The 72089-nt window shown below is 37.2% G+C and overlaps 2 protein-coding genes and 2 long non-coding RNA genes across 6 annotated transcripts; 3 read left to right on the plus strand and 1 right to left on the minus strand.

Moving 5' to 3' along the window:
- Positions 1–14704: 14704 nt before the first annotated feature.
- On the plus strand, positions 14705–21323 carry LOC135154546 (uncharacterized). The gene is made up of 2 exons (XR_010293928.1): positions 14705–15165; positions 16477–21323. It is a non-coding gene; the product is annotated as an uncharacterized LOC135154546 (long non-coding RNA).
- A 1632-nt stretch (positions 21324–22955) lies between these two features.
- Positions 22956–31002, plus strand: LOC129263713 (zinc finger protein 260-like). Of its 2 annotated transcripts, none has more exons than XM_054901618.2 (3): positions 22956–23043; positions 25241–25360; positions 26306–31002. In XM_054901618.2, the coding sequence occupies exons 2-3, from the start codon at positions 25294–25296 to the stop codon at positions 27808–27810; spliced, it is 1572 nt and encodes a 523-aa protein (XP_054757593.2). In that variant the 5' UTR covers positions 22956–23043; positions 25241–25293; the 3' UTR covers positions 27811–31002. The 2 variants fall into 2 exon arrangements, with proteins under 2 accessions (XP_054757593.2, XP_063957182.1); XM_064101112.1 differs by having other exon boundaries at positions 22958–23043; positions 26303–31002.
- Positions 31003–40135: 9133 nt separating this feature from the next.
- On the minus strand, positions 40136–50266 carry LOC129263711 (zinc finger protein ZFP2-like). Of its 2 annotated transcripts, XM_064101113.1 has the most exons (5): positions 50096–50266; positions 49522–49623; positions 49026–49130; positions 44350–44655; positions 40136–42880 (listed from the first exon to the last, which is right to left on the minus strand). In XM_064101113.1, exons 1-5 carry the CDS (start codon positions 50229–50231, stop codon positions 41502–41504), a joined length of 2028 nt encoding a protein of 675 aa, XP_063957183.1. In that variant the 5' UTR covers positions 50232–50266; the 3' UTR covers positions 40136–41501. The 2 variants fall into 2 exon arrangements, with proteins under 2 accessions (XP_063957183.1, XP_063957184.1); XM_064101114.1 differs by lacking the exon at positions 49026–49130.
- A 13159-nt stretch (positions 50267–63425) lies between these two features.
- LOC135154547 (uncharacterized) lies at positions 63426–68408 on the plus strand. Its single transcript, XR_010293929.1, has 5 exons — positions 63426–64058; positions 64643–64829; positions 65486–65603; positions 66024–66138; positions 67831–68408. It is a non-coding gene; the product is annotated as an uncharacterized LOC135154547 (long non-coding RNA).
- The last annotated feature ends 3681 nt before the right edge of the window (positions 68409–72089 follow it).

The following is a 72089-nucleotide window of genomic DNA, read 5'->3' on the forward strand; positions in this document are numbered from 1 at the left end:
TCGAACAAGGGGGCGCTAAATTGATGTACGAACTAGGGGGCGCCAAATTGATGTTCGATCTATAGGGCGCCAAATTGATGTTCGACCAGGAGGGAACAAATTATTGTTCGACTTAGGGGGTGCCAAATTGTTTTCAACCTAGGGGGCGCCAAATTTATGTTCGAACTGGGGAGGGGGATTGATGTTCGAACAAGGGGGCGCCAAATTGATGTTCGAACTGGGGGATTGATGTTCGAACAAGGGGGTGCTAAATTGATGTTCGAACTAGTGGGCGCCAAATTGATGTTCGACCAGGAGGGAACAAATTATTGTTCGACTTAGGGGGTGCCAAATTGTTTTCGAACTAGGGGGCGCCAAATTGATGGTCGAACGGGGGGAGGGGGAATTGATGTTCGAACAAGGGGGCGCTAAATTGATGTACGAACTAGGGGGCGCCAAATTGATGTTCGATCTATAGGGCGCCAAATTGATGTTCGACCAGGAGGGAACAAATTATTGTTCGACTTAGGGGGTGCCAAATTGTTTTCAACCTAGGGGGCGCCGAATTGATGTTCGTGCTAGAATCGCCACTTTGAAGTTAGACCTAGGTGGGCGCCGAATCGATGTTCGAACTAGGGGGCACCGAATGGATGTTTGAACTAGGGGGCACCGAATGGATGTTTGAACTAGGGGGCACCGAATGGATGTTTGAACGAGGGGGCGCGGAATGAATAAGGGGGGTAGAAGTGATATTTGAACTACATAGGGGAAGGGGGTGCTGAATTGATGTTCGAATTAAGGGGCCCTAGGGGGAGCAAAACTTGTTTGAACTAGAGAGTCGCTGAATTAACATTTGAATGAGGCGCCGAATTGTTGTTCGAACAAGGGGGGGGGGCGTCAAATTTATGTTCGAACTAGGGGGGTGCCTAGGTAATGTTCGAACTAGGGGGCGCCAAATTGATGTTCAAACTGGGGGGGGCGCCAAATTGATGTTCGAACAAGGGGACGCTAAATTGTTGTTCGAACAAGGGGACGCTAAATTGTTGTTCGAACTAGGGGGCGCCAAAGTGATGTTCGACCTGGAGGGAACGAATTGATGTTCGACTTAGGGGGTGCCATATTGTGGTCGACCTAGGGGGCGCCGATTTGATGTTCTAACTAATGAGGAGCAAAATTAATGTTTGACCTAGGGGCCGCCACATTGACCTGAAATGAGGGGGCACTAAATTTACATTTATAACTGGGGGGGTGCCGAATCGGAGTTCGACCTTTCGAGCGCCAATTTGATGATTGACTTGGGGCGACTATGTTTTTTTCAACTTGGAAAATGGAGGGGAATAGAAAATAGAGCATGGTCATGACGTCTTCATGCCCTCTGTCGAAATATTTCGATGCCTCCCTGCCTGTGTTATCTGCCAGAAATTTAATCAGTTATATTCTTAATTTGGAATAATTACCACATCGAATTTTCGTCGTTACAGGCATTACATTTTGGGGACATATTCGCTAGCCATTGCGTTTGTTTGTAAAAAAAATTAAAATAAATAGCCTAGGGCTCACACGAAGCACAACCTTTTTTATTGAATGAAATCTTTACATGAATACATTAGTAAGCATATATAAAGGGAGATGATCAAGAAAGAACAAAAATGTGGTATTAAAATGTTGATGAGCGGATTAAGAAGGTTAAGTGTGGGGGGAATGAGGTTGAAAGGAGTAAATGGAGTTTCAATGCTATAATCCCTGTTGCAATGGAGAGAAGGATAAGGCCTATAGTAATACTGAGGCAACACCGAGGGTCCACAAGGTTGATTTTTCATTGCCCCCTTATGATTAGTTGTTATGTAACTGCATCTAAGTCAAATGTCTAGTGTGAGTGTCGATCAAGGAGATGTTATATCCCCACACCCCCCCCCCCCCCCCCGGTGAGTGGAGGCGCCGAATTGATATTTGAATTATGGGGCGCCGATATGATGTTCTTACTAAGGGGCGCCGAATTGATGTTCTAATTCAGGGACGTCGAATCGCGATTCGAACTAGGGGGCCCTAGGGGGCGCCAAATTGATGTTCGAACTAGTGGACGCCCCCTAAACAATGTCCGTACTGGGGGGGGCATAGGGGGGCGTCGAAGTGATATTCGAACCAGCGGGTCCAAATTGATGTTCAAACTAGGGGGGCATCACATTGATGTTCGAACTAGGGGAGGCCTAAATTGATGTTCGAACTAGTGGACGCCGAATCAAAGTTTGAACTAGGAGGGGCGCCAAATTGATGTTTGAACTAGAGGGGCACCGATTGCTGTTTCAAGAAAGGAGAGCCGAATGAGGGCGCCAAATTGATGTTCGAACTAAGGGGGGGGGGGGTGGTCAGATTGATGTTCGAACTAGGGGACCCTAGGGGGGGCCGAATCGCGATGTTTGAATTAGGGTGCGCCACACTGATGCTCAAACTAGAGAAGCTCCGAATCTTAGTTCGTATGAGGAGGCGCCGAATTGATCTTCAAGTTTCAAGTTTCATTTATTTCTCCTCAAGAGATCAAGATAAAAATACATTTAAAAAAGTAGACAATGTAAATACAATGAACATCAAATTTAAAGAAAGTGAGGAAGGTAATGACCAAAAAGGAAGAAACCTTGTGTGAGGCCAACCCATAACAAAAATTGTACTTAAAGAAATATTGAAAACATCATATAATCACAAATTCAATGAGAAAAAAAAACATAACAAACAAACAGACACCTTACTAAACCTTAACCGAATGAGAATGGGGGGGGGGGGAGAACCAAGAATAAATCTAAGACTTAGACAATAAAAATGTTTTGTATTTCCTTTTAAAAAACAGATACCGAATGGCTTGATTGAATATCAGAAGGGATTGAGTTCCAAATAACTGGTCCTTGATAAAATATACTGTTTTTGAAGATGGAAGTACTGCACTGAGGAATATGGATATTTTGGGCATTTCTTGTTGAATAAGTATGTACAGATGTGTTTAATAAAAAATAATTCTTAAGGGAATTAGGCAAGAGATCCTTTTCTTCGACCTAAGGGGATGCCAAATTGTTCTCGAATCTATTATTATTATTTTATTCGGCATTTCAACAAAAACAGTTTACAATCAATTAACAAGAGAATATACAATTACAAGTGAAAAGGGATGTTTACAGAACAAGTCCAGGTTGCCTGGAAAAGGAAAAAGTTAAACAAATTACTGTAGCCCGCAGGCTTTCCTCCCCGACCTGGACTTGTATGTTAACACCCCAAGAATAAAAACATATATATCTATGTTGGTACTAGGATCATCACAATGTAGTTAGACCTAGGTGGGCGCCGAATCAAGTTCGAACTAGGGGGCACCGAATTGATGTTTGAACTAGGGGGCGCCGAATAGATGTGTGATCTAGAGGGGCGTCAAATCGATGTTCCAAGTAGGGGGGCGCGCCATACTGATGTTCGAACTAGAGAGGCGCTAAATTGACGTTCGAATGAGGGGGCGCCGAATTGATGTTCGAACTAGGGGGGGGGACGCCAAAATGATGTCCGACCTAGGGGACGCCAAATTGATGTTCGACCTGGTGGAGCATCATTGATGTTCGACCTAGGGGGTGCTAAATTGTTTTTACCTAGGCGCCGAATTTATGTTTGTGTTAGGATCGCAATATTGAAGTTCGATCTATAGGGGGCGTTGAATTGATATTCCAAGTAGGGGAGCCGAATTGACGTTTGAACTATATAGGGGGATGCTCAGTGTTCGAATTAGGGGGCCTAGGGGGCGCCAAATTGATGTTCGAACTAAAGAGGCGCTAAATTGACGTTTGATTAAGGGGGCGCCGTATTGTTGTTCGAACAGGGGGCGTCAAATTTATCTTCGAACTAGGTGGAGGCACCAAGGTGGTGTTCAAAATAGGGGACGCCGAATTGATGTTCAACTAGGGGGGCATCAAATTGATGTTCGAACTAGGGGGGCACCGTATCGATATTCGAATAAGGGGGCCCTAGGGGACCCAAAACTGATGTTCGAACTAGAGAGGCGATGAGTTGACGTTTGAATGAGGGGGCGCCAATTTGTTAAATTGATGTTCCAACAAGGGGGCGGGCAAATTGGTGTTCAACCTGGAGGGAGCCAAACTGATTTTTTGACTTAGGGGGTGCCAAATTGTGTTCGACCTAGGGGACGCCGATTTGATGCTCGAACTAATGGGGCGCAAAATTACTGTTTGACCGTGGGGCCGCCGAATTGACCTGAAATGAGGGGGCACCAAATTTACACATATTACTCAAGGGGGGTGCCGAATCGGCGTTTGATCTTTCGAGCGCCAATTTAATGTTTGACTGTGGGCGACTACTCGATCCTATATGTTTTTTTTCAACTTAGGAAATGGTGGGGAAGAGATAACAGAGAATGGTCATGACGTCATCTATCCCAAAGCCCCCCTGCCTGTGTTATCTGCCTGAATTTTAATCAGTTATATTCTTAATTCGGAATAATTACCACATCTAATATTTGTCGTTACGGGCATTACATTTTGGGGACATGGACATTCGCTAGCCATTGCGTTTGTAAAAAAAAAATAGCCTAGGGCTCACACGAAGCACAACGTTTATGGATGAAATCTATACATGAATACATCAATAAGCATAAATAAAGGATGACGATCAAGAAAGTACAAAATATAGAATTAAAAGGTTGATAAGCGGATTAAGAAGGTTAAGTGGGGGGGGGGTGACAGTAAAGAAAGAGGTGTGAAAGGAGTAGATGTAGTTCCAATGCTATAATCCCTGTTGCAATGGAGAGAAGGATAAGGCCTATAGTAATACTGAGGCCGCACCGAGGGTCCACAAGGTTAATTTTTCTTCCTCCCCTTATAATGATGTGTTGTTATGTAACTGCATCTAAGTCAAATGTCTAGTTTGGGTGTCGATCAAGAGGATGTCATATCCCCCAACCCCATCCCATATTCCCGGTGGGTGTGGGCGCCGAATTGATATTTGAATTAGGGGGCGCCGATATGATGTTCTAATTAGGGGGCACCGAATTGATGCTCAAATTAGGGGACGACGAATGAGGTTCGAACTACGGGGCCTAGGGGGCGACAAATTAATGTTCAAATCAACAGGCGCCAAATTGATGTTCGAACTAGTTGACGCCGAAACGAAGTTCGAACTGGGGGCCGTAGGGGGGCGTCGAATACATGTTTGAACCAGGCGGCGCCAAATTGATTTTCGAACTGGGGGGCGCCAAATCGATGTTCTAACTAGGGGAGGCCCCAAACTGATGTTCGAACTAGGGGTGGGGCGCCAAATTGATGTCAGAACTAGGGGAGGCCCCAAACTGATGTTCAAACTAGTTGGGGGCGCCAATTGATTTTCGAACTGGGGAAAGCCGAATCAATGTTCGAACTAGGAGAGGGGTGCCAAAGTGATGTTCGAACTACGGGAGCGCCAAATCGATGTTTGAATGAGGGGGCGCCAAACAGATTTTCGAACTAAAGAGGCGCTGAATGATGTTCGAACTAGAGGGGCGCCAAAGTGATATTCTACCTGGGGGGCATCAAATTGATGTTCGAACTAGGGGGCCTGAATTGGTGTTTGAACTAGGGGGCGCCGAATAGATGTTCGATCTAGAGGGGCGCAGAATGGATTTTCCAAGTGGGGGCGATTAGATGTTCGAATTTGGGGTCCCTAGGGGGGCGCCGAATCGATGTTTGAATGATGGGGCGCCGAACTGATGTTTGTATTAGAGGGTGCCACACTGATTTTCGAACGAGAGAAGCTCTGAATTTAATATCCTCTTCATGAGTCACTGTAAACTGTTATAACCAGGTCTCTTTTCATATCAGTGTATTGATTTTTTTTTAGCTCGCGCTTCGCGCTCGCATTTAATTATTCAGTTACATACGCATCTTTTTTATGATTATAAACTGCTGAGAATGTTAAATTTTATATCAATATACATGAAATATACCAGAATATTAGGTCGCATTATTTACTTATGCCTTAGCCTATCTTGCTATCTTGTGTGTAAGAACAAACCTTGGATGCATTTAAATCCCAGCTAATTCACTGATGAGGAGATTGGGTAGATTATCTTCGAGATTGCATCATTTCCAACACGTTATCAATGATATTCCTGAAGGATATTCTAAAACGACTTGTAAAGAAGTTACAGCTTCAATTCTGCTGAGAGGTCAAACGAAATTGAAACCCCCAAATGCATAAAACAGAAAACAAAAAAATCGCTCGCACTAATCACGGTCGCATTTATTATTTTTTAACTGGTATTACATATATTCATGGATTTTCTTTCACGAACACATCATTTGAAAAAGTGATCTTCAAATAGCCTTAAGTTTTTTCATGTGACTATGATAGAATTCAACAATTTTATGTTTGCCTTGCGAGGAGGGAGGGGCGCTATTTTTCGAAAAGTGCATAGGGGGGCCAAAATCAGGTCGACCCTCCGGCGTTCAAAATCCTGGATACGCGCCTACCCCACCCCCACACAGATGTCGGGCTAGAGGGTCGTGGACCCCAAAAACGTTTCAAGACCAAGAATGGGGGGAAATGAGAAGGAAAAGAAAAAGGGTGAAATACGATATGTATATATTTGTTTAATAATGTCAAAATATATCACAATATTAGACTAAATTGTATCAAACAGGGGGGAAAATCTACTTAAAAAATCACAGTGAACAATATGGGAATAGAGGTTTCATTAATGGATAGAATTATTAATGCATATTATTATTAGAATGAGCAAAAATAGAGGTTTTGCTGGTATATCTATACTTTTTTACCAAGGGGAGTTGCAAATCGGAGGATCTACATAGTATACGTGATTTCGACATCATAACATGTTGTCCAGTTGTCCTAAAACTTTAATTGATCTTAAAGGGATCTTTAGTTGTATATTGACTGCTATCAGTGTTCTTTAATATGAAAAAAGTATGTGATACCCCAAGTAATTATTGTGCTTTTGGAATTGAATTCCCATTTTTTTTTTTTTTTTTTTTTTTTTTGGGGGGGGGGGTATTATTGATATGTGTTGTAGGTAGGCATGCTTGTTTCTGTTAAAGTACCTTATTGGAATATAAAATATTGGTCTGGCCTGTACCAACGCGATATTACGTACATTTCGTAACTGCGAATCCGAGCGTCGCAAATCGGGTCTCAAAAGTTTTGCGAGAATTGAAAGCCAAATCTCAGCGAGCAGCCCGGCCCAAAAAAATATTGCGGTGGGGTTATCCCGAAAAATTTCGGGGGAGGGGGTGCATAATAGGAGCACTAATAGCTCTCGTCTTTGTTCGTATAATTATTATAACCACCACCACCATCACATCTCCTTGATCATAATTTATATTTTCCTAAAGCTCTTACTTCCCTTGCGCACTTTTCGACAGTTGAGTAGTTTATAGGGGGGGGGACGTTCTCAGGTCACAAAATAGAGCCATACACACCCACACAAATAATATTTGTTGATGCAAAAACAATTAAAAAAGATTATTCCAAAAGTAAACTAAGAATGAATCTGTACATATTCCTAATCTATAATCAAAAGGGAATAGTAATACAAAACAAAATTTTCTAGAAATCTCTCTGAATATAATTATAAGACACAAACATACTTATAATCTATAGATTTCTTTTATTTACAATATCAAATCAAAATACTTTGAGGGAGTTATAATAATAATAATGATAATAAAAACACACACACACAAAAGAAATAAGTTTCAACCATCAACCCCCACCCCACCCCCGATAAACAATTAAAGCATAAGAAGAAAAGGAGATAGAGAGAAAAAGCAGACCTCACCTAAGGAGGTGATAATGAAGACGATACTGATAATAGGAACAACATTAATAATTTAACAGCACTAATAATTCATTCTGGAAATCAAAAGCCTTTAAAACTAAAAAAAATCAACCAATTAGTTTTCGAAAAGGGGGTAATTTATGTTGTTAGTCATGATTGAAAGGGTAAAATTCCACCCCTTAAATGCTCCCGCTAGAAGAAGTGCAAATTTCGCTGGGGCAGGGGGAAGATGCCCCTCCTCTCAGAAATTTTGAAAATTTACATTGTTTACTGAAAACACACAATTCACCTAAAGTATCTGCACGGCCTTTCAAATTTACTTTAGAAAATGCAAAATCGCCACATAAGACGCTTCGCTCACTCGCTTTCGATCGAGTTTCTTTTAACATTTTATTTGTCGTGCCCCCCCCCCCCCCTTCCCCCGGCCGGTGAAAATTCTGCTATGGTCATGTTTCTACATCATGAGCTGGAGATTGTGCGTGGCACTCATTTTTCCCAGGATGTTTTATCTGCATAGCATTTAGATTATAAATTGGTTGGCTATCCATATTGAAATGTGAATACATTATACCGTATGACTTTTTGAATAAAAAAAACTTCACATCTTCATGAACACATATGATTATTATAGTTCTTCCAAATTATTTGACACCATAACGCTTGGATGATCAGCGGATATGCAGTGATATGTAAATGTTAATCTGATGCACCAAAGTAAGGCATGACTGCAATGAATGAATGCAGGTGTAAATGATGCCATATAATCCTACAATAGTTGTATTAACATCCTTTTCAAATCACATTTTCAGGAATCTACATTATAATTGTAAATAAACACTTTTTTAGTTTCAATTATCAAGTTAATGTCATTGAAAAGGGATTTGCAAATTATTATGTTTACTAACTCATGTAGGATTATGACATCATTGGCAGCTGGGGTTCATTCATTGCAATCATGCCATACTTTGGCGCAAATAAAAATTTACATCACTGTAAATAATACCTACTGATTATCCAAGCGTGAAGACATACCAAGTAAATATGGTATTAAATTATTTGGGAGAAGATACTCTTTCCAACCACATATAGTGGTTGTGCTTTCATGACATATTTTTTTATTAAAGTGGGGATTTGTGTGGTGTCCCCCGGTTTTTTTTTTTTCGTTTTTATTTTACTCACACATTAGATTGCGAGCAACTGTAATAATGCTAACGTGCAGGTTTCGTTATTCTAATTACATTTATCTATTTGGGAGTTCACAAATATGTTATCACTTACTGTTTGTGTCGCCAGCGTACACTCGAATCTGGTCCCTTGCTGCGTGTGTCCTCCGAGTTCACCTGAAATCAAACCATGATTCAGCCATCTTCACGAGGTCGCACAAATTCAATATCCACCAAACATACATGCCAAACCTTCAACGACGCGTGTTCGCAGAATTACGTAACCCGGTCCGACACTTAACACTGTACGTGAAGAATGTGAACCGACAATTATTACAATAGACCACGTGGTCATATTAGAAGAACCAATCACGTACATCGTTCTCCTCGGTTTATTTTGGGCATGCGCTACCCGCCAGTGGACGTAATCAATGACGTAATCTCCAGGGGTCCGTTGCAGAAAGAGTTGCCAAGTCAAAAAATCAATCGCAAGTCCAAAATGCACGCTGCTCATGATTGGCTGAAAATCAAGTTGCGCATGGTTTTTAGAGTTGCGTTTGATTGCAACTCTTTCTGCAACGGGCCCTGCAATCAAACGCAACTCTAAAAATCAGGAGGCGAGGAAAATTTGGAATTCCAACATTCCAATTGTGAGAACGAGGGAGTTCGCATAACAGTTTCTTCTTACTTTGTTGGCGTCAAATAACGTAGTAGTCCAGGATAGAAGGGGTCGAACCTTGTTTTTTTAGATATACAATGTTTTTTAATGGTTTCTTGTCAATTCGAGGGTGCTGATTCCGAATCTGAATGATGCCACTCGTGTAACCTTGAGCGTTTTCTGCAAATTGGCAAAATCCAATATGGCCGCCGAAATATTCATATTACCCATGACAATCATAAAATTGTCCACACATTGGCTATAAAGTACATGCAATTGTGCTGCCGGAGTGAAATAATATCTGAAAAAATGATTTTTGACAAAATATTTATTTTCTTCATATTCAAAATGGCCGCCATAGACCCCTGTACAATATGAATGGGGAAAATTAATTTTCACAAAAGTGAGCACTGGAATGCAAGTAATAATGATCTATGAGTGAAGAAATGTCTGAAAATAGGATTGCTAACGATATATAACATTTGTTATGTCATGTTTGTGATAAATCCTGTATTTTGATATTCAAAATGGCCTCCAAAAGCCCTAACACTATTATGTACAATGTGAATGGTGACAAAAAAAATCACGAGAGTGAGCACTAAAATGCATTTTGTTAAGATAAACGAGCGGAATACTGACTAAAAACATTATTGTTAACGAAATTTATTATTCAACATGCCATTTATGTGATAAATCATGTATTTTGATATTTAAAATGGCCGCCAAAGGCCCTAAAACTATGATGTACGATGTGAGAGAGGATATAAACAATCACAAGGTGAGCGCTAAAACGCATGCTTTGTGGTAAATTAGTGGAATACTGTCTTAAAATATTAATTTTCAACGAAATATATTATTCGGGTTTCATGTTTGTGTTGAATATTGTATTTTGACTTTCAAAATTGCCGCCAAAGACATTGACTGTATTATGTACAATTGATATGGGAAACCAATTTTCACAGGAGTCAGCACCATAAAATGCATATAATTGTGATTTAAGAGTAAAATATTGTCTGAAGACATAATTTCTTACAGGATATATCATTTATTCTGCCAGGTAGGGGATAAATAATGTATTTTGAAAGTCAAAATGGCCGCTACAGGCCCTAACGGTAGGTCTAGTATGTATGTGAATGGGAACATATAATTTTAACAGAATTTGGCTTTGCTTGACTAAATGGTGTTACATGTATGAGTGAAATATCGTCTGAAAATATGATTTCTAACGAAATAGATAATTTCTTATGTTATTTAGGAGATAAATGCTATATTTCAATATTCAAATGGCTGCAATATGCTTTTTTTGTAGAAATTATCTTTCCTCATTCAAATTTTACATATTAAGATAAGGGGCTATGGCGGCAATTTCTCAATTTCAAAATGCAGCATTCATCACCTTTATGACACAAGCTATGATATATTTCGTTAGAAATCATTGGGTTTAGACAATACTGAACACTTACATCAAAATTAAGCAATTTTCATAGTAAAAATTATGTCAAAATTATCACTCCCCAGTTAAAATGTACATACTACTTTGGGCTATGGCAGCCATTTTGAATTTCAAAGTAAGGCATTTATTACCTTCTCGACCAATATGTGATGTATTTAGTTAGAAATCATGTTCAAGACCAAATTTTACCTATACATCACATAGTTACGTGCGTTTTTGGTTCTCATTCTGGTGAAAATTAGTTTCCCTATACGCATGATACATAATTTTATAGTAAGGGCTTGTAGCAGCAATTTTTAAAGTAAAAATACAGTATTTATCAACTACATGCTATATTTAATTTAGAAAAAAATCACGCTTTCAAAAAATATTTTCCTCGTACAACAGAATAATTTGGATTTCATAGTCAGGCAAATTCTAATTCTTTCAAAAGTATTTGTCCCCATTTACATTGTAGATAATACTGTTAGGGCCCATAGGGGCCATTTTGAATTTTATAATACAGCATTTATCTCATGCATGAAAAAGGAAATGATATGTTTCGCTAGAAAACATGTTCTTAGACAATATTTCACTCGTAGATTACAATTACATTCATTTTTTTGTTCTTACTCTTGTGAAAATTTGTTTCTTCATTCGCTTTGTTCATAATACTGATAGGACCTATGGCAGCCATTTTGAATGTCAAAATGCAGCATAATTACCGAAATTGCAAGGGTAATTATATGTTTCGTTAGAAACCATTGTTGACAGACATTTTTACACCAATATTTCGCAGTTATTGGCATTTTATAGTCAAGCAAATTCAAATGTTGTGAAAATTATTTGTCCCCTCTTATATATTATACACAGTATATATAGGGGGTCTATGACAGCCATTTTGAATATCATAATACGGCATTTATCACATTAGATAGTATACAATGACATAGTTATGTTAATAATCATGTTTTCAGACATAAGTCCACTCGTAGGTCACAATCACATGCAATAATAGTGCTCTTGTTTGAAAATTATTTCCCCCAATTCATATTCTACATAATAAAGTATACAGAGGTTATGGCGGCCATTTTGAATATCAAAGAAATAAATATTTTGTAAAATATCGCTTTTCCAACGAGTATTTCACTTCTGCACAACAACTGCATGCATTTTATAGTTAATGTGTGGGCAATTTTATGATTTTCATGGGTAATTTGCATATTTTGGCTGCCATATTGGATTTTGCCAATTTGCGGAAAATGCTCAAGGTTACAAGAGTGGCATCATTCAGATTCGGAATCAGCACCCTCGAATTGACAAGAAACCATAAAAAAACATTGTATATCTGAAAAAAACAAGGTTCGACCCCTTCTCTATGGGGCCTATCCTGGACTATAGGGGGTTAGGCCGGGGGATCGGAGCACTGATAAAAAAAGGAAGAAAAAATGGGGAAATCAGTGAAAGAGATGGAAGAAGATGAATGAAGAAAAATGAAGATGAGTATTGAAAGCAATGTTGCATCTGCCATTTAGATATATCCATAGAGAAATGGTGCAATATGAATATGTTTCTATTATTATCATCATCATTATCATATTGTATACTGCAAACAATGTAAACATTTTTTATAATGTATTGTGAACGTAGAAATAAAAATCAAACAAATAAAAAATGAAATTAAAGTATTCATTATTATTATTATCATTATTGTTATTATCATTTTATTATTATTATCATTATTATTATTATTATAATAATTATTGTTATTATTATTTTATTATCATTATTATTATTATCATCATTATTATTATTATTATACTTATTGTTATTATTATTTTATTCAGCAAAGAAATGTAAAAAAAATGCAATAACAGATGAGGAGTATGTAGCTATTCTTTGTAGGCTCTATACAATAAGCCTATCCATTTTTTTTTTTTCAGTTCAGAAAAAAAATATATTTTTTCATCTTGCACTAACTGGCCCTGTTCATCCCTGACTGTCTCGACAATGTTCATCTTTGCAACTCCTTGGTTTATTTTTTTTGGCGTAAATCCAATCCTGTCAGTAGGTGATATAATGAGCTGCAAATTCAAATTTTCGGGGGTACCCTGGGGTCCTGGGAACGATTTTTTTTTTTATAGGGGGTTGATGTAAATTTGAAGGAAAAAAGGGTTTTCACTACCAAGTGAGATCAAATTGGTCTCGATAAATTTGGAAGAAAAAAGGGGAGGGGGTTCACTACAAAATTAAGTTCATTTTGGTGACATTTTTCAGTTTTTCTTCCAGAATACCTGGGGGTGCTTCCTATGGAGAATAACTACACGCAGCACCCCCCGCTTCCCAGGGCCATGGGGCGCGTACCCCGGCCCACTTCAAGGCCGCGGGGTCACGTAAGACTATATTATCTATCACTTTTGGTCATGATGAGAAGTAATGAAAAATATGCATCTTTAATTGGTGAATATATATGTTTCATGGTTTATTGTGACAGAAACGAGAGAGGGTGTTTAATTAAGTAGACTTTATTAAAGGGGAACTTCACCCTGAAGAACAGTGTGATGTAAAAATACCAGAAAAGAAATAGAAAGATTTTGTTGAATTTAGGTCTATCAATAAGATATATATATTTTTTTCATTTGTGACGTCAATCAAATGCCGTAACGAGTAGATGCCCCAAATCAAATAAAAAATACGAGCAAATAGGCCTTATATGAAACGTACAGTATATACCATTCCATAGAGAGCAGGATCGACCTCTGAAAGACCGCTGTAAGACTATGTGTAAAATTATTTGTCTGTTGATATACTGAAGGCAAATAACAACCATTTTATATTTTATTACTTTTATTTATTTTTAAATGATGTTTCATTTATTATGGGGGAAGCCGGCAGCTCACAAATGACGTCACAAAAAAAAAAAAAAAAAATCTATCTTTGTAGATCAAACTTTACCATATTTTTTTCTATTAACATACACTTTTGTCAGGGGTATCAGTCCTCTTTTCCTGGCATATGATTCCAGCTAAAACTATAAGCTCGCATGATTTCAATAATTGCCCCCCCCCCAAAAAAAAAAAAAAAAAAAAATGAAATAACAAATAAATAAACAAAAATATTTAACCATATGCATGCTCCATGAGGGTAATTATGTGTCCAACCAACGTTGGGCATTTTTATTTATCCAGTGTGATGAAAGTTTTGCCCATTCTAAAGTAATTGCTGCTTATCCCCCCCCCCCCCCCCTCCCCCATAATTAGTAGGACCCTCGAGCTGGTTAAAATTTTACCCAATACAGTGTATTTTGTCCATATAGAGATATATCCAGGGACTTCCCTGATATATCTCTATGATTTTGTCCGACGTGGCACGCGAGTAGTGTGAATGATAGCAACCCCCCCCCCCCCTTCGTAGGTTAAACTAGTCTTATTCTGCAAGTTGAACATGATTCGCTAATGAATTTGTTGAGGAATTAGGTGAGGATATCACATTTCTCTAGAACAAAATAATCTAAAATCAATGATTTGATGATCACGCTTTTAATTCATATCAATAAAAAACATCTTAATATTAAGAAATAATGAAATAAAACAAATTTCAAGGCAGCAAATTGCTTACTTTAAATAAGAGTCTTCTGAAAATAGACTATCGTAATTTGAGGTAAAGAATACGAGTGTTTTGATACACATACACGCAATAAGGTACAAAGTTCTTCAGCTCAGCTTGTTTATTTCGTCACTGAAATCGCCTTTTTATACCAACTGCTAATGTGTAACAGCTGTTTCTATAATTCTCACATTTGCATCTAAGACTCGACATATTTTCTCGACCTTCTTCGAACTTTTCGGGCCAAAAAACAAGCAATAATGTCGGAAGACCATTTTGATGAACTGGAACATTACAACTACGATCCTCCCATTCACAGCGGAGCCAGCGGCAAGGGGCTGACAAAAAAGGAGAAAGCTACCAAAGAACACGGGAACCCTCATACGACCAAGGAGGCCCGTCTTGTTGAAGATCAAATAACGAACTCGGAGCAGAAAAAGAAAGATAAAGTCAAGAAACAGGGCAGCAAAGAATAGAGCTGAAAACGGTAACAACGGGTATAAGATGATAGGTGAGAAAAAAAAATGAAATTTGACTTGAGTCAAGTACCGTAAATCGTAATATTTGCCCGGGGGGGGGGGGGGGCCCTGTCAAATATATTGATGTACACACGCGTGACCAAAAGAACGCGTTTAAAGGGGGGGGTTTTCAGTCTTGGACGTGGTCCGTGCGTGGACTCGTTAAGGGTATCAAAAACACTGATATTCAAGAAAAAGGGTGGTATTTGGGGTATGTTTTTTTCCCCAAAGCTTTTTTTTTTTTAAGACTAGCCAAACGTGTTTAGCTTTAGGGTATGTTTTTTTACCAAGCTTTTTCCCCCGAGGTCATTATTTTGGCGACATCTTGTTTAGGGGCGAAAATGTATTTTTTTTTAAGCCCGCGAAAAACTTGTTAAGGGTTTATTTTGCACACAGAGAAAAACTTGTTTAGGGGGTGTTTGGAAATTTCTTGGTCACGCGTGTGTACAGCAATATATTTGACTGGCCCCCCCGGGAATATTTGTAGGGTCTACCTCACTCAAGAGTCAAGTTAAGGGTTCATTACATGCCACCACGCACAGAAAAATCAAGCCATAGAAGTTGTGTGTTGTGGACACCAGAAGTGGGATCGCAGCACGCGCGACCCTCTAGTTAGAAATCCATTGCCAAACGCGGTTCATGGTGTTGCAAGGTTAGTGGGTCTACCTAACCCAACAATGCCCAAAGTACGCGTCAGTCGCAAGTTGCCCCTGGTTAGTTGAGGAAGGCTGGGTCTTTGATTGAAGTGAATAATAAGATAATGGTAATCCCGGGTTTTAGAGGCATGATTTGATTATAAACACAGGTCAAGTACGGTACTGACTGTTGTGTCATTTATCAATTATGCATGCCCCCCTCCCAGGCCCCATCCAAATATCTATATATGATAGGCCCATTAAAGACGCATATGCATGAACTGTCCATGAGAAAACCAACAAGAAAGAGTCCTATAATGGGAAGATTTTAATGGCCAATAATTCTCTTTATTTCCATGGATTCCACAACATGATAGTTCCCCACTCACACAAGTGTGAGGGTAGTATTAGTATTAACCTCGCAACCGCATTGGCAGTGGATTTCTTACCAGTGGGTCGCTCGTGCTGCAACGCCACTTCTGGCGTCCACAACACACAACTTATATGGCTTTGATTTTTCTGTGCGCGGTGGCATAATGAACCCTTGAGTCAGAGTGGATAGTTCCCCTTGGAAATTTGAAATTATGGCACAATATTATATAAACGCCAATGATCCATTTATTATAATGATATTTTTATCTTTCCATTCTTTGATGTTTTGGAATCCAGGTTTAAAACGACGATGGATTTGTGACGAGAAAATGGGATATGGTGTCAGCGAAAAAAGGGACCAGAGCAAGGCCAAGGACAAAGGGATCTTGCAATCATGAATCAATTTAAGGGAAGTGAGAAACCAGAAGAGCGCCCTCTACTGCCTGCCTCTCGCCATGGTCAAGGCATTCCTTAGCTAGCCAGAGGGACTTTGAACAGGAGACGGTGAATGAAAATTAACTCATTTGTGAACTTTTTTTTTTAATTTCTTGTCCTTTAAAAAATTAGATGTCTTCTATTTTTCTGTGCAAAGTAATAGAGTCTGGGTTATTTCTTAATAGCTGGAAGGAATTGGAATGGTAGACGGTGAAAATAAACTAATTTGTGGACATTTTTGTTTCTAATTTCTTATACTACTTTGAAAATTAGATGTATTCTTTTTTTTTGTGCTCATAGAGCTAGACAATCATATCAATTACATGGTTTTGTGTAACTTACCCTCATGTAAAAGTTATTCACTCAAATGGAGATGATGCTAAGGCCTTATGAAAACCAGTGTTATTTTTCGAGTATTTCCATGGGAGGAAACTTTAGGTCGGAATTTCACTTTGGTATGAATGTTGGTTTCAATAAAAGCAGGAAAAAAATTAAGAAACATTTTGGTGAAGATTTGCCAAAAAATCCATACATGCAAGCTGCTCCCCCATATCTATCTAGGTCATTTGATGTAAATTTGATAAAATGCAGTTTTCTCAGAAAATTTACATTATTTCATCTGTGCATTCATCATATCTTTAAAGTTTAAACATATCTTGTACCCTCTCCTAAAGAAAAATCAATTAATATTGCGAGTCATAAACTATTAAAAAAGTGGAAATTATTTGAATGATATTGCAGGTATATGAAATCAATGCATGGACCTGCTGCTCGCATAATGAGGTCACAACTTCAAATCTTAAAATCTCACACCTGTCTTGTTCTCTGTTGGATTTCACAAACTTTCACCAATATTTTCATTAATCTTTTTTCTGCTATTATCACAAGACATTTATTGCCAAGGTGACTGAATTCCCCTTTAACAAGTACAGCATGAAATGGATTCTCACAATTCATTTTATCATGTTTTCTTGACCTTTTCAAGGAGACCTGCTCATTTTTATTTCGAAAAGTGTGGTTATGACTCACAGTGGGGATGGCAAATGGACTTGGAAAAGATATGGTAAAAGATTGAATAGCTGAAAGATTCGCATCTTTTGTTCCCATTCCAAATTGATCTTGAAAAAAAAAACCTTGATTAACATGTGGATAATTAGAAAATGTGTGTTACATGTAGTCGTAATTTCTTAAGTTAGGATTCTAATCTAGTCATTGTTTAAGGCCCTGTTACATCGTTCCATGCAAGCCTTGCGGGTGAGTTGCGTCTGTCACTCGCAACTCACCCACAACAGAGTATTGAGCATGTTCAAATCTTTTCTGCGTGCAAATCAGACTTGTTTGTGCTTCTGTGGGCAACTGCGTGTGAGATACGGTCAATGCGGGCAACCTGCAACCCCGCATATCAGAAACAAAAGCATGTCATGATGTGACAGAGCCTTTAGAAGTTCATGCTACTGTATTAGAATGACTTCAACTTAATTTTTCACTGAAATCTGTCAATGTCATTCATTCGCAAAGTTTTACATTCATGTATTGTTAAATTTTCAAGACTTCCAGCACTGCTTCACATTCAGTGTTGTGAGCACTGGGCTATTGGTGTTTTAAGCATCATAATTATCATGGAATCCTTTGTTTGAATCTCTGGTACATCATAAAGCACAACATGTCCTGTGTCATGTATCTGGTGTTAAATGCACAGTGCAGTGTTTTAAACACTCTAATCTAGACTAATAGGAGCGTATTCTGAAGCCGGGTTTAACTTAAATTCGGGTTTAAAGTTGTGCTTTAAGTATGGATAGCCAATTGTTACATAAATCACTAACAGTAGAGATATCATATTTCAGCTCATTTGGCTCTCAAATCATTCATAATTGTCTAGGAAGTTTAAATAGATGATTGTTTTCACCATCGATGAATCAGGAAAGAGCACAGTAAACATAAGAAACATACAACTTCATGAAAATTTTGACACTTATGGCTTCCCATAATTTTAGCACAGTTACACCATGGTCTAAGTTAAACCTGACTTCAGAATATGGGCTGTAGTGTTTTAAGCACCAAGTCATGAAATTAAGCATTTAAACCACTGTAATGTAAAAGCGTTAGAAGCACTGTGTCATACACATGTAATTCAGTGTTTTAGACACCAAAATTCCATCATGTACTTCAATGTTATTATGAGCACTAATGTGTTTTCAATATTTCCAGTATTATAGTATACAGTTTATCAGTGTTTATCAGTGGTTATTTTTTTATTTTTGGCCTTGTGTAATTAAGATTAGGCTTAACTAATTACCTTGAAAAGGATATGAAGCCAAGCTGATCAATATGTTTTCTTTTCTTATTTTGCAATTAATCTTATTTCTTATCACACTGCTAAGCAGTAAATATTTTGTGCAATTTTCATTGACCCAACATCATCACGTACATCTCACTCAATACATAGAGGTCACCTTCATGAGTTCATGTATTTCAAATTTGCAATACTGTTTAGCCTAAGGTACAGGGTGGATAAAAAAAAAAGAAATCTGTAACATTTTTTTCTGATTAGGATACATACTGTTAGTGTACATGTATCTGACAGTGCGAGAAAGCATTTTTCAATGGATTTTAACACGCTTAAAGCCCCTGAAAACCAAGAACAATAGTTTTTATCAAATCTGCTTCTATGGGCTTTTAGATGGAAAAACGTGAATGGAAATGATAGTGTCCTGGTACTGTATGCAGATTCTCGTTTCATTCAATCACCATCTTCATTCATAGATACTTAAAGGTCAAGTCCACCCCAGGAAAACGCTGACTTGAATAAATAGAGAAAAATCAAACTAGCATAGTGCTGAAACTTTCATCAAAATCGGATGTAAAATAAGAAAGTTATGACAATTTAAAGTTTCGCTTTTTTTTCACAAAACAGCGATATGCACAACCAGGTGAGTCAGTCGATGATGTCCCTCACTCACTATTTCTTTTGTTTTTTATTGTTTGAATCATACAATATTTTATTTTTTATAGATTTGACAATAAGGACAACCTTGACTGAACCATAGACTATTAAACAAAGCTAATTCCACATGTTCAGGGAGGAATTAATCATTGTATCACTTGACAATGAGGAGAAAATTAGAATATTTCACATTTCATATAATTAAATACAAAAGAAATAGTGAGTGGATGATGTAATTTGCATATGAGCCAGGATGTGCATATAACCGTTTTGTGAAATTAAGCGAAATTTTAAAATATCATAACTTTCTTATTTTACATCCGATTTTGATGAAATTTTCAGTGTTATGCTTGTTGGATTTTTCTCTTTTTATTCAAATCAACTTTGTGTTGGGGTGGACTTGTCCTTTAAGTTATCACCTTTGCTTTGGAAATTAGACTGGGCAGTAACAATTTTCACCAGTTTTAGGGCACAATCTCTCTTAATACACTTTATATGTTCTAGTGTTTCAATAATGGTTTTAGGTTAAACTTGTGCCAGGTCCTGAAAGAAAGAAAAAGGGCTAGTTTTGTTATGATTTTTTGGCTTTGAAGCCATTAGTTAGTATTCATAGACTGAGCATGTTTGAACTTTGAATATGTATTATTTCTCTGAAACTCATATTTTAGGATTAATGTGTGATTGATTAAGTAGTGCATGGGATTATAGCCTCTAATCTAAATAAAATAGTATTATCTTTGAATAGAATTTTCGATATTTTATATAATCTATTTTGTAAGGAAGCATTATACATCATAGTGGATTGCTTTTCATTTCCATCTTGAATTATGTAATATTTGAAATAGGGCAACAGGCCCCAGATACCAGTTCTTTAAAATGGTAAGAAAATAATTTCACTTTCATGTTTTCAACAATGTGTGGTTCATGAATTATGAAGCAAAAATTGAAAGGGATCTGTGCCTTTTCATATAGGGGGTACATTATCAACCAATGTTTCTGTGAATGTACGTGTTGCTGACTCAAAACTGGTCATCTGGTCACAATATTACTTTGTTTTTTATGAAGATGGGCAATTGACAAAATAATGTATTCAAATTGATGAAATCGTAGGTACATTATATGCCAACAAGTCACTGGTTTATTCTGAACTTATTTAATGATATTAGCCCATTTTGGGGATTCATAGGAGTAACAGCTGAGTATTATCATTATCATCATGTTGGCTCTACTGATTATTGCTGTAGCAAAGACCTTCATTTAAAGGTCTTTTCTTTCTTTTTTAGCAAACAAAGTGGTATCTGCAATGGTCCGCCACTTAATGGGATTTCAGCAAATTATAGTAATGACTAAAGTCAATTCAGATAGGGAGGTAGGGGATGGGGGGGGGGGAGATGAAGCCTAAAATGTCATAAAATTATATTTAATTTTCTCATGTATAAAGAAACAAGGAAGGGGGGTTCATATCGGAAGATTTGTTGAGAGCTTTTGATTGCACAAGTTTTATGAACCGGGTCATCAAGAGAGTGATTGAATTAGTTCTAATAGATGACATTGCAGTTTGGGGTATTTTTCTTTTTTTTCTGTCTTTTTTTAAGTTTTAGATATACCAAAGGAGTTTACTATTTAGGTGTAGATGTTGAAATAATTTAGTTACTAGTAAGACAATGCATTTTAAATGTATTTTGTTCTATTATGTGTTTTCTTGCTTTTGAATTATGATGTAGCGTCAAATGACAGTAAAATGAATAAAACTATAAGTAATTAAGCCCCGACGAGTTTTAATTTTTCTTCCTCCTTTTTTCTTTTTTTTTAGCAATCGGATCAATGAGAGATACTTGGACTGAAGGTTTTAAAGAGAGTATTGTCTATGGCCCGTATTCTGAAGTCGGGTTTAACTTAAACTCAGGTTTAAAGTTGTGGTTTAAGTATGGGAATCCAAAAGTATCAATTTTTTTTTAAGTTGTACATTTCTTATTTTTTACTGTGCTCTTTCCTGATTCATCGATGGTAAAGACAATAATCTGATATACTTCCTAGACAATTATGAATGATTTGAGAGCCAAATGGGCTGAGATATATCTCTATCGTTAGTGATTTATGTAACAATTGGCTTCCCATACTTAAACCACAACTTTAAACCTGAGTTTAAGTTAAACCCGACTTCAGAATACGGGCCAGAGTGTGTGTGTGTGGGGGGTATAGAGAAATGAATATTGAGGGTACGGGAGCAGAGCGATAGGGGGTTGGCTAGAGAGGGAGAGAGAGAGATAGGAAGAGAGGAAATAATGAAAGTGAAAAGAAATAAAATTAGGTAGTGCTGAAAAGACAGAGATATAAACATGGTGAAAAAGCGGTAAGTGATGGAAAGTGGTAGAACCAAATAGAGGAAAAAGGGGGAAGTTTGGCAAAAAGGGGAGAGAAATAAATAGAGGGATCATGGGATCACGAGAGGCGAAGGGAGCGAAATAGAGTGGAGAAACGGCTGGATGGGAACAAGGGTAGGTTTCGAATGAGCAGGTGTACACTAGCAGATTATTGTAATTTGTTATACAAGATAATTATAGGGGGAGAAAGAGAGAGAGAGAGAGTGGGGGGGGGGGGGGGTTGATGCCGGCTGACAGAGGAAGAGATGGGAGGGGCGAGACAGGGGAAGATGGTGAGATATAGGTTTTGAAGAGATGGAGATAGAGCGAACCACGCAAAATGCTAAATACAGTGCCATTGACTATATGAACAGTTCAATCGATCATGATTAATTTAAAGATTAACTTAAATTTTTTTTTTTTTTTTAAAGATATTAAACACTATAGTTTTAACTGCTAAGGCAGCTACATGCTTAAAGTTTATGTAGTGAATAGCATTGCATACAACTTTTAAACAGCGATTTTACTGGGCAGAAATGGGATAGGGAACGAGGAAGAAATTTAGGGACTCGGGCAGGCCGGAGGAGAATATTATCACTGTTTGTTAGAAATGCCAACAAACGAATCAATTTGAAAAGAGAGAGGCTGGAAATATGGAGATGGGAGGGGGGTGGGGGATGTTTGTAGAGGGAGAGAGAGAGATTACAAAATGAGTGAGCAATTCTTATTGATACGAATTCAGGATCAGGCCTACAATAGGTCCTATGTTTAGTTATTTTGTTTTTTTAACACTATATCTGTTTACAATTATATAGAAACTAATTAAAAACCAAAATTAAGGCATGAGGCCAAATTAAAAAAAAATGATAGTGGTCCCCCCCCCCCCCCCCCCGTCTAGTGCTGTCCCTGGCAACATATGAACATTTTGTTAGGAGCTCCATTGATTTGCATGAACGAAGTCCACAGCAAAAAATTCTATTTTTCTGAACTGTCATGATTTTTTTCTTCAAGTTGTTGATTTTGAAAGTTGTTGATCAATAAAAATAGCGCCAGCTTTAGACGAACAAAGTTATCTCTATGGTCCGAGTCGAATTTCTGTGATGATATTCCAGATTTGAGAAGGTAGTATTAAAGTTGTCTGAAACTGTTTTATGTCATGAATCGATAAATCTAAATAATCAGAAAAAGGAGAATACATTGTTAGTGTTTGTGTGTTTATTTTATGTACAACAACACAAGACAAGTGTTTTTTTCTTCCTCGCCGGCTCAGCGAATTCCCGGAGCGAGTTGACCCGACTGCGGACGCCAGCCGCAGCCGACATGGCCGACGGCTGGTGAGAGGAGGGCCAGCGCTGCTAGCTGCTGAAACGAGAACACCAGCAACGTCATCATCACCTATGATGCATATTTTCTAGATATATTCATTTATTTCTTGAGTGGGTGTGCGTGCTTCTCGATTAATAAATCACACTTTTCGTTGAGTTTGACATTGACTTTGTCTTGACCCTGTGCAATTTTATGTAGAAAAATTAATAATATGAAATTATGAGCATGATGAGTATGAAAACAAATCAAAGTCAAACTCAAAGAAAGACGAGTCAAATAAAATAGTGAAATAGATTGCCTTCCATACACTGTATGCAAGTTACATTGAATGATTCATTGGGTGCTAATGCAGTTTCGCACCGGCCGATCTGGCACTTAGAATTTAGAAAACTATTTTTCAACTGAATTTTTGTCAATATCTACACTCCCCCTACTAGTACCACTACCAGTACTCAGTAGAGGCGCACGGCCAATATGGGAGACTCTCTCCAATAGGGGAGACAATCTCCCACATTGGAGACTTGCTTTGCAAAAGGACAAAAGAAACAACACCAACAAAAGCATGATTTTTTCCACCCAAAATTTTGTCTCACTGAGGTCAGAAGCCCATATGTTTTGTGTGTGATTGACAACAAAAATCCTTATCAAAACAAAAGTAGACGCTGAATTTTTAAAGTAGACGGTGAAAAGGGGTAATTTTTCATGAGGAATCTCCTTATCACATTTTTATTTGCCGCCAAGGTAATCCTTTTGCAGCAAATGTAAACAAAGGAAATTGGTCTCCAAAACTGGAGACTGTCTCTGAAATTAGATACCCAAATTCTTTACAAAAGTCTCTGATATTGGAGATAATCTCCCACATTGGAGACAGTCTCCAGACTCCAATATTGGCCGTGCGCCTCTACTGCCTACAGTGTATTCTATCGTTAGTAATACTACTATAGGAATCCTAGTATTACTAACGATAGAATACACTGTAGATATTGACAAAATTTCAGACAAAAATTCAGTTGAAAAATAGTTTTCTAAATTCTAACCTTGCCAGATCGGCCGGTGCGAAACTGCATTGGATCATAACCTGAATAAATATCGGAAAGCTTTGGCTTGAAACCTCGATGTCGTCCCTCAAATTCTCAGACAAACTTCGCTCAATCAGCCATCCACCTCTGTAGTTTTAATATGGACTGAACTGAAATTAACGACCAAAAGATCTGCTGATGGAAGCGGAAGCTCGCCCATGTGTTTGCAAGATGGTCGCTAATTTCATTCAATATCAAAACTACGGCAATGGCCAAGCGCTGCCATGTCCGACTGAGAATTTGAACTATATGACATTGAGATTGAAGCCGAAATACAGCCGTTCCAAATGCCTGATTGATGTGACTGAAATTAAGTTCAAGCTAGGATTGATATTAGATATTTGACAAAAAATGCAGATAAAATTTGAGGTGAAATTAGTTTCCTAACATCGCAAGGTCGGCCGGTGTGAAACTGAATTAGAGCGGGCTGCTGCAGGAAGATTTTTAGTCAGTAACTTCAGTTCAGTCCATATCAAAACTACGACGATGGCTGATCGAGACATCGAGTGAAGTCTGACTGAAAATTTGAAGGATGAGATTGAAGCAGAAATACAGCCATTCCCGATGCCTGACGTGGCTGAAATTCAAGTCAAGGATTAGATAATTGGCCAAAGATTCAGACAAATTTGAGGTGAAATTCATTTCCTAACATCGCCAGGTCGGCCGGTGGAAAACTGCATTAGCGCTGCACCGGCCCTTGGTCTTGAGTGGCAGCTACGGTTTAGCCTTACGTTGCCAAACTAATCCTGGCCTGGGCCATACAAACCTTGCACTCGCCTGACTGGGGGGGGGGGGGGGCATTTCTGAGTGGGCTTGGGTAGAGCCTAAAAAAATTTGTGATATAGGCCCCCCAATTTTCCCTGTCTTGTAATCGATAACAAATCATTTCAGCCTTCTTTTTTTTTTTTATACAGATCTTCATCCAGTATTTCTTTGGTCATACTGGTCCCTGTGCTGTGTGTGTATAATGGATAACTCAAATCCAGCTGTTATCACCGTTAAACAAGAACCAGACGAACTTCAAAACCAGGATGGTGAGACTTCATTCTATTCACTTAAGATCTGTTCAATGCTTCTTGTTATTAATTCAACTTTAAATCCATTTGATATTTTAATTTATTTCATTCCTTAGCCTTAAATGTAGATATTTTCAGGGTAAGGCTTAAGGATTCCCATTTCACTACAAATGGGGGGGGGGGGGGGGTATTTGAAAAGCAAAAATATCCAAACCCATTGAGAGGGGCTATCAAGACATTCCTATTTATTCCTTTATGTTATAAACTGAATTTTTTGTAATTGTTGAATTCAGTGCATGTGAGATTGTATCAGTAATCAGTATCATATCAATTTAGGATTTAAAATTAAAGTGATCATTTCACTTTGTTCTGATTTAAAAAATTCTCCTTTTGGTTCCTGAAAATGGGCTAAACATTAGGCTTATAGTGTAAAAATGCCATCCCAAAAGTTTCAAAGTATTATATTTACAGGATCAATTTTAAAACCTTGGAGATGTAAACCAAAGTTTGAAATAATTGGGAGTTGGTTTCAATGACTTTGTGTATACAGGGAATCTAGATGAACACAGCATGACCTACATACAGTGTGTACAAGGTATACACTGAATGTACAGTGCAGCTAATAGTGTGTGTATAGGAGATACACACAACAGAAGGCAGTCAAAATAGCCAACAGACTTTTTAAATTGGAGAAAACTGGTCATAAGCTGAACCCGTCTACTAGACGGTTCTCAAAATCAGGCTAATAAATTGCTACTTGTATCTAAATTAGAGTTTTTCATCCTATATTGTGGTCTGTTTCAGGGTTTTTGAGGACAAATACAGGCACTCATACGCACGTTTCAACTCAGTTTGAGAATTTGTTTAATCAGCTGCTCACAAAGTTAAACGATCCCTTTAAATGGATGAGGCATAGACTTCTTGATAGAATGACCATTACATTTTTTTCTTGCAATGCAGAAGAAGATCAAGGGTGTCTGGTAGCTGTGGAGCAACCTGAAGCAAACCAACCACAAGATAAGTCAAGGAAAGTCACTGTAGAGAGAGCCGGGAATGCTTGTGGTGCCTTACCGGATGATCAGAACCCACTGGACTCCTGCGCAGGAGGCCATCCTGCAACAGGTCCAAATTGCAGTAGCAGGATTCCTTCGGGGTGTATACCTAGTGAGCCACCTGGCATGGAAGCCACTGATACAAGAAGTGCAAGATTCCAAGAATCAGATGTTGGCTCTCAGCAGCAGGATTGTCCATTGACACAACAGGGCATGCTTTCAACTAACTGTGATAAAAGTATCGACCAGATTCCATCGACAGTTAAGAATGAAGGTTCTTGTCGTGTTATCCCAGGACAGCAGCACCATAATGGGAGCGGGACAGGTGTCTCTAGTGTTTATTCGGGAGTTCTTTCGAGGCGAGATGGTCGTGAAATGAGCTCCCTGGAAAGAAGATATTTTTATGGTTCAGAGGATTGTACCGTCGATCAGGAGATGATAGGTAGTTTAAATGCAAGCCGACATAAACTTGATGTAAACTCAAGTAATCTAGGGTATGAAATGGTGCCAGCTAGTCAAACAGTGAGATTAGAGAGTAAAACTGCTGCAAGTGGGACCATGATTCATGAATCGGGAGTTGCTATTCGCTGTCAGGAAGACCTGCCACCGCAAGGAAACAAGGAGACTGATGCCTTTGAAGGAACATCTGCAGCAGCATCAATTGATGAAGAAGCGCAAGTTGTCCAGGAGCAAGAGGGAAAGGTTGATGACAAACCTTCGCAATGCAAGATATGCCATAAATTTTTCTTACATGTCAAAGTCCACATGAGGGTCCATACTTCAGACCGTCCATTCAAATGCAGTTTCTGCGACAAGGGCTTTATCGAAAAGCGCCACCTGGACAATCACATGCGCAGCCACACGGGTGAGAAGCCGTTCAAATGCCCCGTCTGCGCAAAAGCGTTCAGCCGCGAGACGCACCTGACCTATCACCTGCGGACCCATACTGGGATCAAGCCGTTTTCCTGCGAGACCTGCGGAAGGAGCTTCGGCCGTAAGGGCGACCTGACAGTTCACATGCGGATCCATACAGGCGAACGCCCTTTCCCGTGCAAGCTGTGCGATAAGACCTTCGGGACACAGAGCAACCTCACCCTTCACATGCGCAGCCATACAGGGGAGCGACCTTACGAGTGCACCGCTTGCCCCAAGACCTTCAAATCCAAAAGCGATCTCATCAAGCACGTCCGCGTGCATACGGGGGAGAAACCATTCAAGTGCAAGGTGTGTGACAGGTATTTCCGCGCGACCTCTGACCTCAAGCGGCATATGCGTGGCCACACCAACGAGAAACCATACAAATGTGACGTGTGTCTTAAGGAATTCAGCTCGGATTGCTATCTCCCTAAACATGCCTGTACTGGTGCTCCAAAGATTAAGAATGTCACTACTGATCAAACTGAACCAAAAAGTTGAACATATACAGTATCAACTTTGCTTTATTTACTACTAGTAATAGATTCCCATATTTTGTGTATCACCATGTAGTCTCCATCAGGCGAGTGTTTCATAAAGCTGTTTATAAATTTTGATTGACTTTATGCATGACTCGTGACCCTTATTCTAAAGGGTCCCCTATGTAGCTTACTTAGCATCCAAGTCTTCTAAAGAACACGCGCTCTAGGTGTGCCAGAAGTCGTGTGTAACTTTATGCAGCTGCTTTATGAAACCCACTTATTCACCTGATCTGGTTCAAGATGTACATCTATATGTTGTTTACACAAAACTTGATGATGCATCAGAGAATTAATTTGTAAAATTGAATGCACTGGTCATTCTGTGCAGTCAGTTATATGAATCCACTCTGTAATATCCAAAATAATTGTATAACTGGACTTGGATATCAACAGTTTAGTGATATTCGGCCAAGTGGATGGTGGATAATATGGGCAATGCTTTACTTTGAATTTGCATTAAACAAAGTACATGTAGTAAATGGGCTTAAATGATATTGCATTCATAGCAAATGGGTTTAGTAGAGTAGTTAGTGACAAAATGATTATGGACAGCACATGGTAATGATTCTGAAAGCACCAACTGACTTAGCCCAAAGTTGTATACACTGCTGAGATGAAAAAGAAAGGTTCAAATTGTAAAAACTGAACAGAAATACAGGTGGACATTAAGCATATTCAATGTGATATTACTAAATGTAAGCTGCAGTCTATTCTATATTTGGTTGAACTATGTGCTGTTTTTGTATGAGAAAATGAAGTTTATTGATTTCTTGCCCTGAAACTCAAATAACTCAAGTCATTTATCAGTAATTTACAGTGCAATATTTTTATTTGAGCACAGAAATATATTGTCTATTATTTTTTTGTTCATTGTCTGTATGGTACATGTATGCCAAGTTGCCAACAGTCTTTTGTTTCTATTTATTCAAGATTAAAAAATTTCCAAATATTGAGAATTATGGTGTGTTGCAAGAAACTTTGACAGTCAATTACAAATCAAGCAACCAATTACTACTGTTGATTAATCACTTGCCTATGAGCATTTCCATCGATGTAAATTGGATTCCCAAAGAAACTTTACAAGCGCACTACACAAATTCCAATCAGTCAAAATGAACAAAATTTTGACACAGGCTAGCTTCAATAATCTTTATTAAGAGATTGGTTTAATCACAAAGAGGCTGTTGCTCCTCAAATCAATTGGTTCCGGAATCCAAAGTCACGAAATGGCAAAAGAAAGACCAATGAGATGGGATGAGGAGGCCTCCCCCCCCCCTGAGATCTTGCCCGTTGGCCGCGCGATCACACCGAAAATTGGCAGACAAGTTGTGTTGGACATAATCTACAAAATTGTGTAGTAATCTATTTCATGCAAGTTGCTATTAAGTGATTAACTAGCACATCAATGATGTGGAGCTCATCCGGCTTCTCGCAACAAAATTTAATGCAATTTTGATTTCAGCCCAGTTGACACTAGTGAATTATATTGGTGACATAAATTGAGGATATAGAATTGAAATTGATGAAGAAATGACATAGAAGCATTTTTTGTGATCTATGAATAAATTTCCTATAAATTAAGCATAAATAATTTTCTAGTCAAAATTTCTTTAATTCTGTGTAGAACCTTAGTGAACCTCATGTAGCTCTCAGATGGAACAAAAATAATCAAAATCAATCAACAAATACATAAGTAATTTGTGTGAATTTTGAAAATATATGAATAAATTATCTGTGTCCTTTTTTTTGTATCACCACCTCGAGCTATCATATAAAGCAAACAAAATTGAAATTGATCAACAAATGAAGAAGAAAAAACATTTTTTGTGATTTATGAATGAATTTTGCATAAATTAGCATAAATAATTTTCTAGACAAAATTTCAAAATTTTGTGTACAAGTTTGGTAAACCTCACGCAGCTCTACCAGATGAAAGAAAAAAAATCAAAATCTGTCAAACAAAGAAGAAGAGGCATTTTCTGTGATTTATGATTAAATTTTGCATAAATTAGCATAAATAATTTGCTACTGAAAATTTCAAAATTAAATTCTGTGTAAAAGTTTGGTGAACCTCATGAAGTTCTACCAGATGGAAGAAAAAATCAAAATCGGTCAACAAATAAAGAAGCATTTTATGTGAATTTTTAAAAATATGCATAAATTAATTTCACATAAATTAGCATAAAAATTGTTCTGGTCAAAATTCTGTGTACAAATTTGGTGAACCTCATGAAGTTCTACCAGATGGAAGAAAAAAAATCAAAATCGGTCAACAAATAAAGAAGAAGCATTTTTTGTGAATTTTGAAAAATGCGCATATTTAATGAATTTCAAAATTCTGTGAAGAAGTTTTGAATCCCCCCACCTAGTGCTATCATATAAAGCAAACAATTGAAATCGGACTTGAAATGGCGAAGAAGAAGCATTTTGAAATTGTGGACGGACGCCACGGCATAAGCTCATTTGGCCCTTCGGGCCGGATGAGCTAAAAATGCTAATTTATGCGTAATTAGTGTGCGAAATCATACTTTTTCTTCTAATTCCATAAATAAAGCTCCAGATGTTCTAATTTTTGGTAAAGAAACTCTTTGTGTACATGAAAATATTGCAATATCAGATCAGGGGCGGATCCAGGATTTTCCAAGAGGGGGCAAATTTTTGGAGGAAAATTTTGACAAGCCAAAAAAAACCAAAAAAGGTTTTCAACCACAAATAAAGGATATTTTCATACCTGAAAAAATTTGACAAGCAAAAAAAAAAAAAGTCCTCGATTTCAACAGAAGAGGCACACCTCTGTTTTAATGGCATGGCATCTTTACATTACAAATTTTAATTTTGCTTCTCAAAGGGGGGGGGGGCACGTGCCTGTATCAGATGAATTTCTTACAGTATGTATTATATTGTTTTTTTGCAATTTCTTATGTATTTCATTGTTCTTGGACCTTTTGTTTTTCATTGTTTTTTCAATGAAATTAGTGGACTCTTCTGAGATCATAAACAGTTTAAAATAAATACATTTTGACCAGGAAAACTAAAAATAATCATGCATTTATGATTTTTGGTTGAAAACACGATTTGCATTGACTTTATACACAAAATCATGTTTTTGAGCAATTTTTGCTCTGACATGCACTTACGTAATGTTGCGTAATTTCGGAACCGCGTACCCAGGTGACGCAAAACTGGTTTCAAAGGTTGAAAGTAAAAAGTCAGAGAGCAGCGCAGTCAAAAAATATTGTGTGATAGGGTTAAACCAAATGGTCATTCTTTGCTTGACCGCTATTGAGTCCTATTCATGCATTATTCTTCTTTGACCTCAATAGATGTGTAAAAAATGTTAGTTTTAACTTCCTGTAAAATTGAGGCAATCATTTAAACATGCCGATAGTCATACTGAGAGCTTTGATAAACTGGGAAGTTTGTTTAATCCCATCTCATTTTCATTGGTCGTCTTTTGCCATTTGCTGACTTTGGATTCTGAAACCAACTGTTGTGAGGGGCTATAGCCTCTCTGTGATTGAGCCAATCTCTTAATTATTGACATGCTTAGTAAAGATTTGTTTATTGAAGCTAGCCTGTGTCAAAATTTTGTTGTGACTCTCCAGATCAAATCTATTTATTTGACAAATCAGAGAAAACTAACTAACACTATCAAGAGTTCTGTTTGATTCTAAATTTTGTGATTTGATCATTTTTAACAGGAAGGTTTTGGGTATTAATTTGAAATATGATTCAATCATGTTTCACTATTTGCTAAATCTTTAATCTTGGTTATTTATTTATTAGCTAAAATTGACTCAACTTAAAGCTCAGTTTTTCATTATGAAAATGTATTTTCTTCTTTTGTATGTTCAAATGATGTCTGTAAAAGTGTCATTGTGCCCCAATTGTATCATGTTGGAAACGCGATGCCCTTCCACACGCCAGGGGCCTGTCTTACAAAGAGTTGATCCGATCAATCGCAAATATGGAAAGCCAGCAAAGTCAACATTTGAAATGCATGTTTGTTAAAAAAATTTGATAGATAAAAATGTATATCCATGAATTCATTGATTTCTTGACAATTTAATTTGTTCTCCTTTGTTTGCAAATGACATTTTGCAAATTTTCTGTCTAAAAATTATGACACTGATGGATTTCCATAGAGTTATGACTGATTGGATCAATCGTAACTCTTTGTAAGACGGGACCCAGAAGATTTTTTTATAAGAATGAAACCTTGCAGCAAGTTAGTTTACAAGTGAAAACTCAGAATCAAAGAAGACAGTTGAAGTCTGAGAAAAAAATTGTCAAATGTCAAACTATGAGAAAGTAATGAGCATTTGAATGTCGTGATCCTTAATGTCATGTATTGTAGGGGAATAAAACCTTCCAGTAAGTTAGCTTACAAGTGAATGAAAACTCAGAAATCAAAGAAAGACAGTTGAAGTCTGAGAAAAAAAATGGTCAAATGTCAAACTATGAGAGAGTTATAAGCATTTGAATGTTGCAAGAAATATTTGCGATCAATTGCAAATATTCTGTTGCAATTTTACAACCGATATATCAACGTTAGCTTTAGCAAATTAGATTAAACTTCTTGTTTCAAGGAGCAAATTAGCAATCAATCACTAATTTGCAATTAGCTGCAAGACATATGGTTGATTTAGGGACTGAAAATTGACTTGCAATTGATCGCAAGTTTCTTGCAACACCCCATTAATGTCATGTATTATAGATCCTTACATTGTCCGATGTGATGTCACACATATATTACTCTTCTCTTTGGACACTAAAAATATACCCCCCAAAATCTCTTTTTGCTCATTCTAACGATAGGTCATATAATCTATCCATGATATGTTTTGTGAAACGTCTACTCATTAAAAAACAAACATCAACAGACTTGAATTTAAAAAAAGAAATAACATCAGTGAAATATGAGGACATTATTTGGAAATTTGTATTTTTTGACATCCCTGGGCCCCATCTTTCAAAGAGTTGCGATTAACTTAGTTGCAATTGATCTGATCAATCACAACTATGGAAAGCCAGCAAAGTCAACATATAAAATGCATGTTTGCTAAAAAAAATTCTCTACATATGAATGTATATCCATAAATTCATTGATTTATTGATGATTTGGTGTGTTCTCCTTTGTTTGCAAAGGATATTTTGCAAATTTCCTGTAGAAAAAATTATGACACTGATAGATTTCCATAGATTTAGGATTGGATCTATCATAACTCTTTGTAAGACGGGGCCCAGGGCCCTGTTGTACAAAGAGTTACGATTGATACGATTGATCCGATCAATCGTAACTCTATGGAAATCCATCAGTGTCATTATTTTTTCTACAGGAAATTTGCAAAATGTCCTTTGTAATCAAAGGAGAACACCCCAAATTGTCAAGAAATCAATGAATTTATGGATATATGCATTCATATCTAGAATTTTTTTGGAACAAACATGCATTTCATACGTTGACTTTGCTGGCTTTCCATAGTTGCGATTGATCGGATCAATCGTAACTCTTTGTACAACGGGGCCCAGATCTTGGCTGCAATGGCAGTTGGAGGATCTCCATAGATCATTGCATTAAGGCAACCACACACCTTACGACTGGTCTGCGACCCGATTTCAGAATAAAATGTAGAATTTGATGCTAATATTGAGACTTGGAATATCTTACTGTGTAATGTTCAAAATCGTCGTACGAATACCTATTTTCAAATCTGTGACTATGATTATATCCACTAGCGTACCTACGGGGGGGGGGGGGGCAGAGGGGCAGTCTGCCCCCCCCCCTGACGAGCCACCACCCATGCATGTATCCCTGCCCCCCCTGACGAGCTTGAAAGACCTTTTTGCCACCCCCCCCTGACGAAAATCCTATGTACGCCACTGATATCATCCTTCTTATAATACAAGCGAATTTAATATCTAGTCATAATGACGTCATTGCAGTTGTACGATTTGCTACAATTTGAAACTAATTTGGCCTTTACTCCGAAAAAAAGGCTTGCAATCTGTCAAAATGGTTATATTAGTATTCTTTCAATTAATTTCAACCTCAAATAAAATGATATGTTCCATTCACATTTTCAGAAAATGAGCAAAATGCTATTTGTTCCAAAATCGGAGCGCGAACAGTCATTAGGTGTGCGGTGGCCTTTAGTGATAGCAATATTTGAATTCTAAACTTAATAATTTTTCTAAATAACATTTGTTATTAATATGCCTTCATCATATTTAAAGATGCAAGTGGGTAAAAAGCGCCTATCTTTTTTCACACTTTTTTTGACTGAAATATGTATTTTTCCCTCTGAAAAATTATTTTTGGTTTCAACGACAACATTGTGGTGGGGTTATGCAATGGGTCATCAATACATGGCACCACCACAATATCTGACTCATTCATTATCGGTCTTGGGGTGGTGGCTCAACTTACCCTGCCTTCCTCTACATGTACAGTCCATATCACATACATTTATTGAAGATGATAACAGTAGAGTAAAGCTAGGCTGACACTTGCACGATTCGTGCCAATGCCCAAACTAGTCGTAAACTGGCGTGAAGTGTGCGTAAACCCATCGTGACTGCGTGCCATGTCGGGACAAGAAATTTGAAAATGTTCAAAATTTTGGTCGCAACAAAATTTATTAGCGACCGGATCATGAACTGCGCACAAACTGTTAGTCAACTCGTTGTAAACTCATCGGGAGGATGCGTGCCATGACTGTCATGAACTAGTCTGCAAGCACAGACCCTGATTGGAACTTTGATCAATAAGTGTGCCTCCACGCAAAGACTAGCACATACAAAACTTGCTGTTCCTTCAGTACACAAGGCATGAGTAGGCTGCACATTCAGACCCTTAACTCGAGTGAAGGGTTTGCCCAGCAGACTAGTCATGAACTACGATGAATAGTTCACGAACAGCTCATGTAGTGTTCACGAATATGGCGTGCCCAAGTCGGCACGACACCGTCCTTATTGCGCAAACTCGTCATGCGCAATCTATGCATGAACTTGTCGTGCCAGTTCGTGTCAATGTGGACACTGATGGCCACGCATTCATGAACTCGTCATAGACTATGTGTGAACTAGTTGTTACCAGTGCGGGAGCCTCCCAGTTCGTGCCCCAAAATGGCACGACTTGCCACAACAAAATCGTGGCCAAAAATTTGTGGAAGTGTCAATCTGGCTTTAGTCTCTAAGGATGACTATACTCTGAAGATGAAGATAAAATAAACTCTACAGACGTATATTGATAACGTATTGATATATTGAATATGACTGTCATATCAGAAACTTTATTTTCTACATTTCCATAAAAATCAATTCATTATAAAAGCATATCAAATCATAACAAATATAATGTAGACCCTATACACTGAGGATAAACAAAAGGACAAACATACACAATACAAAATACATCACTGTTAAGTTCATGGTGTATCTGAAAACAAAACTTAAATTGCATTTAGATTTACATAATGAATCACTTTTTTTATGCCCACTATCAATATACATGTACATGTAGACATATCCCAGGGATATAAATGACAAAACAATATTAATAATATATATATATAATATTTTGCAGTAATGCGGGTAAAAAAACATCATTCCTGAATTTGGTTTCCCTATTCAAATAAAACATGAGAATTGCTTTCTTGACCAGGTGTTAAGATTCTTTCCAATGGTGATAAAAAAAATGTCTGATATAGAGTTTCCATTAAATTGAAATTGAAAAGGTTTTATTGAAATTATTGCACTTTGCAGCCAAAAGGCTGAATTGCGAACAATTTACAGGCATATATACATAGAGTGTACAGATTTAAAAACATCAAACTTGAAATGATGACGAAAATATAATGCAACTTAATATATTCAGGGCCGTAGCCAGAAGCATTTTGTTGGGGGGGGGTGTACCAGCTAAATTTGCCAACTAAATTTGGCGTGACAGCGCCAACGTGAGCACAGGGGGAGTCTGATGGGGGATGTGCCCCCCTACAATAATCACATGCCAAAAGATTTTGAATTTTTAGAATTAAATTAGTGGCATTTGGTGAATACTTTGAGGTAAATTATACAAAGATATACAGGGTGATTCCATACGTGTCGTACGGGACATTTAGAGAACATTTGACAGTTTCTTGACAAGAAAAACAAAAAATATTCCAGTAACTATGGGTGATCATCAAGTACTACCAGAGTGTTAGAAAAACCAAGACTTAACATGACTTGAATTCACATCCTGTATAATACAGATTTAAAATAGTAATGTGTCGTACGGACGCAGAAAAGGTGGCTTTTTTCGAAACCTCAAGTTTTTACTCTAAAGTCTGTGAGTTGGACAGATAATTTTCATAGAAACTGAACTCGAATTGATATTCAATTACCCAAGAACAAACACATCTATGAAAGAAAGCAAAATAAACATTCATGAATAAATAAATCAAATTACAATTTTCGAGAACATTGTGGCGTACGGGACACTCAAAATGTGTCGTACGGGACATCTCTAAATTGAAGCCAAACTTTCTTACTTTATGTCTCTTTGACTTCTTCAATCACTTTATTTGGCTGATGATAATGATAGTCCTATCAAACTAAAGATATTCATTATGTTAGAAACAGCAATTGGCTGAATATTTATGTTAATATATCATAAACAAAATAATGTGTCGTACGGGACACTTGTGTGTCGTACGGGACACTTGTGTGTCGTACGGGACACTTGTGTGTTGTACAGGCACTTGCGTGTTGTACTGGCCAGTCTGAATAAAACAATGAACTTTTATTAATCAGAAGGGGAGCATTGCCCCTAAATTCTTCCTTTTTAATGAAAAGTCTTTTAATAAGTAGTCATTCAGGACAATATAATTAAGTAACCTCAATATATACAATCGGGAGCAATATGTTATCATTTTTTTTTCATGTACAAAAAAGTAAGGAGTTTCAATACTGTATATAAAAAATTAGTGATCATCAAGGGAAGTCCAAATAGTTGATTGATATGTAATTTTTTTTTTTTACATCTTATGATAATTCCACATTAGCATGCAAGAGGAAGTAATCTTCCAGGCTAGGGTGAATCAATTATAAAGGTTTTCTTTTCATGCTCAGTGACAAAGAAATAAACCTGCTCTGACCAGTGAAAATCACCAGTTTAGCTGAAGGGATTCACAAAAGAATACACCTACATGAAATCAATTAAGATGGTTACAATCACCTATTTCATGTTCTATGGAGATTAAAAAAAGTATTTTTTCAGTTCACTTTATGTCAAATCAATACTTGAATTAAAATAGGCCTCCTATTTATAGTTTCTGAATCCAAATCCTGCAATTAAATGCATTATATATTGTGTGTCGTACAGAAATGTCCCGTACGACACACACTGTGTCGTACGGGACAACTTTTAATAGGACAATTATTGAAAAATGAAGGGCAGTGATTAGATTCTTATGGGATAAATCGATCACCCATGGGTCAAAGAAAGATAAACTGATATTGTGAAATTGCATCATCAAAAATAAAATTGTAGGGTAAACTTTTGCATTTTTATGTGTTGTACGGGACATTGCCAAAAATAGGTTCGGAAAAATCAGGGCTGCCCCTATAATGGATCATGAAAATGTTGTAGATATTATTTGGAACCATCAATGATACATTATTCCAATGACCTGCAATATTTTCAATCTTCTTGTGCTTTGCCAATAATTGTTTCAGGCAGTGTTTGTACTCGACTATTTAATTAGCAAAATTATTGAAAATTGAAAATTCCATCGTTCCCCCACCAAAAACTATATGTGACTTCACTTTTGGTTAAAACTCATAATTTTCATAAAATTTAGGTATCATAGTAAAATATTACACTTCTTATGACTTATTGAAAGCATGTTGAAATGTATGATATTTTTGAAGTTCTAGTGTGGAATCGCCCTACAAAGATATTTGCACTGTAAAAATAAACATTTTGGAGCAAAATAGAAAGGCTAGTGTGCCGTAGTTGCTAACTTGCAGTATAATGATATACCCTATGCATTAATAATATCAAAATAAAAGATTTGTTAATTTTTAATTGACCTTCTGTGCAAGATGTCTCAACTAAAATTTCAAGAGTGCTACTGCTAACAGTGGCGTACCGTGTGTCGCGGCATTTGGGGGACCAGCAAAAATGTTGTGTCATTAAGTGGGCGCGCGAAGCGCGCTCAATTGCCAGGTATACTGACCTAACAGAGACATTTTAAGGGCTGTGCAATTAAACGGATATGTATCTTAGTGATCAAATAATGCGAGCGCGATGCGCGAGCTGAAAATGTTTGATATTCAGTCCTAAAAAGGGACATTATAAGCAAAGTTTTTAATCATGATATGTACCTGTCTCACAAAACAAACAATGCGAGCGCGAAGCGCGAGCGGAATTTTTTTTGTATAACTTGACCCTAAAAAGGGACATTTTAAGGACTATCTTTTGGAATTCATGAAGTGCGTACGTATCTCATCATAGTCATCTAATGCAAGCGCCAAGCGCTTGCTGATTTTGTTATAATTACACCTAAGCACATGAAGCACTTTTTGTGGTCATTGTAATCATGAACATGATACGTATTTTAATAATGAAATATTGCGGGCGAGAAGCGCAAGCTGACAATTTTTGAAATTCAGACCTGAAGAGGGGCATTCTATGGCTTGTTTGTAGGAATTTACTATTTCACTAATCAAGTGATGCGAGCGCGAAGCGCGAGCTGAAAATTTGTTATAATTAGATCAGAAAAAGGGACATTTTTAAGGACCGTCTAGCGGGAATTCATGCACTGCAAAAAAAAACGCTGGTGTTGATTTAACACCAGCCCGGTACCTATATCGGTCCACACCAGTGCAAACGTAAACACAGACTGGAAATGTTTTATATATTAAGGCCTTAAAAGGGGGCAATCACTTTAAGTATATAGTCATGAAAAAAGCATATATCACTACATAATAACATAAAACAATAATAACTTGTTTTTTTGCCAACTGCAAACTTGTAGACAAGTCTACAAGTTGTACACTTGTCTTCATGAATTTGCCAACTGCAGAGTCACTCGTTTTTTAAGTCTTGTGTTCTGTTCTTCTCAGTTCTGAAATGGGGCAGTACTTGTACATCACTTTGTCTTGCTTCTAATTTTACAAAACTAAAGTATTTGTTAAATCGTCAATAATTGTGGTATAATTTGCAAACTCACAAGCTTGTTTATATTGGGGGAGGACAATATAGCTCCATCTGTTTTGTCCTTTGTATTTTGCTGACTAGTAGGGCTCTAAGCCTGGCTACATGGACTTGGATTTGCCAACTGGTTGTCTTTACTCCATAAGTCGTAACCTTCTTCGAAGTTGATACCTCTATTTTTTTTCTTTCCTTTTTTTCTTTCTTTATTTCTTCTTTCTTTCTTTCTCTCTCTCCCCCTCTCTCCTTTCTTTTTTTCTCTTCCTTTCTTTCCCTCTTTCTTTTTCTCCCCTATCCTCCATTTTGCCAACTGGTACATGATTTTGCCGACTGCCATGAATGTCTAGCTACGGCCCTGAATATATTATGTATACTAAAAGGAAAAGATGAAGTAATAGAAAAATACAAACAAATGTGGTGGTGGAAGGATGCTTATTGATAAACATCTTAATTCAAACAATAAAAAACTTAGTTTTAAGCAGGAACAAAAACGAAAGACAGGAGGGTGTCTGGGGACGAGCGAGCAGTCAAGTCCAATGCACAGCTCCAGCCAAGGATTGCTAATCCCACAACACCATTCAACCTGAGCAATGGAATTGGTTATTCAAATCCATCGCTCAGGTGGAACTTTGTAGGGTCAGCTAACTTCACCGGAGCTATGCATTAATAGGGCCGACAAACAATCACTTTCAAAACAAAACACACATTCATACCACGCTCCTCATTCATCCAACGACCATAAAGACACTAAGTAAAAAAAAAAACATTAATTTACTAACCATCTTTTCCATCACATTTCACTGACCATGGTATATAACAAACCAAATGCATGTAATAAATTGATCCAGTAAGACCAGTACGAGGACCAGTCAGACCAGTAGAAAATACCAGTAAAGACCAGCTTGAATTGGATACCAGTGAGACCAGTTACAACCACCAGAAACAAGATCAGTATAAAATAAAATTCCAGTAATTCAAGACCAGTTTGATTTTTAACTGGACCAGTAAAATTTTAACTGGACCAGTATGACCAGTTAGACCAGTAAACCGATGTTCCAATTTCCAGAGTTACCAGTTAAAATTCTACTGGTCAGTTTCCTTCTGGGTTGTCGGAGTCTTGCATGTAAACATTAAAGCTAAATTACAGTAGTTGCAGTAAAACACTAATTTCGTGAGAAAGTCTGTAAAACCAAGGTTAAGTATGACTATATCATCGAGGATCTAGATCTGGTACAGTTACATAAACTGAACTTTGTGAAATCATAAAATCTAAGCTGAAATACGATCACACTGAAGACCGCCAACACAGATAAATACATGTGGGGCAGTGTATACTGTTATTGCTGGAATAAAGACCCGACGGAAGTGACCAAATCCGCGCTTATTTTGCTTATTTCTCAGCAATTACACAATTTCTTCCAGAATCCTTTGGCCCAAATTTTTTTATTCATACAAACAGACACTTAGGTGTTCATTATATTAGAATCTGTAAATAGTCATTTTGAGACCGTTACCACAACTGGCATTTATCTTTAACCAAGAGGAATGCCTCTGCACTCTCACCTTCCCTACATGATTCAATTTAGCAGCAGTGCTGACTTTGAATAAGAACTGTTGAAAAAGTATTCACAAGAAACACCATTCATATGATAATAGAAAACTATGCCTTCATTGACCCACAATGACCTTTGACCTTGGTGACCTGAAACAAATGAAGGATGTTCAATTATGTTTGATTACTCTTATGCCCAAGTTTCATGAACTACACCTATAAACTTTCAAAATTTATGATGGCAATTCAACAAAGAACTCAACATTGCCAAAGTTTGTTAACCCTAATGATCTTTGACCTTGGTCATGTGACCTGAAACGTGCACACGATGTTTGGTGATACTTGACTACTCTTACCGGTATATGCAAGTTTCATGAACTAGATCAATAAACTTTCAGTTATGAAAGAAATTCAACAAATGCCCCCAACATGGCTAAAGTTCATTGACCCTAAATGAGCTTCGACTCTGGTCATGTGACTTGAAACTTGGCACAGAATGTTTGATATAGTTGGTTGCTTTTATATCCAAGTTTCCTGAACGAGATCCAAACACTTTCAAAGCTATAATGACGATTCAACGACTACCCGAACATGGCCAAAGTTTGTTTGCGCTAATTGACCTTTGACCTCAGCCATGTGACTGGAAAGCCAAAAAGGATGTCCAGTGATAAACGATGACCCTTATGTCAAAGTATCGTTAACAAAATCTATAAACATTCAAAGTTATGACATTTTAAAAACTTAACTTTGGTTAGGATTTCAATGCCCATTCACCCCCCTCCCCCCCCCCCCCCCCCCCCATCGATCACATTGTTGCTGTTTGGGCTCTTCAACTGTATGAATTTGTGTCCTCTAAGATTGCTTCAAAGATGAAAGAAAAAAAGCCTCACTGCATTACTCACATGCAATGGGCTTCCCACCTGTGCTTAGTTGTAATGTGATTTTTGAGAGAGCTACAGTGACGAAATGCCTTATCACAAAAATCACATTCATAGGGCTTTTCACCGGTATGGATTTGATTATGTCTTTTTAGACTGCTAGCACAAGTGAATGACTTACCACAATGATTACATACATAGTGTTTGTCAGAATCATGAATTCTTTTGTGTTCTTTGAGACGATCAGATCTATAAAATGTCTTACCACATTGGTCACAGAGATAATTTCTCTCACCTGTATGGATTTGTTCGTGTTTCCTCATACATTGTCTGTCACCAAATGCCTTACCGCAGTGAACACACAAATAGGGTTTCTCACCTGTATGGCTTCGTTTATGCTTTCTGAAAGAACTTCCATCATTAAATGCCTTACCGCAGTGATCACACACATAGGGTTTCTCACCTGTATGGATTCGTTCATGTGCTGTAAGATGAGCTTTTCGATTAAATGCCTTGCCACATTGATCACATGAATACGGTTTCTCACCTATATGGATGCGTTTATGGCTCTTTAGAAGCTGTCTTTCATTAAATGCCTTACCACACTGATTGCATATATAGGGCTTATCCTCTGTATGAACTCGTTTATGTTCTGTGAGAAGATATTGTGATTTAAATGCCTTACCACATTGATCACATACATAGGGCTTCTCACCTGTATGGATTCGTTTATGAATTCTGAGATTACCTTCTATATTAAATGCTTTACCACATTGATCGCATACACAGGGCTTCTCACCTGTATGGATTCGTTTATGTGCTTTGAGACCAGAAGCATAACGGAAGGCCTTACTACAATAATCACAAACAAAGGCCTTATCACTAGTATGGCTTAGTTTATGTGCTTTAAGAGCAGAAGCAAAATTGAAAGTCTTATCACAATAATCACACACATACACTTCATAATGGATATGTACATGTGCTTTGAGAGCACTTGCTTCATAGAATACTTTGTCACAATAATAACAAGCATAGCGCTTTTCACCTGTATGAATTCTTTTACCTGCTGTGGAATCCTCAACTTGATGATTACCTACCTTCTCACATTGTATGGAGAAGTAAGAATTCTGATTTTGCTTTTCACTCGATTTCCTAAGAAATATTACATATTTAGTTTTCCTTCCTATTTTTGCACTTCCTGTTTCATCATGTGAAGGCTCTTTGGGTTTATCAAAAGGGTTTTGTATTTCTCCATTGATGATCTGCAGAACACGTGAATGGGATGAATCTGGTACCAGAATACTACCATTATGACCATGTTTGTACTTGAGATGCCTTGCTAAGATGAGAGGAATAGCATAGGGTGATCCACAGTACTTGCATCTGCAAATTCCAGAACCTAATGTTTAAGAAACAAAGATATATCTAGTGTTATAAATATTGGAATTGATTAAACTGGTAAGTAATGTGGAAGCCTAAAATAAATTCCAGACATTTGTGTTATGGGGGTCTCAAGAGCATATTCAGGATATTGACCAAAAGAAGAGTAAGTACAGTGTCTGAGCTGCCAGACGAGTTTGAGGTGAAGGTAGGTGTACCTCAAGGTTCTGTACTGTCACCATTGCTAATTGGAATTAATGTTTGAGAGGCACAAAAATATTTTTGTTAGTGGAATATGTCATGCAGTGTGAACCCTTCAATTTTGTTGCTTGTCAATTTTTTCTTAGGACAAAATTACATTGATTTGGTTGTGAAAACCCTTTTTTTTTTGTCAAAATTTTCCTGGAACAAATGACCTCAATTTGGCAGTGAAACCCTTTTTTTTTGGGGGGGGGGTCAAATTGTTAATGGAAGAAATGACCTAAATTTGGTAGTGAAAACATTTTCTCTGTCAAAATTTTCTGAAAAAGCCCCCCCCCTTTGGAAAATCCTGTATCCACTCCGCCCCTACATACACCTTATTAAAACATTACCATATTGAAAGCTTTTTAGCTAAATTTACCTCAATATATGTACAGTCCGACCTCTCTTTTCCGGACACGTTGGGACCAGCACCAATCTGGATAAGGGATTTATCCGGATCTGGGACACCCAATATTAAATACGCGCAGCTGCCTCACAAATGGTAGCTACACATAATCTATTGTAGTGGGCCTACAGACAGTATTTCACTGCTGTCAGTACAAATAATGGGGTTTTTTTTGCGGAAATGAAATCGAGTGGTTGCCAAAACTCTTGGATGATTTACCTGCTGAAATGATAGAGGAATACATTGAGCATACCGTGAAAGAAAGAAAATTACTTGATGAAAGTAAGAGTCTAACGTAAAAAATTGGATCATCTTCGCAAATTCAGCCATTATTACACTAACTGTATGCTCAAACATGATAGATGGCGCTGTCCTAATACTAATGAAAGACTAGGCAGGAGCATGGACAGAAATTTCTGTGGGCCTGGGCGTGCTAACGAGACATGCATTGTTTTGTAAACAATAAAAAGAAAACGTGATGAAATAACAAAATGCTTGTATTCTTTCGGTGATTTGGGCAAGATATTTTCATAAAAAGTAATGATGTTGCAGATATAGACTATATTGGAAAATGTATGTAATCAAAGTGAATTTGCGTAGAAATCTTAGATTGAAATCCCTATTCCCCACGTACTAGATTAAAACAAAAATAAAAAAATCTCTGCAACTTTGCATCCAGAAAATATAGAGATCTAGATAAGGGGAGGCCAGATAAGAGAGGTCGGATTGTACATCAAAACTTCACTGCGGGCAAAGGATAATTACACAGTCAAAAAGTCCATCCAGTATTCAAAGTCCTTCCTATCATACAGCTCCATTTCATTTTAAATCATCTTTACCTGAAAGATTTCCACCCTGTCCAGTTACTTGTCCATTGTCTTCCAAAGAAGTTGCCTGGGACTGCTTGGGGGTTTGGTCAGTTCCTTGAGCTCCCTCTGTTAGTTTGGTCTTCTGATCACATGACTGGGTGTTGAGATCACCTGATTGACTACCCTGATCACCTGATGATGTTGGATTGGTTTGTAATGGGATGGATTTATCAAAGTCTGTTGATTCAAGGAGATCACCATTTCCCAAGTCCTTTAGGATCGGTTTCTTTTCACTTTGCTGAGGCTGCAAAAGCTCCGATGAACGGACATCTAATCCTATTTTCAAAAGCAGAGGCAAGGTTGGAAGATATCTCAAGAACTTTTCAGTAAAAGAAAAAAAAAAGAAGGATCTTGTAGGTAACTATTTTTGCTACCTGCAGGTTACCCACATTGGCAGTCTCTAGCATGCATCTCACATGCAGTTGCCAGCAGAAGCAAATGCAAGTCTGATTGGCAGGTTGAAATTATTTTAACATGCTTAAAACCTTTTTGCAGGTGGGTTGGGGGCACGGGCAATCACCCACAAGGCTTGCGCAGAATTACGTGACATGGCGCTTATAGTTTATTTTTTTCTTTATGTAGTACATAGTATATGATACTTGATAGTAATAACATCCTGATCATTATTAAAGGACAAGTCCACGCCAACGAAAAGTTGATTTGAATAAAAACAGGTGTCGCTAAGGCGAGCACATAATACGCCCTTCTGTAATGCGGAAAATGGAGCTATTGGTCAAGCAAGAAAAGTGGAAGATGGCGACTTCACCTTTGACCTTCTGACCTCAAAATCAATAATTGCTAGGATCTATGCTAGTATCATACACACCAAACTATATGAGCCCAGGTTAAGTTCAACTAAAGTTATCTCGTTAACAAGGATTGCAGAATGGTAAGATGAAAACATGTCACTGTGATCTTGACCTTTGACCTTTTGACCTCAAAACCAATAGGCTTGCTGGATCCATGCTTGTATCATACACACCAAATTGTATGAGCCTAGGTTAAGTTAAACTGAAGTTATCACGTTTACAAGGACTGCAGAAGGGTAAGATGAAAACATGTCACTGTGATCTTGACCTTTGACCTTTTGACCTCAAAACCAATAGGCTTGCTAGATCCATGCTAGTATCATACTCACCAAATTATATGAGCCTAGGTTAAGTTAAACTGAAGTTATCGCGTTTACAAGGACTGCAGAAGGGTACGATGAAATACGTCACTGTGACCTTGACCTTCGACCTTTTGACCTCAAAATCAATAGGCTTCCTGGGATCCATACTAGTATCATACAAACCAAATTATATGAGCCTAGGTTAAGTTCAACTAAATTTATCACGTTTACAAGGACTGCAGAAGGGTACGATGAAAATACGTCACTGTGACCTTGACCTTTGACCACAAAAATCAATAGGCTTCCTGGGATCCATGCTAGTATCATACAAACCAAATTATATGAGCCTAGGTTAAGTTCAACTTTAGTTATCGCATTTACAAGGACTGCAGAAGGGTACGATGAAATTACGTCACTGTGACCTTGACCTTTGACCTTTTGACCTCAAAATCAACAGTCTTCCTGGGATCCATGCTAGTATTATACACATCAAATTATATGAGCCTAGGTTAAGTTCAACTGAAGTTGTCAAGTTTGCAAGGACTGCAGAAGGGTACGATGAAAATATGTCACTGTGACCTTTGACCTCAAAATCAATAGGCTTCCTGAGATCCATGCTAGTATCATACACACCAAATTATATGAGTCTAGGTTAAGTTAAACTTAAGTTATCGCGTTTACAAGGACTGCAGAAGGGTACAATGAAAATAGGTCACTGTGACCATGACCTTTGACCTTTTGACCTCAAAATCGATAGGCTTCTTGGGATCTATGCTAGTATCATACAAACCAAATTATATGAGCCTAGGTCAAGTTAAACTAAAGTTATCGCATTTACAAGGAAAAGTTAACGGATGGACGGACACCGAGCGTGATACCATAATAGGTCCCGTCGAGAAAATTTCCGTCGAATATTTCCGAATAAAAAACGTGTACGATGATCAAAACGAAGAAGATAATTCTCAAATCGGAAAATACCCGAGAGCAACAAAACCTCTGTACCCGGGGGACGTTGTTTACACTATGAGAAAACCTACTAAAAACAACAACGCCCGAGTATTCATTGAAAATAAAGAATAAATTAGTTGCTATTGATACCCATTCTTTTGTACGCACAGATATCGCCCAGCGATGAAACTTAAATTGGTTTTCTTGGACAATCATGTTGTGCATCTTTGAAAGGAAGTAGCTCCCCCCGAACGTATTATGGTACAGGGGTCAAAAAAACGTCATCAATCACGTGACATATAATAAACAAGTGGAACGCCTCTGGCAGTCTCACCTGCATTACGCGATTTAATATAGCAGCAGTGCTAACTTTGAAAACTACAATAAAATAATCATTCACAAAAACACCATTCATATAATGACATAATACCACGTTCATTGACCATAAATGACATTTGAACGGTGACTTAAGACTTGTCAACTACACCCATGTCCACATTTCATTCACTCTATCCATAAACTTTCAAAGTTATGATGGCAATTCAACAATTACCCCAACATGGCCTAAGTTTATTGACCTTAACTGACCTTTGACCTTGGTTTTGTGACCTGAAACTCACAGGGGATGTTCAGTGATACTTGATTACTCTTATATCCCAAGTTTTATGAACTAGATCTATAAACTTTCAGAGTTAGGATGGTAATTCAACAAATACCCCCAACATGGCCAATATTCATTGACCTTTAATGACCTTTGACCATGGTCATGTGACCTGAAACTCGTACAGGATGTTCAGTGATACTTGATTACTCTTATGTCCAAGTTTTATGAACTAGATCCATAAACTTTCAGAGTTAGGATGGTATTTTAATAAATACCCCCAACACGGCCAAAGTTCATTGACCTTAAATGACCATTGACCATGGTCATGTGACCTGAAACTCGCACAGGATATTCAGTGGTACTGGATTAACCTAATGTCCAAGTTTCATGAACTAGATCCATAAATTTTCAAAGTTATGATGGTAATTCAGCAAATACCCCCAACTTGGCCAAAGTTCATTGACCCTAAATGACTTTTGAACTTGGTCACGTGACCTAAAACTCAAGCAGGATGTTCACTAATACTTGATTAACCTTATGCCCAAGTTCCATGAACTAGGTCCATATACTTTCTAAGTTATGATGTCATTTTAAAAACTTAACCTTCGGTTAAGATTTTGAAAATAATTCTCCCCACATGGTCTAAGTTCATTGACCCTAAATGACCTTTGACCTTGGTCATGTGACATGAAACTCAGGTAGGATGTTCAGTAATACTTGATTATCCTTATGGCCAAGTTTCATGAACTAGGTCCATATACTTATACTCTAAGTTATGATGTCATTTCAAAAACTTAACCTTAGGTTAAGATTTGATGTTGGCGCCGCCGCCGCCGTCGGAAAAGCGCCTATAGTCTCGCTCTGCTATGCAGGCGAGACAAAAACTGTATTTTCTTTGTAATCAGTTTCAACTTTTTTAATATCAAGACAGTGATATGTAAGTTAAACCATTAAGTGTTGTATCCATGTATTTCCCCCCAAAAATGTAAAATGCCAACATAAAAAACAAGCGTTATTTAGTGACGACAAAGATTCTGTTAACGAAAGTATATGAAATGTTCCGAAAAAGCTTAAGATGTGAAGAGCGCCGCACTGTTCCTAGAACAGGGCGTCGAGATTAATCAATGATTTATCATAACTCAATCACAAATACAATAGACAAATGACCTACTTATTCACGCATGAGTGAGCAAAAACAATTTTAAGAGGGGATACCAAAAAGTCACTTGGCGGGCTGTATCTGGGTTTCAAAACGAAAACCACATTTTTAAAATGCTCTTTAATTTGATACCTCAATTACACAAATTGGTCAAGAAATGACAAAGTTCTGGTCATTTGAAATAAGGCTTGAATTTCAATAATTTCATAAAATGAAGCAGATTTACAGGCTAGCTTTCAAACTCACTCGACACTCTGCTTTGACAATCAGCCATGCATTAAGTCTTTTGTTAACCGTGCGATAGCTTCTGCGGGAAACCGGTGAAAACATGTTTATTTCATGAAATTATGGAAATACATGTACAAGCATTGTTTCGAGAGAACATAACTTTTTTACTTCTTGACCATTTTCTGTGATTAAGGTATCAAATAGAAGAGCAGATATTGAACTTTTAGGCATGCAATTTTCTCTTTGAAATTCAGATACCCCCCACCAAATGAGTTTTTGGTATCCTTTCTTCAAATTGTTTTTGGTCACTCATGCGTGAATGAGGAATAATCTAAGTAATTTCAGAACAAAGAGGACATTCTAAGCTTTACAATGGTAGGTCATTTGTCTATTATATTTATGATTAAGTTATGATAAATCATTGCTAAATCTCGGTTTCATGTTTTGTGGGACGCACTGTAGAAAGTGTTAATGCCTTTTATACTTTGTCATGATTTAGGACATCTTTAAAATATTTCTGACGTAATACATTACTGATACACAAACTTTTAAAAGTCATAATGAAATATGGCATTACGCCAGCTACATCCACAAACCTCTCGACTTTCTTTCCTCCTTCCCTCCATCACATTCCTCTTTGATCTCTTTCTTTATAACTTGCACACGTTGCATGAGTTTTGGTTGATTTACCACAGGTATTCCTGTGTGTACAAACAGATCAAATATACAAGGTAATGGGAGCATATGATGTCTGTGCAGATTGAATGACTTTGATCAAAAATTCAAATTATATCTAATGTCTTTCCAAGTTACCAGCTTTTACGCCAGTCAAGTTGAGATTATAACTTTTAAAAACAATTTTTTATTATATTGAAATTTGTACAACTTTGTTCAAACTTTAGTCTAGACCTCCTCTGATGCTTTTTCATGATTTCTTTGGGGTTGGAGTCCCCTTAGTTTGGAGAATTTTCTTTAAAGAAAAAAAGTCTGCTCTGTAAAATAGTTACAGGTTTCTGACACAGTACATTACAGATACACATACTTTTAGATGTCATCATGACATATGACATTACGCCAGCGACATTCACAAACCTCTTGACTTTATTTCCTCCTCCCCTCCATCACTTTCCTCTTTGATCTCTTTCTTTATAACTTGCACACGTTGCATGAACTTTGGTTGATTTACCTGTAATCCTGTGTGTACAAACAGAACAACAAATTGTCACAAAAAAGTTCACAAATTTGAACAGATAATTTATCAATGAAACAAGTTATCTACGCGATTTTTTTCTGAGCGGCTTGAACAACGTTGATCAAATAAACAAGGTACTGGAGGAAATGCTATTGTCTGTGCGGCCTGAATGACTTTGATCAAAAATTCAATTTACATTTACTGTCTCTCCAAGTTACCATCTTTTAGGCCAGTCAAGTTGAGATTATAACTTTTAAAAACAATTTTTTGTTATATTGAAATTTGTATAATTTTGTTCAAACTTTAGTCTAGACCTCCTCTGATGTTTTTCATGATTTCTTTTGGGGTTGGAGTCTGATTAGTTTGGAGAATTTTCTTTAAAGAAAAAAGGTTTGCTCTGTGAAATACTTCGCAGGTTTAATACCAGGAGGATAGAATCATCCTTCAACAAAGAAAAAAATGGAATGTACCTACCAAGATTTATCATCATCTCGTAGTTTTCTTTGACATTCTTGATACATGTTCTCTCATAAACGCTGATCTTTGCCCATTCCTTGGCTGTGAAGTAAACCTGGACATCTGAATATTGATCCATCTCTGGAAGCGACATGGTGACTTACTTCCAACCAAACGGCATAAAGACTTTCCTGTGATATGCATCAAATAGTAGAAATTTGCATTTAATAGTAGAAATTGTGAAAGTTTGAATAAAATATTATAAACTGTGAAAATTTGAATTAAATAGTCGAAATAATTGTGAATGTTTCTAACAAATAATAGAATTGTGAAAATTTGCATCAACAAATAATTGTGAAAGTTTGCATCAGACCGTAGAAATAATTGTGAAAATTTGCACCAAATACATTAGAAATAATTATGAAAGTCTGCATCAAAAAGTAGAAATAATTGTGAAATATAGCATCAACAGTAGAAATAATTGTGAAAAATTGCATCAAATAGACTTTGTCAAATTTTGCATCAACAAATACTTGTAAAAGTTTGCATCAAAGAGTACAAATAATTAAAAAATTGTGAAAGTTTGCATCAAATATAGTAAATATAAGACTTAATTAATGTATTAAATTGAGATGGCCTTGGCCTAAAAAAATATAGATTGTCAAATTTTGCATCAACAAATACTTGTGAAAGTTTGCATCAAAGAGTACAAATAATTCAAAAATTGTGAAAGTTTGCATAGAAATATACATAGAAGAAATAATTGTGAAAGTTTGCATTGAAGAAGTCTTAAGGACGTTCCACAGTTATGTTTGTGCGCATTATGATCTGCGCATATTTTACCTTCTGCGTGCTGACGTCCCAATAGATGAACTGGTGATTAATCAGCTGAACATTGGTTATGTGAGCTGATTTTTCTCCTTATCTGCACTACATGTAACTGCAGATCCGATGTGTTATTTTATGAAGCTATTAAACTGGAATTATTCCATGGACCATATTTTGTATACCTCTACAATTTCAAAATAGTTTCTCTGTATAGTGCTGCAAAGTATGTAAATATGACCCTGAGTTTGAATAAATGGAAAAGTTGTTAAGAATTTTTCCTCACATAGATACAAAAATTTTGGCGCGTTTTCGGGTGTTTTAAGAAGCAAATTGCTCTAATAAGAGTGCTGATAGTTTGAAAACAAGCACATGAACCCATAATTTTTAACGTTTGTACCTCTTAGGTATACCTTCCTCTACAGCTTTGCGAAGTTTGGTGAAAATGACATGGGTTTTGAAAAAAGTGCAGTATTTCTTTCAAGTTTATTATTGAAATTTGACATTTTTGTGGTTGAGTATCTTTCCCGCAATTTCTAAGAACTGAGAGTGTTGTTAGACTTCAATGAGCTAACAATTGACAGCAATATAAATAAATTATCCATCTTACGGATACAGTTATTAATAATATTGCAAAATTTGATGAAATCTTCATGGATTTTGACTGAGTTATAGAGCTTTAAACTCATTGTTGTGATCTTGTGAGGTCTAAAAATGCCAAATTCTTTGGATGCGCAAATCTTAAGAACATCATCCAATTTGGGTTAACTTTGAAGCTCTATAGCAAAAAATCAAGCACATGGACCCATGTTAATTTTTGTATATTTGGAATATTCAGGTGCTAAGGTATCTATGTGCAAAGTATGATGAAAATGACATGGATTTTCAATGTTTGGGAACAAGACTACGGAACTATTTGCATTTTAGACGGTATTAGCAGACTTTTGCTTGTTTTCGGCGCATTTTGGGCTGTTTCAAGCTAACGCGCAATACTTTGGACACTGATAATTTGAAAACGAGCACATGGACCCCATAGTTTAAATATCTTAACTTCTTCAGAATATATTCCTCTACAAATCTAGAGAGTATGATGAAAATGACATGGATTTTGAATGTTTGGGAGCAGGACTAAGGAACCATTTGTATTTTAGACATTTTGGACGGTATTAGACTTTTGCCCAAACGGTTTAAGGCGTATTATAGACCGTTTCAAGCCAACTCGCAACATTTAAGACACTGATAGTTTGATAACGGGTACATGGATGGAGCCCATACTTTTAATATGTAAACGTCTTCAGAATATATTCCTCTACAAATCTAGAGAGTATGATAAAAATGACATGGATTTTGAATGTTTGGGAGCAGAACTACGGAACCATTCGTATTTTAGACATTTTGGACTGTATTATATGACTTTTACTTGTTTCCGGTGCATTTTGGGCTGTTTCAAGCCAACTCGCAACAGTTTAGACACTGATAGTTAAAAAACGAGCACATGGACCCCATGTTATAAATATTTTAACATCATCAGAATGTATTCCTCTGCAAATCTAGAGAGTAGGATGAAAATGACATTGATTTTGAATGTTTGGGAGCAGAACTAAGGAATCATTCGTATTTTATACATTTCGGACGGTATTATACTGGTTTCAGCAACTGGGTGGTATAAAAGTTATGAATTGTAAATATAATATTAAGAACAAATGTTTTTTAGAAAACAGGATGCCTTATTTCTATTATAACTTGATATCAACGTTTTTCTTATTAAAAAGGTATAATTATTCAAGAAATATTCAAGCAGATATACAGCATAATTATCACAAAGAAATTATTTGGCTAAATAAAGATATCTTATACAAAGGGAAAATTTTATTTTATATGAATTGGATAAACTCTGATATTTTGTTTGTGGGGGATTTAATGGATGATAAGGGTTTTCTACCTATAGTATGATGATAGACATCTTCTCTTCAACCTCGTGGTGATAGTGGACGCCGCCGTGAATTTTTAAAGATCGTACTACTGACGGAGCTCGTTGCGGTACTCTCTTATTCCTTTTATGATTATATACATTTTCTCTTCAACCTCGTGGTGATAGCGGACGCCGCCGTGAACTTTCAAAGATCGTACTACTGACGGAGGTCATTGCGGTACTCTCTTACTCCGTTTATGATTATATTCATCTTCTCTTCAACCTCGTGGTGATAGCGGACCCCGCCGTGAACTTAAGAAAGTCGTATTATCGACGGACATCTCTGCGCTACTCTCTTACATCGTACAAGATCAAGAGATCATTCCAATAATTTTAAATCGCTAGCACCTAACATAAAAATACTTTAAAAAGATGTCCCGCCGATCGTTCACTGACCTGTGATCTATGAGAATTATTTTCATTTTATTTTCCTTTGCGACTTTGCTCGGAAGATGCGTCATTCGTTTATCTTTCTAATAAAAATCACTCATTTTATTGTAAAGCAGTAACACCTCAAAACCCTTCTAAAACATGTTCCAAACGATCGCGCATTTTGCCGACTTTCGTTCCAATGCATTTGTCTTTGTGACTTTCCAAGGAAGATGCGCGCGACCGCGAACAAAATTTTGATGTTTTCCTTTGTTTTTAAACATCGCCGATTCGATTATCGATTTTAGAAGCTTAACTGCCGATCCGATTTTCGATCTGATTTTTTATCCGATTTACAACATTAGTTTAGACACTGATACATGTAGCTTAAAAACGAGCACGTGGACCCCATGTTTTTAATATTTTAAAGTCATCAGAATATATATTACTCTACAAATCTAGTGAGTAGGATGAAAATGACATGGATTTTGAATGTTTGGGAGCAGAACTAAGGAACCATTTGTATTTTAGACATATTATTAGACTTTTGCATGTTTTCGGCGCATTTTAGGCGATTTTCAAGCCAACTTCCAACACTTTGGACACCAATAGTTTAAAAACGAGCACATGGACCCCATATTTTTAAATATTTTAATGCCTTAAGAATATATTCTTCTACAAATTTAGAGAGTATGATGAAAATGACATGGATTTTGAATGTTAGGGAGCAAAACTACGGAACCATTTGTATTTTAGACATATTATTAGACTTTTGCATGTTTTCGGCGCATTTTAGGCGATTTTCAAGCCAACTTCCAACACTTTGGACACCAATAGTTTAAAAACGAGCACATGGACCCCATATTTTTAAATATTTTAATGCCTTAAGAATATATTCTTCTACAAATTTAGAGAGTATGATGAAAATGACATGGATTTTGAATGTTAGGGAGCAAAACTACGGAACCATTCGCATTTTAGATGGTATAATTAGACTTTTGCACGTTTTGGGCACATTTTCGGCGATTTTCATGCCAACTCGCATCACTTTGGACTCTCATACTTAAAAACAAGCACATGGACCCCATATTTTTAACTTCCCTACACCTTCGAAATGCATTCCTCTACAATTTAGCAGAATTTGATGAAAATGACATGAATTTTGAAAAAAGTGCAGATTACAAAATACTTTGTTAATTTTTGAGTAGATTCACGTCTTTGAAGATTTGCTTTTTCTGAGTTTTTGCACCATTCTTGCCAAATGAGGGCGCTGCTGACTCCAAATAGATATAGTTTTACCAATTAAAAGACTTTCTCTTACTCTGGTATACACTTTGTAATGTATCTTGAAAATTTGATGAAGTTTGATGCGGTATCCACTCAGTAAAGATGATTTAAACTCATTTGGTGAATTCGTGAGGTCTAAGAGAGGCATAATTCTCTTGATTGCGCAAGATTACATATCATTCAAATACGGCGACTTTGGAAACCCGTAGAAAAAAAATAAGCACATGAACCTATATTATTTTTTGCATTTTCATAATTCATAGATACCAAAGTAACTCTGCAAAATTTGGTGAAAATGACATGACATGGAATTCATTTTAACTGTGGAACGTCCTTAATGAATTCAATTGAGATGGTCATGGCCTAAAAAAAAATCAGATTCTTGTTTTGAAAGACAATTATGGATTTTCAATTTTTCTTTTTCTCTGCTTCTTTGTTGCTCGAGATTGGTTAAGCGTACAATCATGTATAAACAAAGAGAATCGTGTATGAACAAAGAGAATCGTGTATGAACAAAGAGAATCGTGTATGAACAAAGAGAATCGTATCTCAGAAATGCATGATCTCTCTCAACATCAAGAATCTCTCCGTTTCAATCTGTTTTTGTTGGACATACTTACATTACATGTATGTAGGCTTGGAAAGGGCTGGACACTTTCCAGAAATTTTGGAAAATTTCCATGGAAATTTTCAGTAATTTTCAGCTGTTAGGAATTATCTGGAATTTTCATTTTTCCACAAAAAGTGATCAATTGTGTTTCAAAATACAAAATCATAAACTGATATCCTCAAATATTAATTAAATTTCCATTTTTGTCTCACCTGCATAGCAGAGTGAGACTATATAGGCGCCGCTTTTCCGACGGCGACGGCGGCGACGGCGTCAACACCAAATCTTAACCTGAGGTTAAGTTTTTGAAATGACAGCATAACTTAGAAAGTATATGGACCTAGTTCATGAAACTTGGCCATAAGGTTAATCAAGTATTACTGAACATCCTGCCTGAGTTTCATGTCACATGACCAAGGTCAAAGGTCATTTAGGGTCAATGAACTTAGACCATGTTGGGGGAATCAACATCAAAATCTTAACCTAAGGTTAAGTTTTTGAAATGTCATCATAACTTAGAAAATATATGGACCTAGTTCATGAAACTTATACATAAGGTTAATCAAGTATCACTGAACATCCTGCATGAGTTTCACGTCACATGACCAAGGTCAAAGGTCATTTAGGGTCAATGAACTTTGGCCGAATTGGGGGTATCTGTTGAATTACCATCATAACTTTGAAAGTTTATGGATCTGATTCATGAAACTTGGACATAATAGTAATCAAGTATTACTGAACATCCTGTGCAAGTTTCAGGTCACATGATCAAGGTCAAAGGTCATTTAGGGTCAATGAACTTTGGCCAAATTGGGGTATTTGTTGAATTACCATCATAACTTTGAAAGTTTATGGATCTGATTCATGAAACTTGGACATAATAGTAATCAAGTATTACTGAAAATCCTGTGCCAGTTTCAGGTCACATGATCAAGGTCAAAGGTCATGTAAGGTCAAAGAACTTTGGCCACGTTGGGGGTATTTGTTGAATTGCCATCATATCTCTATAAGTGTTTTGGTCTAGTTCATAAAACGTGGAAATAAGAGTAACCATCACTGAACATCTTGTGCGAGTTATAGTAGTTTTCAAAATCAGCACTGCTGCTATATTGAATCGCGTGATGCAGGTGAGACGGCCAGAGGCATTCCACTTGTTTAATATAAGCAACTATAAGTATTCTTCATTCTTTGAATTTCTAAGGGTATAAAATATTCATCAAACTGTTATGTAAAAACTATGTATCCATTAATGTAGCATACAATTACAAATGAAGCTTCTTATCAATTGAACCACCCAAGGGTTCATTACATGCCGCCGCGCACAGAAAATTCAAGCCATAGAAGTCGTGTGTTGTGGACCCAAGAAGTGAGATCCCAGCACACGCGACCCACTAGTTAGAAATCCACTGCCAAACGCGGTTCGTGGTGCGAGGTTAGTATACTAATACTAACCTCGCAATACGTGAGTGCAATATTGAACACGAAAAAAATAAAACCTTGCAATTGCATCATACTATTTTTCATTTTTCTTTAGGGCCTAATTCAATTGTCAACTCATTCAAGCCTTTTTAAGAACCTACCTTCCATAATTGTAATGTTATTTTTTTAATTGGTTTTGTATAATATGTGAACAATATGAATATGAATATTAACTTAGCACAGCCTGATTAATATTTTTGAAATGTCCACAAAGTTGGGTGGACACCCCAAACTGAAGAGTGGAAGCACCATACCGGTTACCTCAGGCGATGTTCGTGCAGGCTCCACTCCACTTCACTACCGCTACACCTACCCGAACATCGGGACAGTGAACTAGATCGGATATTCCGAGTCATAAAAGGTGGGATGGCAATCATGATTCATGCCATGGTTATCGTAAAAATTAAAGAAAAAAATATAAAGAGGGATATGAATGACTTAATATCTTACTTTACACCCGTATTTCACTCCGTGTCCATCCTCCGGTTATCCTCAAAATTGGTGATTTTGGGCCAGTATCTTTTTCCTCACACGTATTATTCACGGCCGATTTCAAAACATCGCATGCGATCGCGATCGATCAGCGACCGATCTCGCATGCGATGTTTTGAAATCGGCCGTGAATAATACATGTGAGGAAAAAGATACTGGCCCAAAATCGCCAATTTTGAGGATAACCGGAGGATGGACACGGAGTGAAATACGTGTGTAAAGTAAGATATTAAGTCATTCATATCCCTCTTTATATTTTTTTTCTTTAATTTTTACGAAAACCATGATTGCCATCCCACCTTTTATGACTCGGAATATCCGATCTAGTTCACTGTCCCGATGTTCGGGTAGGTGGAGCGTAGGGCCGTGGTGGAGCGTAGGGCCGTAGTGTAGCGGTAGTGAAGTGGTGGAGTGGAGCCTGCACGAACATCGGGAGGTACATACCGGTGTGACCCTGGCTCGCGGGCCGCTGGGCTCCGAGTTATATCATAACCTTGTTCATAGAATGATTGGGTTCCGAGCAGAGACCACCACCCCCACCACAGTATACCCAGTTGTTGTGTGTCCGGACAGGTTGTGTGTCCGGACGATCAATTTTTAGAAAGTCATTTGGAAAAATTTACAAGGAAAGTTTTATCAATTTTTAGTACAAAATGTCAGGAAATATTATAGAGAACAAAATAGAAGATGATTACAACTATTGATTTCGTATTTGTAGTGTAATCCAATGACAAAAAAGAAGGCTTCAACAATACAAAGTGTCCGGACACCCGATCCCCGGTATTTTATAGATGGCAAATATAGCGATCTTCAACGCTTATATATAAGCGTCGAAATTTGTAGCCATCTCCTTGTATTAGTCTATATTATACGACGTGTCAAATTGTAGCGAACTAGTTCGCTATTTCCAGATCTCCTCTATATATATACGACGGGAAATTGTAGCGAACTAGTTCGCTATTTTCCAGATCTCCTCTATATGACTATATACATACGACGGGAAATTGTAGCGAACTAGTTCGCTATTTTTCGGATCTCCTCGATATATACACGAGGGGGAATTGTAGCGAACTAGTTCGCTATTTTCCAGATCTCCTCTATACATACGACGGGAAATTTTAGCGAACTAGTTCGCTATTTTCCAGATCTCCTCTATATACATACGACGGGAAATTGTTATAGCGAACTAGTTCGCTATTTTCCAGATCTCCTCTATACATACGACGGGAAATTGTAGCGAACTAGTTCGCTATTTTCCAGATCTCCTCTATATACGACGGGAAATTGTAGCGAACTAGTTCGCTATTTCCAGATCTCCTCTATATACGACGGGAAATTGTAGCGAACTAGTTCGCTATTTTCCAGATCTCCTGTATATACATACGATGGGAAATTGTACAATTTCAAAAGTGTATAGTTTTTTTTGGGACGCACTGTATAGAGGAGATCTGGAAAATAGCGAACTAGTTCGCTACAATTTCCCGTCGTATATATATAGAGGAGATCTGGAAATAGCGAACTAGTTCGCTACAATTTCCCGTCGTAAGTATGTATATAGAGGAGATCTGGAAAATAGCGAACTAGTTCGCTACAATTTCCCGTTGTATGTATATAGAGGAGATCTGGAAAATAGCGAACTAGTTTGCTACAATTTCCCGTCGTATGTATATAGATGAGATCAGGAAAATAGCGAACTAGTTCGCTACAATTTCCCGTCGTATATATATATAGAGGAGATCTGGAAAATAGCGAACTAGTTCGCTACAATTTCCCGTCGTATGTAGAGGAGATCTGGAAAATAGCGAACTAGTTCGCTACAATTTCCTGTCGTATGTATATAGGCCTAGGCCTAGATGAGATCTGGAAAATAGCGAACTAGTTTGCTACAATTTCCCGTCGTATGTATATATTATTTATAGAGGAGATCTGGAAAATAGCGAACTAGTTCGCTACAATTCCCCCCTCGTGTATATATAGAGGAGATCTGGAAATAGCGAACTAGTTCGCTACAATTTGACACGTCGTATAATATACCAATACAAGGAGATGGCTACAAATTTCGACGCTTATATATAAGCGTTGAAGATCGCTATATTTGCCATCTTATTATTTCCCCCCGATCCCCCATCCTAGTCCTACCGTACCGGTAGGCGGTACGCGCTGAATTGTCTCTGCATCTTTCACGCCGTATACCGTACGGTACGTACGTACCGTACCGCTACCGGTAGGCGGTACGGAGGTGATTTCACGTCTTACTCTTACTCTACTGCAGATCTGTAATTAAATCATAGTGAAAGAACTCACCAGACTCGGCCCCAGACTCTATCTCAAATACTCAATTCTCGTAATTGAAAAGATTCAAGTCAGCTGTGCCCATGCGAAATGTATAAGGTCTCTATTTCTGTTGACTGTCTTGGCCTTGGGCGCGGCTCGTGTTATCAATGGGTTTGTGATGCGTCCACTCTTTTTTTTCCTTTCATGATTTGTATTATTGAGCATACGGTAACATTAAATGTATGGAAAGCAATTTGTCCAAGAAAAACTTTATCATACGGTGTCACGCGCGTAAAACATTCCCCATAGACTTGTGTTAACATGTGTTAACAATAAACGTGAAATTAGAGGGTCGAATGTTTATTACTATTGGATAGGATATATATCTGACATTCCATATCTGACCAGAGAAGAGTATCATAGCCAGCTCATTTTAAAAATAAATCGCCATTTATCAAGATAACTATGATGGGATCAAATTTATCAACTGAAACAGTAAAATGGCCCTAATTCTTCCACCCGTCAAAAAATAGTTCCGATATATCTTCCCAATTTGGGGAAATGAAGTTCAGTAGTTACCATTTCTAGAATCAGTGTTAGATTTTCAATTACATTCATACACTTAAATTGTCAATCAGTAATATCAGATTGAACAAAAATTGAATTGGTTAATTGTGTCGAACGAATATCTTTAGCCTTTCTGTTGTAATTAGGCTCATGGAACCATAATAAAAATATTAATTTCGTGGATTAACCCTAATACTAGTAGACTGGGCAATTTAAATGCCTAAGGAGACTGAATAGGGGGGGGGGGGCTGATTATGATCTCGGCTATCGCTCGTGCAATCCCCCAGGCCATGGCATAATCTACAAAACTAGTAGTCCCTAGCCTAATATAATAGTATAAGATCAGACTTTTCAAAAATCTAATTGCTAATCAAAAATGTTTATTTATTTATGCATAAAATCATTAGTATGCTCTAACTAAAAAATGCCCCTAAATGCTACGCCATTAATTGTGTGTTGCTTATTTTATGTAATAGCGCCACCTTGTGGTCGCTTTGGCTTGTTGAAGTGTTTTTACTGTTTTGCGTGCTTTGTAAGCACTTCGGTAGTATACAAATAATGCATGCAGCCGAGTGCGTTAGTGGAAATGCAGAGCACGCGAGGTTTCTTTAGATAGGAGTCGCACTGTGCACGAGCCGCTTGCGGCGAGTGCCCAGTGTGCTCCATCTGAAGAAACCGAGCTTTCTCTGCATTTACTTTTACGCACGACAGATCAAGTGCATTATTTGTTTTATAAAATAGCAACACAGAAACAATTTTTTAAAAAGTTACAGTACAGTTTTGTTGGACTTCTACCGCACTGGTTTGCTCGAGCGTGCAATGTCAATTTTCGTTGCACACCTTTTGCACTCCCGTGCAGTGCACAAAAAAAGTTGGATGTCATGTGACGCGTATTGACCAATCGCGATGCTTGAAATAATACAGCTATTTTATAACATCTCCTACCTGCTGCGGGTCGTGTTGAATAAAGAGTTCAAATTGTACGCCTTGTCTGTCGACTTGTTTGTTCTTTCGTGGTGGCAGCTTTGGAAACGGATCCTAGCCTTTTCACTGCCCAAACGGTCTTCGTGCTTTCCTAGCAGTCAGGCATCCAGCTCTAGCTTGTTGGGGTAAGTGTACTAACTTTCACTCACAAACACGGCTCGGCATAACGGTACGGTAGATCTATCATAGTCCCATCTATCCAGTTACTTGTCACTAAAACTATGGCTACCCCCAGAGCACCCAAACAATGGTGTCTCACCAAAAACGAATCCGTTACATCTTTTGAGAATTGGAAGCAGAATTTGATTTACATCCTCACTCTCGATCCCAATTTTGCCATATTCTTAGGTGCCGATTTCACGTGGCATAAGAAAACAAAACATGACCCCCCAGGTAAAAAAACCAGTTGAAACCAGTTGAAATTTTAACTGGTTTCAACTGGAGTCAACTGGTACCAGTTGAAACCAATTGGCACAACTGGTAAACTCCCACCATACCAGTATATTCCAGTTGAAACCCATTGTCCCAACTGGACATGCTGAAAACATACAAGTTTATTCCAGTTGAAACCAATTAACTATACTGGTATAAATTAGTACACCAGTTAATACCAGTTAAAACCAATAGGCCTTTCTGGTTTATCTACCAATAGATTCCAGTTTAAAACCCATTAGCCAAACTGGACCATTTGATGCCAGTTGGAACCCATAGAAACCCAATGGGTGTATATACCAGTTAATGCCACCTTAAACCCATAAACCATACTGGTATATCATTAAACCAATTGATACCAGTTAGAACCAACATGCATTACTGGTATACCTACCAGTTGATTCCAGTTAAAACCCATAAACCAAACTGGATCAGGGTGTTCCAGTTGGAACCCATAGACCTCCCATAACCCCACTTGAAACCCATTAACCATACTGGAATATCAAACCAATGGATACCAGTTAGAACCAATATAGGCATTACTGGCATATCTACCAGCTGATTCCAGTTAAAAGCCATAAACCATACTGGAGCAGATTATACCAGTTGGAACCCATAGACCTCCCATAACCCACTTGAAACCCATTAACCATACTGGAATTTCAAACCAATTGATACCAGTTAAATCCAGCATACATTACTGGTATACTACCAGTTGATTCCAGTTAAAAGCCATAAACCATACTGGACATATTTTACCAGTTGGAACCCATAGACCTACCATAACCCACTTGAAACCCATTAACCATACTGGAATATCAAACCAATTGATACCAGTTAGAACCAATAGGACTTACCAGTTGATTCTAGTAAGAACCTGTATATACATATATAATATATACATATATAATATATACATATATAATATATACATATATATATATGTATATAAGAGGCAGAGTGGTAATGCATTGTACTTATTTCCAACAGAGTTTATATATATATATGTATATATATTATATAAGAACTATGTTTTCATACCTTTGTTGTTTTATTTGTCGCTTCATTTAAACTGTAACTGACTTTTGAAATATTTTTGTAATTGTTGATATCTGCAGTAATCATTCAAATTTCTTACCCGACAGTACTGGATCAATATAGCTGTAACCCACTTTGCATTAATATTTATATTTTTTGTACAGATCATATTACTTCAAAGTCCTCTTATCTTTGTTTTTAATTCCTTTTGAGATAATTCTTTATGATTATCATTCATGAATGTGTTTCCTATAACTATTATTATTGTAACCATCAACACAGCGTTACTTTTCTTAAAAAAGCAAGTATTATTTCATACAATCCACTCTTTAATCTACATGTATTGTTATTTATTCAACATTGGTTAAATATATATTTATGTGAAAATGTTCATTATGTTAAAGGTATATAAAGTTTAGCCTACTCCCAACCTTTGCCCGTTCCTGCTTTTGACATTACCTCCCCCCCCTGTATACTTTTCTTTTTGTATCCCCTTTCCAATATTATACATTAGTATACTTTGTTATTTTTTTGTTGCTTATTTGTTTACTGAAATTTTGCTCTGTACAAATTCATGAAATTCAGCCTTTTACCACAATAAATGCCATGCATTTATCCATCCTATATATATATATATATATATATATATATATACGTTGTTGTGATTAAAACAGCTCGATTGAGGATAAGAGGAAAAAAATATCTACATAATAACTAACTTAATTATTCTTTATGTTAATTTTAATATTTCCACCTTGAAAAGTTTCATTAAAGTATGTGGTTCGATATTACCATATAACTTGAATCGAAACATGTTATTCTCAGTGAAATTTTCTAGTTTACATTAAAAAAATTGTTATCCTAGATATTTGTTGCGAGAAAAAATATTTCTTCCTATTTAATCCCTTTTTTCTAATTTAAGTTAAAGAGGACTTTTTTAAACTATTTTTTCAAATCATATAAAAATTAGTGTATTTTTCTTTTTTTTAACTCACTGATATTTTAAAAATATTTTTGAAGGTAAATAGAATAGCTATTTTTTTCTATTTATAACGCGCATATTTATTGCTAGTTTACAACCTTGTCATGTTAAGCAAGGCTATCTTTATCTTTTAAAGAAAAAGAAAATAAATGAAATAGAAATAAAGAACAAATATTAAGCTAATTCATTCATAAACTTCAAAAGAAAAAAAAAGCTCCAAAAGCAGAGGCAAAAATCGTCATTTCTAGACTGGTTGCCAACTAAAACCAAACAAGAAGAAATTTTTTATGTTAAGAAGTTCGTATATATCTATTTTAAAACTTCTTTCTTGCTTTAGACCCCCCCCCCCCCTTCATTATTCCTGACTCAGCAGATCTTCCTTCAATCAACGGGCGCGGGCGGGCCTGCGCATGCGCACTGAGTGCCACTGATCGCTGTCGTCAGTATAATTATGCAAATTAACCAGCCGCCAAACTTAACGCAAACCGCCAATCTAATTTGAATTTGAAATAGCCATCTTCGCCGCGCCGTTAATTTGCATTGCACTTTTATCGAGAGCGATAAAGAAGGGTAAAGAAGGCCGTTTTAATAATAATTCAACCACTGAAATCACACGGACCAGATTTGGACAATGACTTGAAAGCTAAGACATTCGCAGTAGGCTCTACAGGTAAGTTAACAATTTTCTATGATTTTCTTTTCGTAGTTTGTTAAATGGCGCGGCTCGCAGCTAGCTGCGGGGCTAGCTGTAACGTTAGAGTTCGTCAGGACATTACTGCCCCTCAGCGCTGCCTGCCGGCCGCGACTACTCGGGCGTGGATGTGTGGCTGCCATGCCGGTGCAAGTCTGCGCACATAGGCCCCCTACATCATATTGACCTTACGATTTGTGTTAAGATTTAACATGAATTTCTTTTCATTTCACAAAATCTTTCAGTTGATATTGTTCCATATATTGTTATAAGTAAGTATGCAAAATAAATCTATTTAGAAAATGAGAGAGATATGTGTGAAACTGATTTTCTTGGGAAAAATCTGAGACTCGGCCAGTTATGATTTTCAATTTCAGATTTAACATTATGATAGTGGCCAGTGCCTCGTGTCTGCGCACCAATAACTTTACACACGATTTGAGGATTTTGATGAGAATCACATGAAATGCCGAAAATCGAAATTCATTATTTTTTCCACCATTTTAAGAGTCAGATTTTTTCATGAATAGCTGTTTATCACTTTTTGACTGTGTGTATTTCAGGAGAGAGGGAGACCCAAAACCACCTGGAGTCATACTGAGCCTCGAGGAGGAGATGAAGTCAGTGAACATGACCTGGGGGGCCGCTGGGGTACCGGTAGTTTCCAGAAGAAGGCCCAGCTCAGAACCGCCAGGAGTGGAGATCCGAATACTTCGTTGCTGCCCTCCATGCGAGGAGGCTGTAAGTTAGGTAATTCAGATGTCAAGTTTTCTTTTGGGGTCTTTGTGTATCTTCTATTATGAGAATTATGGAAAAGAGATGGTGATTTCATGGTTTTAAAGATGTAAAATATGAAATTCTAGCACTTTTTTTAGGCCTAATAATTTTTTTTGAGGAGCGCGATATTTTTGTACATGACCCAAGCCTAGTTTCACCACAGATTAATTAATAGCTACACAGCTGTTGCATTTACAATTTTAATAACAATCTACAACAATTGAGCATTTTATAAAATTGAGTGTGTCTAGGAAAGCAAATTCGGAGGAGCTCGATTGAGCTCCTCAAAAACATAAGGAGAGCCATTTATTGAGCTCCATGGAATTATAAACATGAAGGACTGATCACTGCGACATCGATTTCAGAAGTATTCCCAAGACCAAGTGAACTTACTCATTTTTTAAATAAATGTGATGATGTGCTGTTTATCATTATAGTTTAATCATTGATTCACAATCCCATGTATTTTTCTTAATGTGCAAATGGAATTTTACAACACTCTGTAGTAACCCTTGCTCGCCTTAGGTGTAGACATGTATTGCTATTCACTGTAATATAGACGTATTTGTTATTCACTGTTCACCGTACTGATTATTTTTCTCTCCATTGTTTTAAAAAAAATTCTTCAGATACATCGCATCTACCAGCAAAGAATGTGTGCCAGTACAGGAAAGGAATGTACCTGTCGCACATGAACTCTTCAGAGGCAGTGAGGACAACAAGATCTGCAAGCAAGTGATCCTTTTTGTAAGAAAATTTCCAATTTGTACATTTCACAATTAATTTTTTTTAAGCCTTTGTACACATTTAGAGTATCAAGGCTTACAAAATGTAAAAATTAAATGTTTGCCCAAAAATCATTATGGGAAAGGTGGATTTCCGAGGAAAAATCAAATCTATCTTTGTTTACACAGTTGTACGAGCAACCTTATAGGAGGCTTGTCTAGGCTCCGTGATGAAAATACAATGTAAAAATTGATTCACAATCCCATGTATTTTTCTTCATGTGCAAATGGAATTTTACAACACTCTGTACTGTAGTAACCCTTGCCCGCCTTAGGTGTAGACATGTATTGCTATTCACTGTAATATAGACGTATTTGTTATTCGCTGTTGTTCACTGCACTGATTATTTTTCTCTCCATTGTTTTTGAAAAAATTCTCCAGATACATTGCATCTACCAGCAAAGAATTTGTGCCAGTACAGGAAAGGAATGTACCTGTCGCACGTGAACTCTTCAGAGGCAGTGAGGACAAGATCTGCAAGCAAGTGATCCTTTTTGTAAGAAAATTTCCAATTTGTACATTTTACAATTAATTTTTTTTTAAGCCTTTGTACACATTTAGAGTATCAAGGCTTACAAAATGTAAAAATGTAATGTTTGCCCAAAAATCATTATGGGGAAAGGTGGATTTCCGAGGGAAATCTATCTTTGTTTACACAGTTGTATGAGCAACCTTATAGGAGGCTTGTCTAGGCTCCGTGATGAAAATACAATGTAAAAATTATAAAATTATCTTCATGGAGTCCTCTAGGCTAGCCAGTGACATGGGCCCATGCCCATCAATTTTAATTCATGCTTTTGCATAACCAAATGGCGTGAATTTAAAACTGGAAGTATAATTTCAGATTGACCTCCGAAATGAAACGTGCACAATTAGTCTGAACTAAAATAACATTTCCTGAATTTTTCTTAAATCTGGAGGCTGAGGTATTTTTGTATCTTTGAAATTAAATTGGTTCTCGTTGTTTTTACCTCTGACTTACCAGTATGTGTAGGGGTACCGTAGAAGTAGAATTAAAGGGATGGTCCAGGCTGGAAACATATCTCAATAAATAGAGTAAAATTCACAGAGCAAAATGCTGAAAACTTGATCAAATTGGATAACTAATTAAGGTTTTGAATTTTAAAGATTTGCATTATTCCGGTGAAATAGTTCTAGGCATGTCTTTATGAATATTCATTAGGTTGACTGATGATGTCATTGTCATATCCCAATTGCCCTTTTGTATTTTATTATATGAGATTAGGTTTATTAAGATATTTTTAACCAAGAACTATTGACAATTGGATTGACAACTGATTAGGTGCATTAGTTATTGACGCAACTTATTTCATTACAATGGAGACGCATCATTTACACATGTATGAAAAAATCAAACATTTATGATTTCATCTAGTAACATAAAAAAAGGAAAGTGGAGATGTGACATCAGCCCACCTAATGAATATTCATGACGAAGTGCATACAACTGTTTTCACAAAATATTGATAAACTTTAAAATTCAATAACTTCTTGTTATCCTATTTTGATGAAATTTTCATCATTTTGCTCTGTGAATTTTACTCAAGTATTATTTAGATGTAAATATTTTCGGCCCGGACCATCCCTTTAATCCTCGGATAAAATTTTGAATTTCAATTTTTTTTTGCTTTGTCTTGCGTTTTTAAACATGCTCTGGGAACTGCTTTTTGAAAGTTGTCAGCATTAACAAGTTGTCTTTTTCCGACAGTTACCATAGTAACAGTCAGAGGCCAGTGCTTCTCAGCCAATCAAAAGCAATGATTTCACTGAAATAGTCGGCACTGACAATCATGAAATACCCATCAGATGTTAGCAGATAATGTGCAACATAGACTCCTAGATACATATATGCAAACATACATAGTCTAAGTCTTTATTATTAAAATAAATGTATAGGTATAAGGTCGAGGCAATTTCATCTCTGCGATGTCAATTTCAGAAGTATTCCCAAGACCATGTGAACTTACTATACATGTTGTAATAAAAATGATGATGTGCTGTCTATCATTTATAATTGAATCATTGAAATATGGAACTTAGAGAAGTTTCACTATCCCATGTATTTTCTTTATGTGCAGATATAATTTTACACCCCTGAAATTTTGTATTACGGTATTCACTGTACTTATTATTTTTAATTCCATTGTTTTTTTTTTCTAATCTTCAGATACATCGCATCTACCAGCAAAGATCAAGTGCCACTACAGGAAAGGAAGGTACCTGTCTCACGTTTCCTCTTCAGAGCCAGTGAGGGCCCCAAGATCTCAATAAATAATAATTAAAAAAAGACTCCTTTATCATTCCTTTAAAAATAGTACATATTGAAGGTAAATGCTTAGATGCATTATATTCAAATTTTGTCTCCAAGCTAGCTTGTAAAAATTGGATTGACTACATATTTACTGTGTAAGTTAATGATCTTTGTTGACACATAATACAAGAATTATACACAGCATGTTACAGTTTGTAACATAATTTTCTTTCATTAAATTCCCAGTTTCAATACCATATAGATGTTTTTTGTGACTTGTCATTCTCTGATGTTTTTTGGTACAGATTTCAAGAGACTGAGGGATTGATTTACCAGAGCAAGTTTACAGTCCAATCCTGTTATATTGTGCATGTGGAAATTAACAAGGTTTCAATACAATGCTACAAATTTACCTTGTTTCATTTCATCAGTCCTATGTGCAAGGATAATTATTTCACTTGTCCATGCACATTGTTATAACAGGAGTGGACATTCAATGTAAAGATAATTGAAGATAATTAATTGAAATAAGTTAATAACCGCCTGAGAGGGGGGGGGGGGGGTGTTGACACCAATATTCTAATGTGTGTGTGCGCAAGGAAAACGAAGGAGTGATTATACGAGAAGAGTGAAAGATCAGGAATGTACATATCCACATGATTCATTTTTGTTTATGCTATACATTGCAGGGTGTTTCTAACTGGTACCACTTGACAATTTGTGTTTCCAACTAGTCCTAACTGGTGCTTCCAACTTGTTCTAACTGGCACCAGTTGACAACTGGTGTTTCCAACTGGTTTCAACTGGCACCAGTTGACAACTCATGTTACCAACTGGTCCTAACTGGCACCAGTTGACAATTGGTGTTTCCAACTGGTTTTAACTGGCACCAGTTGACAACTCATGTTTCCAACTGGTCCTAACTGGCACCAGTTGACAATTTGTGTTTCCAACTGGTTTTAACTGGCACCAGTTGACAACTCATGTTTCCAACTGGTCCTAACTGGCACCAGTTTACAATTGGTGTTTCCAACTGGTTTTAACTGGCACCAGTTGACAACTCGTGTTTCTAACTGGTCCTAACTGGTACCAGTTGGAAACTGGTACCAGTTAGGACCAGTTGCCAACTGGTATTTCCAACTGGTACCAGTTACAATTTGTCAACTGGATTCCAGTTGATTCCAGTATTCCAATTTCCATATTGAATCCAGTTCGCTAACTGGAATCAACTGGTACCAGTACCAGTTGGATGAACTGGTACTTAACTGGTTTTTTTACCTGGGCCACTACGTGGTATGTCTAGTGACCCACTTTCCGAGCCGTCAGAGACCAGGCGGTCTGCCCAACAGAAAGCGAGCATGTTGGAGCTAATGCTTGGGCAAATTGCGAATTACTGCCCGATAATATCGCGCAATTCTATCATTCGTGATTCTAGTTCACTAGTTGACATTTGGGGCAAAATCAGGCTACATTATGGCTTTCAAAGCAGTGGTGCCCACTTCCTTGATTTTTGCAATATCAAGCTAGAGGCGGATGAACGCCCGGAGGATTTGTATCAAAGAATCCTTGCCTTCGTTGATGATAATCTCCTTAAGGTTAATGGTGGTATATCTCACCATGGTGAAGTGATTTCTGATTCTGAAGATGAAGAGTTGACTCCTACACTTGAGAATTTCATAGTCCTCCAATGGTTACAATTGATCCATGCTGATCTCCCTCATCTGGTTAAGCAGAGGTATGGCACTGACCCAGGACCAAAATCCAATTGAAACCAGTTGGATTTCCAACTGGTTTCAATTGGTTTCAACTGGTTTCAATTGGTTTTAACTGGAATATAACAATTTCCAGTTGAAACCATGCAGTTGGGCAACTGGAAATCCTAACTGGAAACCGTTGGGCAACTGGAAATCCTAACTGGAACCAGTTGGGTAACTGGAAATGACTTCCAACTGGAAATGATTTCTATAACTGGAACCAGTTGGGTAACTGGAAATCCTAACTGGAACCAGTTGGGTAACTGGAAATGACTTCCAACTGGAAATGATTTCTTACTGGAACCAGTTGGGTAACTGGAAATCCTAACTGAAACCAGTTGCATGGGTAACTGGAAATGACTTCCAACTGGAAATGATTTCTAACTGGAACCAGTTGGGTAACTGGAAATCCTAACTGGAACCAGTTCGGTAACTGGAAATCCTAACTAGAACCAGTTGGGTAACTGGAAATGACTTCCAACTGGAAATGATTTCTAACTGGAACCAGTTGAGTAACTGGAAATCCTTACTGGAACCAGTTGGGTAACTGGAAATCCTAACTGGAAACCGTTGGGCAACTGGAAATCCTAACTGGAACCAGTTGGGTAACTGGAAATGACTTCCAACTGGAAATGATTTCTATAACTGGAACCAGTTGGGTAACTGGAAATCCTAACTGGAACCAGTTGGGTAACTGGAAATGACTTCCAACTGGAAATGATTTCTTACTGGAACCAGTTGGGTAACTGGAAATCCTAACTGAAACCAGTTGCATGGGTAACTGGAAATGACTTTCAACTGGAAATGATTTCTAACTGGAACCAGTTGGGTAACTGGAAATCCTAACTGGAACCAGTTCGGTAACTGGAAATCCTAACTAGAACCAGTTGGGTAACTGGAAATGACTTCCAACTGGAAATGATTTCTAACTGGAACCAGTTGAGTAACTGGAAATCCTTACTGGAACCAGTTGGGTAACTGGAAATCCTAACTGGAACCAGTTGGGTAACTGGAAATCCCAACTGGAACCAGTTGGGTAACTGGAAATGACTTCCAACTGGAAATGATTTCTAACTGGAACCAGTTGGGTAACTGGAAATCCTAACTGGAACAAGTTGGGTAACTGGAAATCCTAACTGGAACCAGTTGGGTAACTGGAAATGACTTCCAATTGGTTTCCAATTGGAAAATTTCCAATTGGAAACCAATTGGAAGTAATTTCCAGTTACCCAACTGGTTCCAATTGAAACCAGTTAATTTGCATATTATCTGCCAGTGTGCACAGATTAATGTTTTATGTGATTCATCATCATTTAAAATGTATCTATTTAATTCTTTTCTATTTCAAGTACCATACTTGTTTCAGATAAGTGTTTAGAATGCTTAGCAGTGAAAACCATGTTCATAAATGTTATAGATTACAATTAAAACAGATTATAAGATAATTAGTTCACCACTAACTGTTACCAAATTACATCAAATACAAATACATATATTTGAAGATCTTTCATGTAAATATATACACATTATGAAAGTCTATTTTATCAATGCACATTACAATGGTATTATAGACATAGCACTGCTTCTTTGTTGGCATGAGCATTAGTTAGTGCATCTAATTAATTTGTAACTAATTAAGTCATTCCAACTGGAAGTTCCAATTGGATCCAGTTGGAAACCAATTAGTTTCAACTGGTTCCAGTTGAAACCAGTTGCCTCCAATTGGTTTCAACTGGAACCAATTGAAACCAGTTACCTCCAATTGGATTCAACTGGTTTTAATAGGGAAATTGGAACAACTGAAACTGGTTGCTTAATTGGTTTCAACTGGAACCAATTGAAACCGATTGCCAACTGGTTCCAGTTGCCCAATTGGTTTTAACTGGAACCAGTTGGCAACTGGTTTCAATTGGTTCCAGTTGTTCCAATTTCCCTATTGAAACCAGTTGGCCAACTGGTTTCAATTGGTTTTGCTCGAATTGGTTTCAACTGGATTTTGGTCCTGGGGAGCTACGCGCTCGATCTCTCTCATCTCTCAAGCCAGAGATTTCTCAAGCTCTCAACAGCCTGCTCGATGAGATTCACTCCTCCGAAAACTCTCGTGCTATGCGTGCTAATGCCTCTTTCCCTCAGCGGAAGGGACGCATGAGCAAGTTTCCCACTCAGGCTCAACCACGCCGCACTGCGAAACCACAGTATTCCGATAAAACACGTCCTCACAAATACTGCCCTCTTTGCCGTGAGGCTCGCCGGCCCGATACTCATTACCTTAGCGAGTGTACATATTTGCCAGAACAAGATCGTCGCTTCATAGCCAAAGCCCGACAAGTCGCCAATATCTTTGAAGACGAGAACTTTGACGACAACAGTGATTCTGGGGAGCCTGAACGAGCTCCATCAGCTGTCAGCCCCACAGATGAG

This window comes from Lytechinus pictus, chromosome 6 (assembly GCF_037042905.1).
Source record: "Lytechinus pictus isolate F3 Inbred chromosome 6, Lp3.0, whole genome shotgun sequence".
NCBI classification, from domain to species: Eukaryota; Metazoa; Echinodermata; class Echinoidea; order Temnopleuroida; family Toxopneustidae; genus Lytechinus; species Lytechinus pictus.

Bases quoted from the DNA above. Each gene is read 5' to 3' on its own strand.
- LOC129263713 (XM_064101112.1), top strand. From the start codon at position 25,294: ATGGATAACTCAAATCCAGCTGTTATCACCGTTAAACAAGAACCAGAC. The intron at 25,361-26,302 runs GTGAGACTTCAT...CTTGCAATGCAG, and splicing joins CGAACTTCAAAACCAGGATG to AAGAAGATCAAGGGTGTCTG.
- LOC129263711 (XM_064101113.1), bottom strand. From the start codon at position 50,231: ATGTCGCTTCCAGAGATGGATCAATATTCAGATGTCCAGGTTTACTTC. The intron at 49,624-50,095 runs GTAGGTACATTC...TTGTACACACAG, and splicing joins CGAGATGATGATAAATCTTG to GATTACAGGTAAATCAACCA. The intron at 44,656-49,025 runs GTTTGTGGATGT...TTTTGAAAATAG, and splicing joins GGAGGAAAGAAAGTCGAGAG to GATTAGATGTCCGTTCATCG.